This window comes from Narcine bancroftii, chromosome 3, assembly GCF_036971445.1.
Source record: "Narcine bancroftii isolate sNarBan1 chromosome 3, sNarBan1.hap1, whole genome shotgun sequence".
NCBI classification, from domain to species: Eukaryota; Metazoa; Chordata; class Chondrichthyes; order Torpediniformes; family Narcinidae; genus Narcine; species Narcine bancroftii.
Genome location: NC_091471.1, coordinates 310372846 through 310444934, shown reverse-complemented (window position 1 = coordinate 310444934; position 72089 = coordinate 310372846).

Genomic DNA, 72089 nt, shown 5'->3' with positions numbered 1-72089 from the left:
GTGGAGAACCGTGGGGAACACTGAAGAACACTGCGGAACAAAATTGAGCAGGGGGAACAGCTCGGAAAAGTGGGGAACCGTGGGGAACACTGCATAATAGAGCAGAACCAAACGGAGCAGGGGGAACAGATTGGAAAAAGTGGGGAATCGTGGGGAGTTCTGCAGAACACTGTGGAACCAAAGGGAGCAGGGGGAATGGATTTGAAAAAGTGGGGAACGTGGAGAACAGTGTAGGACAGACGTGAACGAAAGGGAGCAGGAGGTACAAGTTGGAAAACGTGGGGAATCTTGGGGAACACTGCAGGACAGAGGGGAACCAAAGGGAGCAGGGGGTACAGGTTGGAAAAAGTGGGGAACCGTGGAGAACACTGCAGAACAGAGGGGAACTAAAGGTAGCAGTGGGGACAGATTGGAAAAAATGTGGAGAACCGTGGGGAAAATGCAGAACAGAGGGGAACCAAAGGGAGCAGGGTGAACAGATTGGAAAATGTGGGGAACTGTGGGGAACACTGCAGAATAGAGGGGAACCAAAGAGAGCACGGCGATCAGATTAGAAAAAGTGTGGAACCGTGGGGAACACTGCAGGACAGATGGGAACCAAAGGGAACAGGAGATACAGGTTGGAAAATGTAGTAAAGCGGGGGGAACACTGCAGAATAGAGGGGAACCAAAGTGAGCAGGGGGAACAGCTCAGAAAAGTGGGGAACCGTGGGGAACACTGCAGAATAAAGGAGAACCAAACGGAGCAGGGGGAACAGATTGGAAAAAGTGGGGAACTGTGGGGAACACTGCAGGACAAAGGGGAACCAAAGGGAACAGGAGGTCCAGGTTGGAAAAAGTGGGGAACCGTGGCGAACATTGCAGAACAGTGGGGAACCAAAGGGAGCAGGGGGAACAGTTCGGAAAAGTGGGGAACCGTGGGATTCACTGCAGATTAGAGGAGAAGCAAAGGGAGCAGGGGGATCAGATTGGAAAAAGTGGGGAACCGTAGAGAATACTTCAGGACAGAGGGGAACGAAAGGGAGCAGGGGGAACGGATTGGAAAAAGTGGGGAACCGTGGCCAACACTGCAGGACAGAGGTGAGCCAAAGGAAGCAGGGGGAATGGATTGGAAAAAGTGGGGAACCGTGTGGAAAAATGCAGAAGCGAGGGGAACCAAAGGGAGCAGGGGGAACAGATGGGAAAAAGTGGGAACTGTGGGGAAAAATGCAGAACAGAGGGGAACAAAAGTGAACAGGAGGTACAGGTTGGAAAAAGTGGGGAACTGTGGCGAACACTGCAGAACAGTGGGGAACGGTGTGGAAAAATGCAGAAGTGTGGAGAAACAACGGGAGCAGGGTGAACGGAGTGGAAAAAGTGGGGAACTGTGTGGAACACTGCAGAACAGAGGGGAATCAAAGGAAGCAGGGGGAACGAATTGGAAAAAGTGGGGAACCGTTAGGAACACTGCAGATCAGAGGGGAACCAAAGGAGCACGGGGAAGAGATTGGAAAAATTGGGAAACCATGGAGGACAGTGCAGGACGGAGAGGAACCAAAGGGAGCAGGGGGAACAGATTGGAAAAAGTGGGGAACTGTGGGGAAATGTGTAGAATAGAGGGGAACCAAAGAGAGTATGGCGAACAGATTGGAAAAAGTGTGGAACCGTGGGGAACACTGCAGGACAAAGGCGAACCAAAGGGAACAGGAGGTACAGGTTGGAAAAAGTCGGGAACCGTGGCGAACACTGCAGAGCAGTGGGGAACCAAAGGGAGCTGGGAGAACAGATTGGAAAAAGTGGGGAACAGTGGGGAATATTGCAAAAAAGAGGGGAACCAAATGGAGCATGGGAACAGATTGGGAAAAGTGGGGAACCGTGGGGAAAACTGTAGAACAGAGTGGAACTAAGAGAGCAGGGGGAATGGATTGGAAAAAGTGGGGAACTGTGAAGGACACTGCAGGACAGAGGGGAACCAAAGGGAACAGGGGGAACGGATTGAAAAAAGTGGGGAACTGTGGGTAAATCTGCAGAACAGAGGGAAACCAATGGGAGCAGGTCGAACAAATTGGAAAAAAGTGGAGAAGTGGGGAACACTGCAGAACAGTGGGGAGCCAAAGGGAGCAGGGGGAACAGATTGGAAAAAGTGGGGAACTGTGTGGAAAAATGCAGAACAGTGGGGAACCAAAGGGAGCAGGAGGAACAGATAGCAAAAAGTCGGGAACTGTGGGGAACACTGCAGGACAGAGGGGAACCAAAGGGAGCATGGGTCAGGGATTGGAAAATGTGGGGAACTGTATGGAAAACTGCAGAATAGAGGGGAACCAAAGGGAGCAGAGGGAACAGATTGGAAAAAGTTGGGAACTGTGTGGAACACTGCAGAACAGAGGGGAATCAAAGGAAACAGGGGGAACGGATTGTAAAAAGTGGGGAACCGTTAGGAACACTGCAGAACAGAGAGGAAGCAAAGAAGCACGGGGAAGAGAGTGGAAAAATTGGGAAACCATGGAGGACAGTGCAGGATGGAGGGGAACCAAAGGTAGCAGGGGGAACAGATTGGAAAATGTGGGGAACTGTGGGGAACACTGCAGAATAGAGGGGAACCAAAGAGAGCACGGTGATCAGATTAGAAAAAGTGTGGAACCGTGGGGAACACTGCAGGACAGATGGGAACCAAAGGGAACAGGAGATACAGGTTGGAAAATGTAGTGAACCGGGGGGAACACTGCAGAATAGAGGGGAACCAAAGGGAGCAGGGGGAACAGCTCGGAAAAGTGGGGAACCGTGGGGAACACTGCAGAATAAAGGAGAACCAAACGGAGCAGGGGGAACAGATTGGAAAAAGTGGGGAACTGTGGGGAACACTGCAGGACAAAGGGGAACCAAAGGGAACAGGAGGTACAGGTTGGAAAAAGTGGGGAACCGTGGCGAACACTGCAGGACAGTGGGGAACGAAACGGAGCAGGGGGAACAGTTCGGAAAAGTGGGGAACCGTAGGGAACACTGCAGATTAGAGGAGAAGCAAAGGGAGCAGGGGGAACAGATTGGAAAAGTGGGGAACCATGGAGAATACTTCAGGACAGAGGGGAACGAAAGGGAGCAGGGGGAACGGATTGGAAAAAGTGGGGAACCGTGGGCAACACTGCAGGACAGAGGTGAGCCAAAGGAAGCAGGGGGAATGGATTGGAAAAAGTGGGGAACCGTGTGGAAAAATGCAGAAGCGAGGGGAACCAAAGAGAGCAGGGGTTACAGATTGGAAAAAGTGGGGAAGCGTGGGGAACACTGCAGGACAGAGGGGAACCAAAGGGAGCAGGGGGAACAGATGGGAAAAAGTGGGAACTGTGGGGAAAACTGCAGAACAGAGGGGAACAAAAGTGAACAGGAGGTACAGTTTGGAAAAAGTGGGGAACTGTGGCGAAAACTGCAGAACAGTGGGGAAAGGTGTCGAAAAATGCAGAAGTGTGGAGAAAGAACGCGAGCAGGGTGAACGGAGTGGAAAAAGTGGGGAACTGTGAGGAACACTGCAGAACAGAGGGGTATCAAAGGAAGCAGGGGGAACGGATTGGAAAAAGTGGGGAACCGTTAGGAACACTGCAGAACAGAGGGGAACCAAAGGTGCACGGGGAAGAGATTGGAAAAATTGGGAAACCATGGAGGACAGTGTAGGACGGAGGGGAACCAAAGGGAGCAGGGGGAACAGATTGGAAAAAGTGGGGAACTGTGGGGAAATGTGTAGAACAGAGGGGAACCAAAGAGAGCACGGCGAACAGATTGGAAAAAGTGTGGAGCCGTGGGGAACACTGCAGGACAGAGGGGAACCAAAGGGAGAAGGGAGAACTGATTGGAAAAAGTGGGGAATCTTGGGGAACACTGCAGGACAGAGGGAAACCAAAGGGAGCAGGGGGAACAGATTGGAAAAAATGTGGAGAACCGTGGGGACATCTGCTGAAGAGTACGTAACGAAGGGGAGCAGGGGGAACAGCTCGCAAAAGTAGGGAACCATGGGGAACACAGCAGAATAGAGGAGAACCAAATGGAGCAGGGGGAACAGATTGGAAAAAGTGGGGAATCGTGGGGAGTTTTGCAGAACAGTGGGGAACCAAAAGTAGCAGGGGGAATGGATTGGAAAAAGTGGGGAACCGTGGAGAACATTGGAGGACAGAGGGGAAACAAAGGGAGCAGGGCGAACTGTTTGGAAAAAGTGGGGAAACATGGGGAACACTGCAGGACAGAGGGGAAACAAAGGGAGCAGGGTGAACAGATTCGAAAAAGTGTGCACCTTGGGGAACACTACAGAATAGAGGGGAACTAAACGGAGCATGGGGAACAGATTGGAAAAAGAGCAGAGCCATGGCGAACACTGCAAAACAGTGGGGAACCAAAGGGAGCAGTGGGAACGGATTGGAAAAAGTGGGGAACCGTGGGAAACACTGCAGAACAGAGGGGAACGAAATGGAGCACGGCGAGCATATCGGAAAGAAGTTGAGAAGTGGGGAACACTGCAGGACAGAGGGGAACCAAAGGGAGCAGGGGGGAACGGATTGGATAAAGTGGGGAACTGTGAAGAACACTGCAGACAGAGAGGAACCAAAGCGATCACGGCGAACAAATTCGAAAATAGTGGAAAAGTGGGGAATACTGCAGAACAGTGGGGAACCAAAGGGATCGGGGGAAACAGATTGGAAAAAGTGGGGAACAGTGTGGAAAAATGCAGAAGAGTGAGGAAACAAAGGGAGCAGGGGGATCAGATTGGAAAAAGTGGCGAACAGTGTGGAAAAATGCAGAAGAGTGAGGAAACAAAGGGAGCAGGGGGAACAGATTGGAAAAAGTGGGGAACTGTGTGGAAAAATGCAGAACAGTGGGGAACAAAAGGGAGCAGGAGGAACAGATTGGAAAAAGTCGGGAACCGTGGAGAACACTGCAGAACAGAGGGGAACCAAAGGGAGCAGGGGTAACGGATTGGAAAATGTGGGGAACTGTATAGAATACTGCAGAATAGAGGGGAAACCAAAGGGAGCAGGGGGAACAGATTGGAAAAAGTGGAAACTGTGGGGTAAACTGCAGAACAGAGGGGAGCCCATGGAGAAGGGCGAACAGATTGGAAAAAGTGGGGAACGGTGTGGAAAAATGCAGAAGAGGGGAGAAACAATGGGAGCAGGGTGAACGGATTGGAAAAATTGGGGAACAGTGTGGAACACTGCAGAACAGAAGGGAATCAAAGAAAGCAGGGGGAACGGATTGGAAAAAGTGGGGAACCGTTCGGAACACTGCACAACAGAGGGGAACCAAAGGAGCACGGGAAGAGATTGGAAAAATTGGGAAACCATGGAGGACAGTGCAGGACGGAGGGGAACCAAAGGGAGCAGGGGGAACAGATTGGATAAAGTGGGGAACTGTGGGGAACATCGTAGAACTGAGGGGAACCAAAAAGAGCACGGCGAACAGATTGGAAAAAGTGTGGAACCGTGGGGAATACTGCAGGACAGAGGGGAACCAAAGGGAACAGGAGGTACAGGTTGTAAAAAGTGGGGAACCGTTAGCGAACACTGCAGAACGGTGGGGAACCAAAGGGAGCAGGGGGAACACATTGCAAAAGGTGGGGAACAGTGGGGAATATTGCAGAAAAGAGGAGGACCAAATGGAGCATGGGAACAGATTGGAAAATTTGGGGAAACGTGTGGAAAAATGCAGAACAGTGGGAAACCAAAGGGAGCAGGGAGAACGGATTGGAAAATGCGGGGAACCGTGGAGAGCACTGCAGTACAGAGGGGAACTAAAGGGAGCAGGGGGAACGGATTGAAAAAGTGGGGAACTGTGGGAGAAAATGCAGGACAGAGGGGAACCAAAGGGGGCAGGGGGAATGGATTGGAATAAGAGGGTAACCGTGGGGAAAACTGCAGGACAGAGGGGAACCAAAGGGAGCAGGGGGAACGGTTTGGAAAAAGTGGGTAACCGTGGGGAACACTGCAGAACACTGCAGAACCAAAGGGAGCAGGGGGAACAGCTCGGAAAAGTGGGGAACCTTGGGGAACACTGCAGAATAAAGGAGAACCAAACGGAGCAGGGGGAACAGATTGGAAAAAGTGGGGAATCGTGGGGAGTTCTGCAGAACAGTTGGGAACCAAAAGTAGCAGGGGGAATGGATTGGAAAAAGTGGGGAACCGTGGAAAACATTGGAGGACAGAGGGGAAACAAAGGGAGCAGGTCGAACTTATTGGAAAAAAGTTGAGAAGTGGGGAACACTGCAGAACAGTGGGGAATCAAAGGGAGCAGGGGGATCAGATTGGAAAAAGTGGGGAACCGTATGGAAAAATGCAGAAGAGTGAGGAACCAAATGGAGCAGGGGGAACGGATTGGAAAAAGTGGAGAACCGTGGGGAACACTGCAGGACAGAGGGGAACCAAAGGGAGCAGGGGGTACAGCTTGGAAAAAATGGGAAATCGTGGGGAACACTGAAGAACACAGGGGAACCAAAGGGAGCATGGGGAACAGATTGGAAAAAATGTGGAGAACTGTGGGGACAACTGCAGAACAGTGCGGAAACAAAGGGGACAGGGCGAAGGGATTAGAAAATGAAGGGAACCGTGGTGAACACTGCAGAACAGAGGCGAACCAAAGGAGCAGGGGGAACAGAATGGAAAAAGTGGGGAACCGTGGGGAACACTGCAGAACAGAGGGGAACCAAAGGGAGCAGGGGTAACGGATTGGAAAATGTGGGGAACTGTATAGAATACTGCAGAATAGAGGGGAAACCAAAGGGAGCAGGGGGAACAGATTGGAAAAAGTGGAAACTGTGGGGTAAACTGCACAACACAGGGGAGCCCATGGAGAAGGGCGAACAGATTGGAAAAAGTGGGGAACGGTGTGGAAAAATGCAGAAGAGTGGAGAAACAATGGGAGCAGGGTGAACGGATTGGAAAATTTGGGGAACCGTGGGAAACACTGCAGAACAGAGGGGAACGAAATGGAGCACGGCGAGCATATCGGAAAGAAGTTGAGAAGTGGGGAACACTGCAGGACAGAGGGGAACCAAAGGGAGCAGGGGGGAACGGATTGGATAAAGTGGGGAACTGTGAAGAACACTGCAGACAGAGAGGAACCAAAGCGATCACGGCGAACAAATTAGAAAATAGTGGAAAAGTGGGGAATACTGCAGAACAGTGGGGAACCAAAGGGATCGGGGGAAACAGATTGGAAAAAGTGGGGAACAGTGTGGAAAAATGCAGAAGAGTGAGGAAACAAAGGGAGCAGGGGGATCAGATTGGAAAAAGTGGCGAACAGTGTGGAAAAATGCAGAAGAGTGAGGAAACAAAGGGAGCAGGGGGAACAGATTGGAAAAAGTGGGGAACTGTGTGGAAAAATGCAGAACAGTGGGGAACAAAAGGGAGCAGGAGGAACAGATTGGAAAAAGTCGGGAACCGTGGAGAACACTGCAGAACAGAGGGGAACCAAAGGGAGCAGGGGTAACGGATTGGAAAATGTGGGGAACTGTATAGAATACTGCAGAATAGAGGGGAAACCAAAGGGAGCAGGGGGAACAGATTGGAAAAAGTGGAAACTGTGGGGTAAACTGCAGAACAGAGGGGAGCCCATGGAGAAGGGCGAACAGATTGGAAAAAGTGGGGAACGGTGTGGAAAAATGCAGAAGAGGGGAGAAACAATGGGAGCAGGGTGAACGGATTGGAAAAATTGGGGAACAGTGTGGAACACTGCAGAACAGAAGGGAATCAAAGAAAGCAGGGGGAACGGATTGGAAAAAGTGGGGAACCGTTCGGAACACTGCACAACAGAGGGGAACCAAAGGAGCACGGGAAGAGATTGGAAAAATTGGGAAACCATGGAGGACAGTGCAGGACGGAGGGGAACCAAAGGGAGCAGGGGGAACAGATTGGATAAAGTGGGGAACTGTGGGGAACATCGTAGAACTGAGGGGAACCAAAAAGAGCACGGCGAACAGATTGGAAAAAGTGTGGAACCGTGGGGAATACTGCAGGACAGAGGGGAACCAAAGGGAACAGGAGGTACAGGTTGTAAAAAGTGGGGAACCGTTAGCGAACACTGCAGAACGGTGGGGAACCAAAGGGAGCAGGGGGAACACATTGCAAAAGGTGGGGAACAGTGGGGAATATTGCAGAAAAGAGGAGGACCAAATGGAGCATGGGAACAGATTGGAAAATTTGGGGAAACGTGTTGAAAAATGCAGAACAGTGGGAAACCAAAGGGAGCAGGGAGAACGGATTGGAAAATGCGGGGAACCGTGGAGAGCACTGCAGTACAGAGGGGAACTAAAGGGAGCAGGGGGAACGGATTGAAAAAGTGGGGAACTGTGGGGGAAAATGCAGGACAGAGGGGAACCAAAGGGGGCAGGGGGAATGGATTGGAATAAGAGGGTAACCGTGGGGAAAACTGCAGGACAGAGGGGAACCAAAGGGAGCAGGGGAACGGTTTGGAAAAAGTGGGTAACCGTGGGGAACACTGCAGAACACTGCAGAACCAAAGGGAGCAGGGGGAACAGCTCGGAAAAGTGGGGAACCTTGGGGAACACTGCAGAATAAAGGAGAACCAAACGGAGCAGGGGGAACAGATTGGAAAAAGTGGGGAATCGTGGGGAGTTCTGCAGAACAGTTGGGAACCAAAAGTAGCAGGGGGAATGGATTGGAAAAAGTGGGGAACCGTGGAAAACATTGGAGGACAGAGGGGAAACAAAGGGAGCAGGGCGAACTTATTGGAAAAAAGTTGAGAAGTGGGGAACACTGCAGAACAGTGGGGAATCAAAGGGAGCAGGGGGATCAGATTGGAAAAAGTGGGGAACCGTATGGAAAAATGCAGAAGAGTGAGGAACCAAAGGGAGCAGGGGGAACGGATTGGAAAAAGTGGAGAACCGTGGGGAACACTGCAGGACAGAGGGGAACCAAAGGGAGCAGGGGGTACAGCTTGGAAAAAATGGGAAATCGTGGGGAACACTGAAGAACACAGGGGAACCAAAGGGAGCATGGGGAACAGATTGGAAAAAATGTGGAGAACTGTGGGGACAACTGCAGAACAGTGCGGAAACAAAGGGGACAGGGCGAAGGGATTAGAACATGAAGGGAACCGTGGTGAACACTGCAGAACAGAGGCGAACCAAAGGAGCAGGGGGAACAGAATGGAAAAAGTGGGGAACCGTGGGGAACACTGCAGAACAGAGGGGAACCAAAGGGAGCAGGGGTAACGGATTGGAAAATGTGGGGAACTGTATAGAATACTGCAGAATAGAGGGGAAACCAAAGGGAGCAGGGGGAACAGATTGGAAAAAGTGGAAACTGTGGGGTAAACTGCACAACACAGGGGAGCCCATGGAGAAGGGCGAACAGATTGGAAAAAGTGGGGAACGGTGTGGAAAAATGCAGAAGAGTGGAGAAACAATGGGAGCAGGGTGAACGGATTGGAAAATTTGGGGAACAGTGTGGAACACTGCAGAACAGAAGGGAATCAAAGAAAGCAGGGGGAACGGATTGGAAAAAGTGGGGAACCGTTCGGAACACTGCACAACAGAGGGGAACCAAAGGAGCACGGGGAAGAGATTGGAAAATTTGGGAAACCATGGAGGACAGTGCAGGACGGATGGGAACCAAAGGGAGCAGGGGGAACAGATTGGATAAAGTGGGGAACTGTGGGGAACATTGTAGAACTGAGGGGAACCAAAGAGAGCACGGCGAACAGATTGGAAAAAGTGTGGAACCGTGGGGAATACTGCAGGACAGAGGGGATCCAAAGGGAACAGGAGGTACAGGTTGTAAAAAGTGGGGAACCGTTAGCGAACACTGCAGAACAGTGGGGAACCAAAGGGAGCAGGGGGAACAGATTGCAAAAGGTGGGGAACAGTGGGGAATATTGCAGAAAAGAGGGGAAGCAAATGGAGCATGGGAACAGATTGGAAAAATTGGGGAACCGTGTGGAAAAATGCAGAACAGTGGGAAACCAAAGGGAGCAGGGAGAACGGATTGGAAAATACGGGGAACCGTGGAGAGCACTGCAGTAGAGAGGGGAACTAAAGGGAGCAGGGGAAACGGATTGGAAAAGTGGGGAACTGTTGGGGAAAATGCAGGACAGAGGGGAACCAAAGGGGTCAGGGGGAATGGATTGGAATAAGAGGGTAACCATGGGGAACACTGCAGGACAGAGGGGAACCAAAGGGAGCAGGGGGAACGGTTTGGAAAAAGTGGGTAACCGTGGGGAACACTGCAGAACACTGCAGAACCAAAGGGAGCAGGGGGAACAGCTCGGAAAAGTGGGGAACCTTGGGGAACACTGCAGAATAAAGGAGAACCAAACGGAGCAGGGGGAACAGATTGGAAAAAGTGGGGAATCGTGGGGTGTTCTGCAGAACAGTGGGGAACCAAAAGGAGCAGGGGGAATGGATTGGAAAAAGTGGGGAACCGTGGAGAACATTGCAGGACAGAGGGGAAACAAAGGGAGCAGGGCGAACTGATTGGAAAAAGTGGGGAAACATGGGGAACACTGCAGGACAGAGGGGAAACAAAGGGAGCACGGTGAACAGATTCGAAAAAGTGTGCACCTTGGGGAACACTGCAGAATAGAGGGGAACTAAACGGAGCATGGGGAACAGATTGGAAAAAGTGCAGAACCATGGCGAACACTGCAAAACAGTGGGGAACCAAAGGGAGCAGCGGGAACGGATTGGAAAAAGTGGGGAACCGTGGGAAACACTGCAGAACAGAGGGGAACGAAATGGAGCACGGCGAGCATATCGGAAAGAAGTTGAGAAGTCGGGAACACTGCAGGACCGAGGGGAACCAAAGGGAGCATGGGGGAATGGATTGGATAAAGTGGGGAACTGTGAAGAACAATGCAGACAGAGAGGAACAAAAGCGATCACGGCGAACAAATTCGAAAATAGTGGAAAAGTGGGGAATACTGCAGAACAGTGGAGAACCAAAGGGATCGGGGGAAACTGATTGGAAAAAGTGGGGAACAGTGTGGAAAAATGCAGAAGAGTGAGGAAACAAATGGAGCAGGGGGTATACATTGGAAAAATTGGGGAACCATGGGGAACACTGAAGAACAGAGGGGAACCAAGGGAGCAGGTGGAACTGATTAGAAAAAGTGGGGAATCGCGAAGGACAATGCAGGACAGAGGGGAACACTGCAGAATAAAGGAGAACCAAACGGAGCAGGGGGAACAGATTGGAAAAAGTGGGGAACCGTGGGGATCACTGCAGAATTGAGGGGAACCAAAGGAGCAGAAGAACAGAATGGAAAAAGTGGGGAATCGTGGTGAACACTGCAGAACAGAGGTGAACCAAAGGAGTCAGGGGGAACAGATTGGAAAAATTGGGGAACAGTGTGGAAAAATGCAGAACAGTGGGTAACCAAAGAGAGAAGGGAGAACGGATTGGAAAATGTGGCGAACCGTGAGCAACACTACAGAACAGAGGGGAAACAAAGGGAGCAGGGGGAAGAGTTTGGAAAAAGTGGGGAACCGTGGAGAACACTGCAGGAAAGAGGGGAACGAATGGGAGCAGGGGGAATGGATTAGAAAAAGTGGGGAAACATGGGAAACACTGCAGAACAGAGGTAAACGAAAGGGAGCAGGGCGAACATATTGGAAAAAAGTTGAGAAGTGGGGAACACTGCAGAACAGTGGGGAATCAAAGGGAGCAGGGGGATCAGATTGAAAAAAGTGGGGAACCGTATGGAAAAATGCAGAAGATTGGGTAACTAAAGGGAGTAGGGGGAAGGGATTGGAAAAAGTGGGGTACCGTGGGAACACTGCAGGACAGAGGGGAACCAAAGGGAGCAGGGGGGACAGATTGCAAAAAGTGGGGAAGCATGGGGAACAATAACGAACACAGGGGAACCAAAGGGAGCAGGGGGGACAGATTGGAAAAAATGTGGAGAACCGTGGGGACAACTGAAGAACAGTGCCGAAACAAAGGGGACAGGGCGAAGGGATTAGAAAATGAAGGGAACCGTGGTGAACACTGCAGAACGGAGGGGAACCGAAGGAGCAGGGTGAAAGGATTGGAAACACTGGGGAACCGTGGAAAACACTGCAGGACAGAGGGGAACTAAAGGGAGCAGGGGGTACAGGTTGGAAAAGTGGCGAACCGTGGGGAACACTGCAGAATAGAGGGGAACCAAAGGGAGCAGGGTGAACAGATCGAAAAAATGTGCAACGTTGGGGAACAGAGCAGAATAGAGGGGAAATAAAGGGAGCATGGAGAACATATTGGAAAAAGAGCGGAACCGTGGCGAACATTGCAAAACAGTGGGTAACGAAAGGGGGCAGCGGGAACGGATTGGAAAATGTGGGGAAACTTGGGAAAACGTGGGAAACACTGCAGAACAGAGTGGAACGAAAGGGAGCAGGGTGAACATATTGGAAAAAAGTTGAGAAGTGGGGCACACTGCAGAACAGTGGGGAATCAAAGAGAGCAGGGGGATCGGATTGGAAAAAGTGGGGAACCGTATGGAAAAATGCAGAAGAGTGAGGAACCAAAGGGAGCAGGGGGAACGGATTGGAAAAAGTGGAGAACCGTGGGGAACACTGCAGGACAGAGGGGAACCAAAGGGAGCAGGGGGTACAGGTTGGAAAAAATGGGAAATCGTGGGGAACACTGAAGAACACAGGGGAACCAAAGGGAGCATGGGGAACAGATTGGAAAAAATGTGGAGAACTGTGGGGACAACTGCAGAACAGCGCGGAAACAAAGGGGACAGGGCGAAGGGATTAGAAAATGAAGGGAACCGTGGTGAACACTGCAGAACAGAGGCGAACCAAAGGAGCAGGGGGAACAGAATGGAAAAAGTGGGGAACCGTGGGGAACACTGCAGAACGGAGGGGAACCAAAGGAGCAGGGGGAACAGATTGGAAATAAGTGGGGAACCGTGGGGAACACTGCAGAACAGAGGGGAACGAATGGGAGCAGGGGGAATGGATTGGAAAAAGTGGGAAGCAGTGGGGAAAACTGCAGGACCGAGGGGAACCAAAGGGAGCAGGCGGAACGGATTGGAAAAAGTGGGGAACCATATTGAAAAATGCAGAAGAGTGGGGAACCAAAGGGAGCAGGGGGAATGGATTGGATAAAGTGGGGAATCGTGGGGAACACTGCAGGACAGAGGGGAACCAAAGGGAGCAGGGGGTACAGGTTGGAAAAGTGGGGAATCGTGGGAAACACTGCAGAATGGAGGGGAACCAAAGGGAGCAGGGGGTACAGATTGGAAGGGGTGGGGAAGCGTGGGGAACACTGAAGAACACAGGGGAACCAAAGGGAGCAGGGGGAACAGATTGGAAAAAATGTGGAGAACCGTGGGGAACACTGAAGAACACTGCGGAACAAAATTGAGCAGGGGGAACAGCTCGGAAAAGTGGGGAACCGTGGGGAACACTGCATAATAGAGCAGAACCAAACGGAGTAGGGGGAACAGATTGGAAAAAGTGGGGAATCGTGGGGAGTTCTGCAGAACACTGTGGAACCAAAGGGAGCAGGGGGAATGGATTTGAAAAAGTGGGGAACGTGGAGAACAATGTAGGACAGACGTGAACGAAAGGGAGCAGGAGGTACAAGTTGGAAAACGTGGGGAATCTTGGGGAACACTGCAGGACAGAGGGGAACCAAAGGGAGCAGGGGGTACAGGTTGGAAAAAGTGGGGAACCGTGGAGAACACTGCAGAACAGAGGGGAACTAAAGGTAGCAGTGGGGACAGATTGGAAAAAATGTGGAGAACCGTGGGGAAAATGCAGAACAGAGGGGAACCAAAGGGAGCAGGGTGAACAGATTGGAAAATGTGGGGAACTGTGGGGAACACTGCAGAATAGAGGGGAACCAAAGAGAGCACGGCGATCAGATTAGAAAAAGTGTGGAACCGTGGGGAACACTGCAGGACAGATGGGAACCAAAGGGAACAGGAGATACAGGTTGGAAAATGTAGTAAAGCGGGGGGAACACTGCAGAATAGAGGGGAACCAAAGTGAGCAGGGGGAACAGCTCAGAAAAGTGGGGAACCGTGGGGAACACTGCAGAATAAAGGAGAACCAAACGGAGCAGGGGGAACAGATTGGAAAAAGTGGGGAACTGTGGGGAACACTGCAGGACAAAGGGGAACCAAAGGGAACAGGAGGTCCAGGTTGGAAAAAGTGGGGAACCGTGGCGAACATTGCAGAACAGTGGGGAACCAAAGGGAGCATGGGAACAGATTGGGAAAAGTGGGGAACCGTGGGGAAAACTGTAGAACAGAGTGGAACTAAGAGAGCAGGGGGAATGGATTGGAAAAAGTGGGGAACTGTGAAGGACACTGCAGGACAGAGGGGAACCAAAGGGAACAGGGGGAACGGATTGAAAAAAGTGGGGAACTGTGGGTAAATCTGCAGAACAGAGGGAAACCAATGGGAGCAGGTCGAACAAATTGGAAAAAAGTGGAGAAGTGGGGAACACTGCAGAACAGTGGGGAGCCAAAGGGAGCAGGGGGAACAGATTGGAAAAAGTGGGGAACTGTGTGGAAAAATGCAGAACAGTGGGGAACCAAAGGGAGCAGGAGGAACAGATTGCAAAAAGTCGGGAACTGTGGGGAACACTGCAGGACAGAGGGGAACCAAAGGGAGCATGGGTCAGGGATTGGAAAATGTGGGGAACTGTATGGAAAACTGCAGAATAGAGGGGAACCAAAGGGAGCAGAGGGAACAGATTGGAAAAAGTTGGGAACTGTGTGGAACACTGCAGAACAGAGGGGAATCAAAGGAAACAGGGGGAACGGATTGGAAAAAGTGGGGAACCGTTAGGAACACTGCAGAACAGAGAGGAAGCAAAGAAGCACGGGGAAGAGAGTGGAAAAATTGGGAAACCATGGAGGACAGTGCAGGATGGAGGGGAACCAAAGGTAGCAGGGGGAACAGATTGGAAAATGTGGGGAACTGTGGGGAACACTGCAGAATAGAGGGGAACCAAAGAGAGCACGGTGATCAGATTAGAAAAAGTGTGGAACCGTGGGGAACACTGCAGGACAGATGGGAACCAAAGGGAACAGGAGATACAGGTTGGAAAATGTAGTGAACCGGGGGGAACACTGCAGAATAGAGGGGAACCAAAGGGAGCAGGGGGAACAGCTCGGAAAAGTGGGGAACCGTGGGGAACACTGCAGAATAAAGGAGAACCAAACGGAGCAGGGGGAACAGATTGGAAAAAGTGGGGAACTGTGGGGAACACTGCAGGACAAAGGGGAACCAAAGGGAACAGGAGGTACAGGTTGGAAAAAGTGGGGAACCGTGGCGAACACTGCAGGACAGTGGGGAACGAAACGGAGCAGGGGGAACAGTTCGGAAAAGTGGGGAACCGTGGGGAACACTGCAGATTAGAGGAGAAGCAAAGGGAGCAGGCGGAACAGATTGGAAAAGTGGGGAACCATGGAGAATACTTCAGGACAGAGGGGAACGAAAGGGAGCAGGGGGAACGGATTGGAAAAAGTGGGGAACCGTGGGCAACACTGCAGGACAGAGGTGAGCCAAAGGAAGCAGGGGGAATGGATTGGAAAAAGTGGGGAACCGTGTGGAAAAATGCAGAAGCGAGGGGAACCAAAGAGAGCAGGGGTTACAGATTGGAAAAAGTGGGGAAGCGTGGGGAACACTGCAGGACAGAGGGGAACCAAAGGGAGCAGGGGGAACAGATGGGAAAAAGTCGGGAACCGTGGAGAACACTGCAGAACAGAGGGGAACCAAAGGGAGCAGGGGTAACGGATTGGAAAATGTGGGAAACTGTATAGAATACTGCAGAATAGAGGGGAAACCAAAGGGAGCAGGGGGAACAGATTGGAAAAAGTGGAAACTGTGGGGTAAACTGCACAACACAGGGGAGCCCATGGAGAAGGGCGAACAGATTGGAAAAAGTGGGGAACGGTGTGGAAAAATGCAGAAGAGTGGAGAAACAATGGGAGCAGGGTGAACGGATTGGAAAATTTGGGGAACAGTGTGGAACACTGCAGAACAGAAGGGAATCAAAGAAAGCAGGGGGAACGGATTGGAAAAAGTGGGGAACCGTTCGGAACACTGCACAACAGAGGGGAACCAAAGGAGCACGGGGAAGAGATTGGAAAATTTGGGAAACCATGGAGGACAGTGCAGGACGGATGGGAACCAAAGGGAGCAGGGGGAACAGATTGGATAAAGTGGGGAACTGTGGGGAACATTGTAGAACTGAGGGGAACCAAAGAGAGCACGGCGAACAGATTGGAAAAAGTGTGGAACCGTGGGGAATACTGCAGGACAGAGGGGATCCAAAGGGAACAGGAGGTACAGGTTGTAAAAAGTGGGGAACCGTTAGCGAACACTGCAGAACAGTGGGGAACCAAAGGGAGCAGGGGGAACAGATTGCAAAAGGTGGGGAACAGTGGGGAATATTGCAGAAAAGAGGGGAAGCAAATGGAGCATGGGAACAGATTGGAAAAATTGGGGAACCGTGTGGAAAAATGCAGAACAGTGGGAAACCAAAGGGAGCAGGGAGAACGGATTGGAAAATACGGGGAACCGTGGAGAGCACTGCAGTAGAGAGGGGAACTAAAGGGAGCAGGGGAAACGGATTGGAAAAGTGGGGAACTGTTGGGGAAAATGCAGGACAGAGGGGAACCAAAGGGGGCAGGGGGAATGGATTGGAATAAGAGGGTAACCATGGGGAACACTGCAGGACAGAGGGGAACCAAAGGGAGCAGGGGGAACGGTTTGGAAAAAGTGGGTAACCGTGGGGAACACTGCAGAACACTGCAGAACCAAAGGGAGCAGGGGGAACAGCTCGGAAAAGTGGGGAACCTTGGGGAACACTGCAGAATAAAGGAGAACCAAACGGAGCAGGGGGAACAGATTGGAAAAAGTGGGGAATCGTGGGGTGTTCTGCAGAACAGTGGGGAACCAAAAGGAGCAGGGGGAATGGATTGGAAAAAGTGGGGAACCGTGGAGAACATTGCAGGACAGAGGGGAAACAAAGGGAGCAGGGCGAACTGATTGGAAAAAGTGGGGAAACATGGGGAACACTGCAGGACAGAGGGGAAACAAAGGGAGCACGGTGAACAGATTCGAAAAAGTGTGCACCTTGGGGAACACTGCAGAATAGAGGGGAACTAAACGGAGCATGGGGAACAGATTGGAAAAAGTGCAGAACCATGGCGAACACTGCAAAACAGTGGGGAACCAAAGGGAGCAGCGGGAACGGATTGGAAAAAGTGGGGAACCGTGGGAAACACTGCAGAACAGAGGGGAACGAAATGGAGCACGGCGAGCATATCGGAAAGAAGTTGAGAAGTCGGGAACACTGCAGGACAGAGGGGAACCAAAGGGAGCATGGGGGAATGGATTGGATAAAGTGGGGAACTGTGAAGAACAATGCAGACAGAGAGGAACAAAAGCGATCACGGCGAACAAATTCGAAAATAGTGGAAAAGTGGGGAATACTGCAGAACAGTGGAGAACCAAAGGGATCGGGGGAAACTGATTGGAAAAAGTGGGGAACAGTGTGGAAAAATGCAGAAGAGTGAGGAAACAAATGGAGCAGGGGGTATACATTGGAAAAATTGGGGAACCATGGGGAACACTGAAGAACAGAGGGGAACCAAGGGAGCAGGTGGAACTGATTAGAAAAAGTGGGGAATCGCGAAGGACAATGCAGGACAGAGGGGAACACTGCAGAATAAAGGAGAACCAAACGGAGCAGGGGGAACAGATTGGAAAAAGTGGGGAACCGTGGGGATCACTGCAGAATTGAGGGGAACCAAAGGAGCAGAAGAACAGAATGGAAAAAGTGGGGAATCGTGGTGAACACTGCAGAACAGAGGTGAACCAAAGGAGTCAGGGGGAACAGATTGGAAAAATTGGGGAACAGTGTGGAAAAATGCAGAACAGTGGGTAACCAAAGAGAGAAGGGAGAACGGATTGGAAAATGTGGCGAACCGTGAGCAACACTGCAGAACAGAGGGGAAACAAAGGGAGCAGGGGGAAGAGTTTGGAAAAAGTGGGGAACCGTGGAGAACACTGCAGGAAAGAGGGGAACGAATGGGAGCAGGGGGAATGGATTAGAAAAAGTGGGGAAACATGGGAAACACTGCAGAACAGAGGTAAACGAAAGGGAGCAGGGCGAACATATTGGAAAAAAGTTGAGAAGTGGGGAACACTGCAGAACAGTGGGGAATCAAAGGGAGCAGGGGGATCAGATTGAAAAAAGTGGGGAACCGTATGGAAAAATGCAGAAGATTGGGTAACTAAAGGGAGTAGGGGGAAGGGATTGGAAAAAGTGGGGTACCGTGGGAACACTGCAGGACAGAGGGGAACCAAAGGGAGCAGGGGGGACAGATTGCAAAAAGTGGGGAAGCATGGGGAACAATAACGAACACAGGGGAACCAAAGGGAGCAGGGGGGACAGATTGGAAAAAATGTGGAGAACCGTGGGGACAACTGAAGAACAGTGCCGAAACAAAGGGGACAGGGCGAAGGGATTAGAAAATGAAGGGAACCGTGGTGAACACTGCAGAACGGAGGGGAACCGAAGGAGCAGGGTGAAAGGATTGGAAACACTGGGGAACCGTGGAAAACACTGCAGGACAGAGGGGAACTAAAGGGAGCAGGGGGTACAGGTTGGAAAAGTGGCGAACCGTGGGGAACACTGCAGAATAGAGGGGAACCAAAGGGAGCAGGGTGAACAGATCGAAAAAATGTGCAACGTTGGGGAACAGAGCAGAATAGAGGGGAAATAAAGGGAGCATGGAGAACATATTGGAAAAAGAGCGGAACCGTGGCGAACACTGCAAAACAGTGGGTAACGAAAGGGGGCAGCGGGAACGGATTGGAAAATGAGGGGAAACTTGGGAAAACGTGGGAAACACTGAAGAACAGAGTGGAACGAAAGGGAGCAGGGTGAACATATTGGAAAAAAGTTGAGAAGTGGGGCACACTGCAGAACAGTGGGGAATCAAAGAGAGCAGGGGGATCGGATTGGAAAAAGTGGGGAACCGTATGGAAAAATGCAGAAGAATGAGGAACCAAAGGGAGCAGGGGGAACGGATTGGAAAAAGTGGAGAACCGTGGGGAACACTGCAGGACAGAGGGGAACCAAAGGGAGCAGGGGGTACAGGTTGGAAAAAATGGGAAATCGTGGGGAACACTGAAGAACACAGGGGAACCAAAGGGAGCATGGGGAACAGATTGGAAAAAATGTGGAGAACTGTGGGGACAACTGCAGAACAGCGCGGAAACAAAGGGGACAGGGCGAAGGGATTAGAAAATGAAGGGAACCGTGGTGAACACTGCAGAACAGAGGCGAACCAAAGGAGCAGGGGGAACAGAATGGAAAAAGTGGGGAACCGTGGGGAACACTGCAGAACGGAGGGGAACCAAAGGAGCAGGGGGAACAGATTGGAAATAAGTGGGGAACCGTGGGGAACACTGCAGAACAGAGGGGAACGAATGGGAGCAGGGGGAATGGATTGGAAAAAGTGGGAAGCAGTGGGGAAAACTGCAGGACCGAGGGGAACCAAAGGGAGCAGGCGGAACGGATTGGAAAAAGTGGGGAACCATATTGAAAAATGCAGAAGAGTGGGGAACCAAAGGGAGCAGGGGGAATGGATTGGATAAAGTGGGGAATCGTGGGGAACACTGCAGGACAGAGGGGAACCAAAGGGAGCAGGGGGTACAGGTTGGAAAAGTGGGGAATCGTGGGAAACACTGCGGAATGGAGGGGAACCAAAGGGAGCAGGGGGTACAGATTGGAAGGGGTGGGGAAGCGTGGGGAACACTGAAGAACACAGGGGAACCAAAGGGAGCAGGGGGAACAGATTGGAAAAAATGTGGAGAACCGTGGGGAACACTGAAGAACACTGCGGAACAAAATTGAGCAGGGGGAACAGCTCGGAAAAGTGGGGAACCGTGGGGAACACTGCATAATAGAGCAGAACCAAACGGAGCAGGGGGAACAGATTGGAAAAAGTGGGGAATCGTGGGGAGTTCTGCAGAACACTGTGGAACCAAAGGGAGCAGGGGGAATGGATTTGAAAAAGTGGGAAACGTGGAGAACAATGTAGGACAGACGTGAACGAAAGGGAGCAGGAGGTACAAGTTGGAAAACGTGGGGAATCTTGGGGAACACTGCAGGACAGAGGGGAACCAAAGGGAGCAGGGGGTACAGGTTGGAAAAAGTGGGGAACCGTGGAGAACACTGCAGAACAGAGGGGAACTAAAGGTAGCAGTGGGGACAGATTGGAAAAAATGTGGAGAACCGTGGGGAAAATGCAGAACAGAGGGGAACCAAAGGGAGCAGGGTGAAAGGATTGGAAAAACTGGGGACCGTGGAGAACACTGCAGGACAGAGGGGAACCAAAGGGAGCAGGGGGTACAGGTTGGAAAAAGTGGCGAACCGTGGGGAACACTGCAGAATAGAGGGGAACCAAAGGGAGCAGGGTGAACAGATTCGAAAAAGTGTGCAACGTTGGGGAACACAGCAGAAAAGAGGTGAACTAAAGGGAGCATGGAGAACATATTGGAAAAAGAGCGGAACCGTGGCGAACACTGCAAAACAGTGGGTAACGAAAGGGAGCAGCGGGAACGGATTGGAAAATGTGGGGAAACGTGGGAAAACGTGGGAAACACTGCAGAACAGAGTGGAACGAAAGGGAGCAGGTCGAACATATTGAAAAAAGTTGAGAAGTGGGGCACACTGCACAACAGTGGGGAATCAAAGGGAGCAGGGGGATCGGATTGGAAAAAGTGGGGAACCATATGGAAAAATGCAGAAGAGTGGGGAACCAAAGGGAGCAGGGTGAAAGGTTTGGAAAAACTGGGGAACCGTGGAGAACACTGCAGGACAGAGGGGAACCAAAGGGAGCAGGGGGATCGGATTGGAAAAAGTGAGGAACCGTGGGGAACACTGCAGAACAGAGGTGAACCAAAAGAAGCAGGGGGAACGGATTGGAAAAAGTAGGGACCGTGTGAAAAAATGCAGAACAGAGGGGAACCAAAGGGAGCAGGGGCAACATATTGGAAAAAGTGGGTAAACGTGGGGAACACTGCAGGAAAGAGGTGAATGAATGGGAGCAGGGTATACAGGTTGGAAAAAGTGCAGAATCGTGAGGAGCACTGCACAATAGATTGGAACCAAAGGGAGCAGGGGAAATGGATTGGAAAAAGTAGGGAAGCGTGGGGAACACTCCAGAACAGAGGGGAACCAAAGGGAGCAGGGGGAACAGATTGGAAAAAGTGGGGAACCGTGGGAAACACTGCAGAACAGAGGTGAACCAAAGGAAGTAGGAGGAATGGATTGGAAAAAGTGGGTAAACGTGGGGAACACTGCAGGAAAGAGGGGAATGAATGGGAGCAGGGTGTACAGGTTGGAAAAAGTGCAGAATCGTGTGGAGCACTGCACAATAGATTGGAACCAAAGGGAGCAGGGGGAACGTATTGGAAAAAGTGGGGAAGCGTAGGGAACACTGCAGAACAGAGGGGAACCAAAGGGAGCAGGGGAAACAGATTAGAAAAAATGTGGAGAACCGTGCGGAAACTGCAGAACAGAGGGGAACCAAAGGGAGCATGGGAACAGAATAGAAAAAATGTGGAGGATCATGGGGAACAATGCAGAACAGAGCGGAACCAAAGGGAGCAGGGGGAACAGCTCGGAAAAGTGGGGAACCGTGGGGAACACTGCAGAACAGAGGGGAACGAATGGGAGCAGGGGGAACGGATTGGAAAAAGTGGGGAAACGTATCGAAAAATGCAGAAGAGTGGGGAACCAAAGGGAGCAGGGGGAATGGATTGGATAAAGTGGGGAACCGTGGGGAAAACTGCAGGACAGAGGGAACCAAAGGGAGCAGGGGGTACAGGTTGGAAAAGTGGGGAATCGTGGGAAACACTGCAGAATGGAGGGGAACCAAAGGGAGCAGTGGGTACAGATTGGAAGGAGTGGGGAAGTGTGGTGAACACTGAAGAACACAGGGGAACCAAAGGGAGCAGGGGTAACAGATTGGAAAAATGTGGAGAACCGTGGGGAACACTGCAGAAGACAGCGGAACAAAATTGAGAAGGGGGAACAGCTCGGAAAAGTGGGGAACCGTTGGGAACACTGCATAATAGAGCAGAACCAAACGGAGCAGGGGGAACAGATTGGAAAAAGTGGGGAACCGTTGGGAACACTGCATAATAGAGCAGAACCAAACGGAGCAGGGGGAACAGATTGGAAAAAGTGGGGAATCGTGGGGAGTTCTGCAGAACACTGGGGAAACAAAGGGAGCAGGGGGAATGGATTTGAAAAAGTGGGGAACGTGGAGAACACTGCCGGACAGACGTGAACGAAAGGGAGCAGGAGGTACAGGTTGGAAAACGTGGTGAATCTTGGGGAACACTGCAGGACAGAGGGGAAACAAAGGGAGCAGGGTGAAAGGATTGGAAAAAGTGGGGAAGCGTGGGGAACACTGAAGAACAGAGGGGAACCAAAGGGAGCAGGGGGAACAGATTGGAGAAAGTGGAACCCGTGGGGAAAACAGCAGAACAGAGGGGAGCCCAAGGAGCAGGGGGAACAGATTGGAAAAAGTGGGGGACGGTGTGGAAAAATGCAGAAGAGTGGGGAAACAATGGGAGCACGGTGAACGGATTGGAAAAAGTGGGGAACCGTGGGGAACACTGCAGAATAGAGGAGAACCAAAGGGAGCAGTGGGAACAGTTTGGGAAAAGTGGGGAACCGTGGAGAACACTGCAGGATAGAGGGGAATGAATGGGAGCAGGTAGAATGGATTGGAAAAAGTGGGGAACCGTGGGGAACACTGCAGGAGAGAGTGGAACCAAAGGGAGCAGGGTGAACAGATTCGAAAAAGTGTGCAACCTAGGGGAAAACAGCAGAATAGAGTGGAACTAAACGGAGCATGGAGAACAGATTGGAGAAAGTGCGGAACCATGACGAACACTGCAAAACAGTGGGTAACCAAAGGCAGCAGCGGGAACGGATTGGAAAATGTGGGGAAACGTGGGAAACACTGCAGAACAGAGGGGAACGAAAGGGAGCAGGGCGAACATATTGGAAAAAATGTGGAGAACAGTGGGGAACACTGCAGGACAGAGGGGAATGAATGGGAGCAGGGGGAATGGATTGGAAAAAGTGGGGAACCGTGGGGAACACTGCAGAAAAGAGGAGAATCAAAGGGAGCATGGGAACAGATTGGAAAAAATGTGGAGAACCGTGGGGAACACTGCAGGACAGAGGGGAACCAAAGGGAGCAGGGGGTACAGGTTAGAAAAAGTGGGGAATCATGGGAAACACTGCAGAAAGGAGGGGAACCAAAGGGAGCTGGGGGTACAGATTGGAAAAAGTGGGGGACGGTGTGGAAAAATGCAGAAGAGTGGGGAAACAATGGGAGCAGGGTGAACGGATTGGAAAAAGTGGGGAACCGTGGGGAACACTGCAGAATAGAGGAGAACCAAAGGGAGCAGTGGGAACGGTTTGGAAAAAGTGGGGAACCGTGGAGAACACTGCAGGATAGAGGGGAATGAATGGGAGCAGGGGGAATGGATTGGAAAAAGTGGGGAACACTTCAGGACAGAGGGAACCAAAGGGAGCAGGGTGAACAGATTCGAAAAAGTGTGCAACCTTGGGGAAAACAGCAGAATAGAGGGGAACTAAACGGAGCATGGAGAACAGATTGGAAAAAGAGCGGAACCATGACGACACTGCAAAACAGTGGGTAAACAAAGGCAGCAGCGGGAAAGGATTGGAAAATGTGGGGAAACTTGAGAAACACTGCAGAACAGAGGGGAACGAAAGGGAGCAGGGGGATCAGATTGAAAAAAGTGGGGAACCGAATGGAAAAATGCAGAAGAGTGGGGAACTAAAGGGAGCAGGGGCAACGGATTGGAAAAAGAGGGGTACCGTGGGGAACACTGCAGGACAGAGGGGAACCAAAGGGAGCAGGGGGGACAAATTGCAAAAAGTGGGGAAGCATGGGGAACACTAAAGAACACAGGGGAACCAAAGGGAGCAGGGGGGACAGATTGGAAAAAATGTGGAGAATCGTGGGGAAAATGCAGAACAGAGGGGAACCAAAGGGAGCAGGGTGAAAGGATTGGAAAAACAGGGGAACCGTGGAGAACACTGCAGGAAAGAGGGGAACGAATGGGAGCAGGGGGAATGGATTAGAAAAAGTGGGGAAACATGGGAAACACTGCAGAACTGAGGGGAACGAAAGGGAGCAGGGCGAACATATTGGAAAAAAGTTGAGAAGTGGGGAACACTGCAGAACAGTGGGGAATCAAAGGGAGCAGGGGGATCAGATTGAAAAAAGTGGGGAACCGTATGGAAAAATGCAGAAGAGTGGGGAACTAAAGGGAGCAGGGGGAACGGATTGGAAAAAGTGGGGTACCGTGGGGAACACTGCAGAATAGAGGGGAACTAAACGGAGCATGGAGAAAAGAGTGGAAAAAGTGCGGAACCGTGGCGAACACTGCAAAACAGTGGGGAACGAAAGGGAGCAGCGGGAACGGATTGGAAAAAGTGGGGAAAAGTGGGAAACACTGCAGAACTGAGGGGAACGAAAGGGAGCAGGGCGAACATATTGGAAAAAAGTTGAGATGTGGGGAACACTGCAAAACAGTGGGGAATCAGATTGATAAAAATGGGGAACCGTATGGAAAAATGCAGAAGATTGGGGAACCAAATGGAGCAGGGGGAACAGATTGGAAAAGGTGGAGAACTGTGGGGAACACTGCAGAACAGAGGGGAAGCAAAGGGAGTAGGGTGAAAGGATTGGAAAAACTAGGGAATCATGGGAAACACTGCAGGACAGAGGGGAACAAAAGGTAGCAGGGGGTACAGGTTGGAAAAAGTGGCGAACCGTGGGGAACACTGCAGAATAGAGGGGAACCAAAGGGAGCAGGGTGAACAGATTCGAAAAAGTGTGCAACGTTGGGGAACACAGCAGAAAAGAGGTGAACTAAAGGGAGCAGGGCGAACATATTGGAAAAAAGTTGAGAAGTGGGGAACACTGCAGAACAGTGGGGAATCAAAGGGAGCAGGGGGATCAGATTGAAAAAAGTGGGGAACCGTATGGAAAAATGCCGAAGATTGGGAAACTAAAGGGAGCAGGGGGAAGGGATTGGAAAAAGTGGGGTACCGTTGGAACACTGCAGGACAGAGGGGAACCAAAGGGAGCAGGGGGTACAGATTGGAAAAAATGTGGAGAACCGTGGGGAAAATGCAGAACAGAGAGGAACCAAAGGGAACAGGGTGAAAGGATTGGAAAAACTGGGGAACCGTGGAGAACACTGCAGGACAGAGGGGAACCAAAGGGAGCAGGGGGTACAGGTTGGAAAAGTGGCGAACCGTGGGGAACACTGCAGAACAGATCGAAAAAATGTGCAACGTTGGGGAACACAGCAGAAAAGAGGGGAACTAAAGGGAGCATGGAGAACATATTGGAAAAAGAGCGGAACCGTGGCGAACACTGCAAAACAGTGGGTAACGAAAGGGGTCAGCGTGAACGGATTGGAAAATGTGGGTAAACTTGGGAAAACGTGGGAAACACTGCAGAACAGAGTGGAACGAAAGGGAGCAGGGCGAACATATTGGAAAAATGTTGAGAAGTGGGGCACACTGCAGAACAGTGGGGAATCAAAGAGAGCAGGGGGATCGGATTGGAAAAAGTGGGGAACCGTATGGAAAAATGCAGAAGAGTGAGGAACCAAAGAGAGCAGGGGGAACGGATTGGAAAAAGTGGAGAACCGTGGGGAACGCTGCAGGACAGAGGGGAACCAAAGGGAGCAGGGGGTACAGGTTGGAAAAAATGGGAAATCGTGGGGAACACTGAAGAACACAGGGGAACCAAAGGGAGCATGGGGAACAGATTGGAAAAAGTGGGGAACCGTATCGAAAAATGGAGAAGAGTGGGGAACCAAAGGGAGCAGGGGGAATGGATTGGATAAAGTGGGGAATCGTTGGGAACACTGCAGAATGGAGGGGAACCAAAGGGAGCAGGGGTTACAGATTGGAAGGAGTGGGGAAGCGTAGTGAACACTGAAGAACACAGGGGAACCAAAGGGAGCAGGGGGAACAGATTGGAAAAAATGTGGAGAACCGTGGGGAACACTGCAGAACACTGCGGAACAAAATTGAGCAGGGGGAACAGCTCGGAAAAGTGGGGAACCGAGGGGAGCACTGCATAATAGAGCAGAACCAAACGGAGCAGGGGGAACAGATTGGAAAAAGTGGGGAATCGTGGGGAGTTCTGCAGAACACTGGGGAACCAAAGGGAGCAGGCGGAATGGATTTGAAAAAATGGGGAACGTGGAGAACAATGCAGGACAGACGTGAACGAAAGGGAGCAGGAGGTACAAGTTGGAAAATTTGGGGAATCTTGGGGAACACTGCATGACAGAGGGGAACCAAAGGGAGCAGGGTGAACAGATTCGAAAAAGTGTGCAACCTTGGGGAACACTGCAGAATAGAGCGGAACTAAACGGAGCATGGAGAAAAGAGTGGAAAAAGTGTGGAACCGTGGCGAACACTGCAAAACAGTGGGGAACCAAAGGGAGCAGCGGGAACGGATTGGAAAAAGTGGGGAAAAGTGGGAAACACTGCAGAACTGAGGGGAACGAAAGGGAGCAGGGCGAACATATTGGAAAAAAGTTGAGAAGTGGGGAACACTGCAAAACAGTGGGGAGTCAAAGGGAGCAGGGGGATCAGATTGGAAAAAGTGGGGAACCGTATGGAAAAATGCAGAAGATTGGGGAACCAAATGGAGCAGGGGGAACGGATTGGAAAAGGTGGAGAACTGTGGGGAACACTGCAGAACAGAGGGGAAGCAAAGGGAGTAGGGTGAACGGATTGGAAAAACTAGGGAATCGTGGGAAACACTGCAGAATAGAGGGGAACCAAAGCGAGCAGGGTGAACAAATTCGAAAAAGTGTGCAACGTTGGGGAACACAGCAGAAAAGAGGGGAACTAAAGGGAGCATGGAGAACATATTGGAAAAAGAGCGGAACCGTGGTGAACACTGCAATACAGTGGGTATCGACAGGGAGCAGCGGGAACGTATTGGAAAATGTGGGGAAACGTGGGAAAACGTGGGAAACAATGCAGAACAGAGTGGAACGAGAGGGAGCAGGGCGAACATATTGGAAAAAAGTTGAGAAGTGGGGCACACTGCAGTACAGTGGGGAATCAAAGGGAGCAGGGGGATCGGATTGGAAAAAGTAGGGAACCGTATGGAAAAACGCAGAAGAGTGGGGAACCAAATGGAGCAGGGGGAACGGATTGGAAAAGGTGGAGAACTGTGGGGAACACTGCAGAACAGAGGGAAAGCAAAGGGAGTAGGGTGAACGGATTGGAAAAACTGGGAAATCGTGGGGAACACTGAAGAACACAGGGGAACTAAAGGTAGCAGGGGGAACAGATTGGAAAAAATGTGGAGAACCGTGGGGAAACTGCAGAATAGAGGGGAACCAAAGGGAGCAGGGGGTACAGGTTGGAATAAGTGGGGAATCGTGGGGAGTTCTGCAGAACAGTGGGAAACCAATGGGAGCAGGGGGAAAGGATTGGAAAAAGTGAGGAACCGTGGGGAACACTGCAGAACAGAGGTGAACCTAAAGAAGCAGGGGGAACGGATTGGAAAAAGTAGGGACCGTGTGAAAAAATGCAGAACAGAGGGGAACCAAAGGGAGCAGGGGCAACATATTGGAAAAAGTGGGTAAACGTGGGGAACACTGCAGGAAAGAGGGGAATGAATGGGAACAGGGTGTACAGGTTGGAAAAAGTGCAGAATCGTGAGGAGCACTGCACAATAGATTGGAACCAAAGGGAGCAGGGGAAATGGATTGGAAAAAGTAGGGAAGCGTGGGGAACACTCCAGAACAGAGGGGAACCAAAGGGAGCAGGGGGAACAGATTGGAAAAAGTGGGGAACCGTGGGAAACACTGCAGAACAGAGGTGAACCAAAGGAAGTAGGAGGAATGGATTGGAAAAAGTGGGCAAACGTGGGGAACACTGCAGAGCAGAGGGGAACCATAGGGAGCAGGGGGTACAGAATGGAAAAAATGTGGAGAATCGTGGGGAACACTGCATAAAGAGAGAACCAAAGGGAACAGGGGGAACGTATTGGAAAAAGTGGGGAAGCGTAGGGAACACTGCAGAACAGAGGGGAACCAAAGGGAGCAGGGGGAACAGATTAGAAAAAAGGTGGAGAATCATGGGGAACAATGCAGAACAGAGCGGAACCAAAGGGAGCAGGGGGAACAGCTCGGAAAAGTGGGGAACCGTGGGGAACACTGCAGAACAGAGGGGAACGAATGGGAGCAGGGGGAACGGATTGGAAAAAGTGGGGAACCGTATCGAAAAATGCAGAAGAGTGGGGAACCAAAGGGAGCAGGGGAAACGGATTGGAAAAAGTGGAGAACCGTGGGGAACACTGCAGGACAGAGGGGAACCAAAGGGAGCAGGGGGTACAGGTTGGAAAAAATGGGGAATCGTGAGGAACACTGAAGAACACAGGGGAACCAAAGGTAGCAGGGGGAACAGATTGCAAAAAATGTGGAGAACCGTGGGGACAACTGCAGAAGAGAGCGGAAACAAAGGGAACAGGGCGAAGGGATTAGAAAATGAAGGGAACGGTGGTGAACACTGCAGAACAGAGGGGAACCAAAGGAAGCAGGGTGAAAGGATTGGAAAAAGTGGGGAACCGTGCGGTACACTGCAGAACAGTGGGAAACCAAAGGGAGCAGGGGGAACGGATTTGAAAAAGTGGGGAACCGTGGGGAACACTGCAGAACTGAGGGGAAGGAAAGGGAGCAGGGCAAACATATTGGAAAAAAGTTGAGAAGTGGGGAACACTGCAAAACTGTAGGGAATCAAAGGGAGCAGGGGGATCAGATTGGAAAAAGTGGGGAACCGTGGGGAACACTGCAGAACAGAGGGGAACGAATGGGAGCAGGGGGAACGGATTGGAAAAAGTGGGGAAACGTATCGAAAAATGCAGAAGAGTGGGGAACCAAAGGGAGCAGGGGGAATGGATTGGATAAAGTGGGGAACCGTGGGGAAAACTGCAGGACAGAGGGAACCAAAGGGAGCAGGGGGTACAGGTTGGAAAAGTGGGGAATCATTGGAAACACTGCAGAATTGAGGGGAACCAAAGGGAGCAGGGGGTACAGATTGGAAGGAGTGGGGAAGTGTGGTGAACACTGAAGAACACAGGGGAACCAAAGGGAGCAGGGGTAACAGATTGGAAAAATGTGGGGAACACTGCAGAACACAGCGGAACAAAATTGAGCAGGGGGAACAGCTCGGAAAAGTGGGGGACGGTGTGGAAAAATGCAGAAGAGTGGGTAAACCATGGGAGCAGGGTGAACGGATTGGAAAAAGTGGGGAACCGTGGGGAACACTGCAGAATAGAGGAGAACCAAAGGGAGCAGTGGGAACAGTTTGGAAAATGTGGGGAACCGTGGAGAACACTGCAGGATAGAGGGGAATGAATGGGAGCAGGGAGAATGGATTGGAAAAAGTGGGGAACCGTGGGGAACACTGCAGGAGAGAGTGGAACCAAAGGGAGCAGGGTGAACAGATTCGAAAAAGTGTGCAACCTAGGGGAAAACAGCAGAATAGAGGGGAACTAAACGGAGCATGGAGAACAGATTGGAAAAAGTGCGGAACCATGACGAACACTGCAAAACTGTGGGTAACCAAAGGCAGCAGCGGGATCGGATTGGAAAATGTGGGGAAACGTGGGAAACACTGCAGAACAGAGGGGAACGAAAGGGAGCAGGGCGAACATTTTGGAAAAAATGTGGAGAACAGTGGGGAACACTGCAGGACAGAGGGGAATGATTCGGAGCAGGGGGAATGGATTGGAAAAAGTGGGGAACCGTGGGGAACACTGCAGAAGATGCAGAACAGAGGGGAATCAAAGGGAGCATGGGAACAGATTGGACAAAATGTGGAGAACCGTGGGGAACACTGCAGGACAGAGGGGAACCAAAGGGAGCAGGGGGTACAGGTTAGAAAAAGTGGGGAATCGTGGGAAACACTGCAGAAAGGAGGGGAACCAGAGGGAGCTGGGGGTACAGATTGGAAAAAGTGGGGAAGCGTGGGGAACACTGAAGAACAGTGGGGAACCAAAGGGAGCAGGGGGAACAGATTGGAAAAAGTGGGGGACGGTGTGGTAAATGCAGAAGAGTGGGGAAACAATGGGAGCAGGGTGAACGGATTGGAAAAAGTGGGGAACCGTGGGGAACACTGCAGAACAGAGGAGAACCAAAGGGAGCAGTGGGAACAGTTTGGAAAAAGTGGGGAACCGTGGAGAACACTGCAGGATAGAGGGGAATGAATGGGAGCAGGGGGAAAGGATTGGAAAAAGTGGGGAACACTTCAGGACAGAGGGGAACCAAAGGGAGCAGGGTGAACAGATTCGAAAAAGTGTGCAACCTTGGGGAAAACAGCAGAATAGAGGGGAACTAAACGGAGCATGGAGAACAGATTGGAAAAAGAGCGGAACCATGACGAACACTGCAAAACAGTGGGTAACCAAAGGCAGCAGCGTGAATGGATTGGAAAATGTGGGGAAACTTGGGAAACACTGCAGAACAGAGGGGAACGAAAGGGAGCAGGGGGATCAGATTGAAAAAAGTGGGGAACCAAATGGAAAAATGCAGAAGAGTGGGGAACTAAAGGGAGCAGGGGGAACGGATTGGAAAAAGAGGGGTACCGTGGGGAACACTGCAGGACAGAGGGGAACCAAAGGGAGCAGGGGGGACAGATTGCAAAAAGTGGGGAAGCATGGGGAACACTAAAGAACACAGGGGAACCAGACGGAGCAGGGGGGACAGATTGGAAAAAATGTGGAGAACCGTGGGGAAAATGCAGAACAGAGGGGAACCAAAGGAAGCAGGGTGAAAGGATTGGAAAAACAGGGGAACCGTGGAGAACACTGCAGGAAAGAGGGGAACGAATGGGAGCAGGGGGAATGGATTAGAAAAAGTGGGGAAACATGGGAAACACTGCAGAACTGAGGGGAATGAAAGGGAGCAGGGCGAACATATTGGAAAAAAGTTGAGAAGTGGGGAACACTGCAAAACAGTAGTGAATCAAAGGGAGCAGGGGGATCAGATTGGAAAAAGTGGGGAACCGTATGGAAAAATGCAGAAGATTGGGGAACCAAATGGAGCAGGGGGAACGGATTGGAAAAGGTGGAGAACTGTGGGGAACACTGCAGAACAGAGGGGAACCAAAGGGAGCAGGGGGAACAGATTAGAAAAAAGGTGGAGAACCGTGGGAAACTGCAGAACAGAGGGGAACCAAAGGGAGCATGGGAACAGAATAGAAAAAATGTGGAGAATCATGGGGAACAATGCAGAACAGAGCGGAACCAAAGGGAGCAGGGGGAACAGCTCGGAAAAGTGGGGAACCGTGGGGAACACTGCAGAACAGAGGGGAACGAATGGGAGCAGGGGGAACGGATTGGAAAAAGTGGGGAACCGTATCGAAAAATGCAGAAGAGTGGGGAACCAAAGGGAGCAGGGGAAACGGATTGGAAAAAGTGGAGAACCGTGGGGAACACTGCAGGACAGAGGGGAACCAAAGGGAGCAGGGGGTACAGGTTGGAAAAAATGGGGAATCGTGAGGAACACTGAAGAACACAGGGGAACCAAAGGTAGCAGGGGGAACAGATTGCAAAAAATGTGGAGAACCGTGGGGACAACTGCAGAAGAGAGCGGAAACAAAGGGAACAGGGCGAAGGGATTAGAAAATGAAGGGAACGGTGGTGAACACTGCAGAACAGAGGGGAACCAAAGGAAGCAGGGTGAAAGGATTGGAAAAAGTGGGGAACCGTGCGGTACACTGCAGAACAGTGGGAAACCAAAGGGAGCAGGGGGAACGGATTTGAAAAAGTGGGGAACAGTGGGGAACACTGCAGAACTGAGGGGAAGGAAAGGGAGCAGGGCAAACATATTGGAAAAAAGTTGAGAAGTGGGGAACACTGCAAAACTGTAGGGAATCAAAGGGAGCAGGGGGATCAGATTGGAAAAAGTGGGGAACCGTGGGGAACACTGCAGAACAGAGGGGAACGAATGGGAGCAGGGGGAACGGATTGGAAAAAGTGGGGAAACGTATCGAAAAATGCAGAAGAGTGGGGAACCAAAGGGAGCAGGGGGAATGGATTGGATAAAGTGGGGAACCGTGGGGAAAACTGCAGGACAGAGGGAACCAAAGGGAGCAGGGGGTACAGGTTGGAAAAGTGGGGAATCATTGGAAACACTGCAGAATTGAGGGGAACCAAAGGGAGCAGGGGGTACAGATTGGAAGGAGTGGGGAAGTGTGGTGAACACTGAAGAACACAGGGGAACCAAAGGGAGCAGGGGTAACAGATTGGAAAAATGTGGGGAACACTGCAGAACACAGCGGAACAAAATTGAGCAGGGGGAACAGCTCGGAAAAGTGGGGAACCGTGGGCAGTTCTGCAGAACACTGGGGAACCAAAGGGAGCAGGGGGAATGGAATTGAAAAAGTGGGGAACGTGGAGAACACTGCCGGACAGACGTGAACGAAAGGGAGCAGGAGGTACAGGTTGGAAAACGTGGTGAATCTTGGGGAACAATGCAGGACAGAGGGGAACCAAAGGGAGCAGGGTGAAAGGATTGGAAAAAGTGGGGAAGCGTGGGGAACACTGAAGAACAGAGGGGAACCAAAGGGAGCAGGGGGAACAGATTGGAAAAAGTGGAACCCGTGGGGAAAACAGCAGAACAGAGGGGAGCCCAAGGAGCAGGGGGAACAGATTGGAAAAAGTGGGGGACGGTGTGGAAAAATGCAGAAGAGTGGGTAAACCATGGGAGCAGGGTGAACGGATTGGAAAAAGTGGGGAACCGTGGGGAACACTGCAGAATAGAGGAGAACCAAAGGGAGCAGTGGGAACAGTTTGGAAAATGTGGGGAACCGTGGAGAACACTGCAGGATAGAGGGGAATGAATGGGAGCAGGGAGAATGGATTGGAAAAAGTGGGGAACCGTGGGGAACACTGCAGGAGAGAGTGGAACCAAAGGGAGCAGGGTGAACAGATTCGAAAAAGTGTGCAACCTAGGGGAAAACAGCAGAATAGAGGGGAACTAAACGGAGCATGGAGAACAGATTGGAAAAAGTGCGGAACCATGACGAACACTGCAAAACTGTGGGTAACCAAAGGCAGCAGCGGGATCGGATTGGAAAATGTGGGGAAACGTGGGAAACACTGCAGAACAGAGGGGAACGAAAGGGAGCAGGGCGAACATTTTGGAAAAAATGTGGAGAACAGTGGGGAACACTGCAGGACAGAGGGGAATGATTCGGAGCAGGGGGAATGGATTGGAAAAAGTGGGGAACCGTGGGGAACACTGCAGAAGATGCAGAACAGAGGGGAATCAAAGGGAGCATGGGAACAGATTGGACAAAATGTGGAGAACCGTGGGGAACACTGCAGGACAGAGGGGAACCAAAGGGAGCAGGGGGTACAGGTTAGAAAAAGTGGGGAATCGTGGGAAACACTGCAGAAAGGAGGGGAACCAGAGGGAGCTGGGGGTACAGATTGGAAAAAGTGGGGAAGCGTGGGGAACACTGAAGAACAGTGGGGAACCAAAGGGAGCAGGGGGAACAGATTGGAAAAAGTGGGGGACGGTGTGGTAAATGCAGAAGAGTGGGGAAACAATGGGAGCAGGGTGAACGGATTGGAAAAAGTGGGGAACCGTGGGGAACACTGCAGAACAGAGGAGAACCAAAGGGAGCAGTGGGAACAGTTTGGAAAAAGTGGGGAACCGTGGAGAACACTGCAGGATAGAGGGGAATGAATGGGAGCAGGGGGAATGGATTGGAAAAAGTGGGGAACACTTCAGGACAGAGGGGAACCAAAGGGAGCAGGGTGAACAGATTCGAAAAAGTGTGCAACCTTGGGGAAAACAGCAGAATAGAGGGGAACTAAACGGAGCATGGAGAACAGATTGGAAAAAGAGCGGAACCATGACGAACACTGCAAAACAGTGGGTAACCAAAGGCAGCAGCGTGAATGGATTGGAAAATGTGGGGAAACTTGGGAAACACTGCAGAACAGAGGGGAACGAAAGGGAGCAGGGGGATCAGATTGAAAAAAGTGGGGAACCAAATGGAAAAATGCAGAAGAGTGGGGAACTAAAGGGAGCAGGGGGAACGGATTGGAAAAAGAGGGGTACCGTGGGGAACACTGCAGGACAGAGGGGAACCAAAGGGAGCAGGGGGGACAGATTGCAAAAAGTGGGGAAGCATGGGGAACACTAAAGAACACAGGGGAACCAGACGGAGCAGGGGGGACAGATTGGAAAAAATGTGGAGAACCGTGGGGAAAATGCAGAACAGAGGGGAACCAAAGGAAGCAGGGTGAAAGGATTGGAAAAACAGGGGAACCGTGGAGAACACTGCAGGAAAGAGGGGAACGAATGGGAGCAGGGGGAATGGATTAGAAAAAGTGGGAAAACATGGGAAACACTGCAGAACTGAGGGGAATGAAAGGGAGCAGGGCGAACATATTGGAAAAAAGTTGAGAAGTGGGGAACACTGCAAAACAGTAGTGAATCAAAGGGAGCAGGGGGATCAGATTGGAAAAAGTGGGGAACCGTATGGAAAAATGCAGAAGATTGGGGAACCAAATGGAGCAGGGGGAACGGATTGGAAAAGGTGGAGAACTGTGGGGAACACTGCAGAACAGAGGGGAAGCAAAGGGAGTAGGGTGAACGGATTGGAAAAACTGGGGAATCGTGGGGAACACTGCAGGACAGAGGGGAACTAAAGGTATCAGGGTGAACAGATTGGAAAAAATGTGGAGAACCGTGGGGAACACTGCAGAATAGAGGGAAACCAATGGGAGCAGGGGGAAAGGATTGGAAAAAGTGAGGAACCGTGGGGAACACTGCAGAAAAGAGGTGAACCTAAAGAAGCAGGGGGAACGGATTGGAAAAAGTGGGTAAACGTGGGGAACACTGCAGGACAGAGGGGAACCAAAGGGAGCAGGGTGTACAGGTTGGAAAAAGTGTAGAATCGTGAGGAGCACTGCACAATAGATTGGAACCAAAGGGAGCAGGGGAAATGGATTGGAAAAAGTGGGGAAGCGTGGGGAACACTCCACAACAGAGGGGAACCAAAGGGAGCAGGGGCAACAGATTGGAAAAAGTGGGGAACCGTGGGAAACACTGCAAAACAGAGGTGAACCAAAGGAAGTAGGGGGAATGGATTGGAAAAAGTGGGGAAACATGGGGAACACTGCAGGGCAGAGGGGAACCATAGGGAGCAGGGGGTACAGAATGTAAAAAATGTGGAGAATCGTGGGGAACACTGCATATAGAGAGAACCAAAGGGAGCAGAGGGAACGTATTGGAAAAAGTGGGCAAGCGTAGGGAACACTGCAGAACATAGGAGAACCAAAGGGAGCAGGTGGAACGGATTGGAAAAAATGTGGAGAACTGTGGGGAAAACTGCAGAACAGAGGGGAGCCAAAGGAGCAGAGGGAACAGATTAGAAAAAAGTGGAGAATTGGGGAAAATTGCAGAACAGTGGGGAACCAAAGGGAGCAGGGGAAACAGATTTGAAAAAGTGGGGAACCCTGTGGAAAAATGCAGAATAGTGGGGAATCAAAGGAAGCAGGGGGAACGGATTGTTAAAAGTGGGGAACACTGTGGAAAAATGCATGATAGTAGGGAATCAAAGGAAGCAGAGGGAACGGATTGGTAATGATGGAGAACTGTGAGGAACACTGCAGAACAGAGGGGAACCAATGGGAGCAGGGTGAAAGGATTGGAAAAAGTGGGGAAGCGTGGGGAACACTGAAGAACAGAGGGGAACCAAAGGGAGCAGGGGGAACAGATTGGAGAAAGTGGAACCCGTGGGGAAAACAGCAGAACAGAGGGGAGCCCAAGGAGCAGGGGGAACAGATTGGAAAAAGTGGGGGACGGTGTGGAAAAATGCAGAAGAGTGTGGAAACAATGGGAGCAGGGTGAACGGATTGGAAAAAGTGGGGAACCGTGGGGAACACTGCAGAATAGAGGAGAACCAAAGGGAGCAGTGGGAACAGTTTGGAAAAAGTGGGGAACCGTGGAGAACACTGCAGGATAGAGGGGAATGAATGGGAGCAGGGAGAATGGATTGGAAAAAGTGGGGAACCGTGGGGAACACTGCAGGAGAGAGTGGAACCAAAGGGAGCAGGGTGAACAGATTCGAAAAAGTGTGCAACCTAGGGGAAAACAGCAGAATAGAGGGGAACTAAACGGAGAATGGAGAACAGATTGGAGAAAGTGCGGAACCATGACGAACACTGCAAAACAGTGGGTAACCAAAGGCAGCAGCGGGAACGGATTGGAAAATGTGGGGAAACGTGGGAAACACTGCAGAACAGAGGGGAACGAAAGGGAGCAGGGCGAACATATTGGAAAAAATGTGGAGAACAGTGGGGAACACTGCAGGACAGAGGGGAATGAATGGGAGCAGGGGGAATGGATTGGAAAAAGTGGGGAACCGTGGGGAACACTGCAGAAAAGAGGAGAATCAAAGGGAGCATGGGAACAGATTGGAAAAAATGTGGAGAACCGTGGGGAACACTGCAGGACAGAGGGGAACCAAAGGGAGCAGGGGGTACAGGTTAGAAAAAGTGGGGAATCATGGGAAACACTGCAGAAAGGAGGGGAACCAAAGGGAGCTGGGGGTACAGATTGGAAAAAGTGGGGAAGCGTGGGGAATACTGAAGAACAGTGGGGAACCAAAGGGAGCAGGGGGAACAGATTGGAAAAAGTGGGGGACGGTGTGGAAAAATGCAGAAGAGCGGGGAAACAATGGGAGCAGGGTGAACGGATTGGAAAAAGTGGGGAACCGTGGGGAACACTGCAGAATAGAGGAGAACCAAAGGGAGCAGTGGGAACAGTTTGGAAAAAGTGGGGAACCGTGGAGAACACTGCAGGATAGAGGGGAATGAATGGGAGCAGGGGGAATGGATTGGAAAAAGTGGGGAACACTTCAGGACAGAGGGAACCAAAGGGAGCAGGGTGAACAGATTCGAAAAAGTGTGCAACCTTGGGGAAAACAGCAGAATAGAGGGGAACTAAACGGAGCATGGAGAACAGATTGGAAAAAGAGCGGAACCATGACGAACACTGCAAAACAGTGGGTAAACAAAGGCAGCAGCGGGAACGGATTGGAAAATGTGGGGAAACTTGAGAAACACTGCAGAACAGAGGGGAACGAAAGGGAGCAGGGGGATCAGATTGAAAAAAGTGGGGAACCGAATGGAAAAATGCAGAAGAGTGGGGAACTAAAGGGAGCAGGGGCAACGGATTGGAAAAAGAGGGGTACCGTGGGGAACACTGCAGGACAGAGGGGAACCAAAGGGAGCAGGGGGGACAGATTGCAAAAAGTGGGGAAGCATGGGGAACACTAAAGAACACAGGGGAACCAAAGGGAGCAGGGGGGACAGATTGGAAAAAATGTGGAGAATCGTGGGGAAAATGCAGAACAGAGGGGAACCAAAGGGAGCAGGGTGAAAGGATTGGAAAAACAGGGGAACCGTGGAGAACACTGCAGGAAAGAGGGGAACGAATGGGAGCAGGGGGAATGGATTAGAAAAAGTGGGGAAACATGGGAAACACTGCAGAACTGAGGGGAACGAAAGGGAGCAGGGCGAACATATTGGAAAAAAGTTGAGAAGTGGGGAACACTGCAGAACAGTGGGGAATCAAAGGGAGCAGGGGGATCAGATTGAAAAAAGTGGGGAACCGTATGGAAAAATGCAGAAGAGTGGGGAACTAAAGGGAGCAGGGGGAACGGATTGGAAAAAGTGGGGTACCGTGGGGAACACTGCAGAATAGAGGGGAACTAAACGGAGCATGGAGAAAAGAGTGGAAAAAGTGCGGAACCGTGGCGAACACTGCAAAACAGTGGGGAACGAAAGGGAGCAGCGGGAACGGATTGGAAAAAGTGGGGAAAAGTGGGAAACACTGCAGAACTGAGGGGAACGAAAGGGAGCAGGGCGAACATATTGGAAAAAAGTTGAGATGTGGGGAACACTGCAAAACAGTGGGGAATCAGATTGATAAAAGTGGGGAACCGTATGGAAAAATGCAGAAGATTGGGGAACCAAATGGAGCAGGGGGAACAGATTGGAAAAGGTGGAGAACTGTGGGGAACACTGCAGAACAGAGGGGAAGCAAAGGGAGTAGGGTGAAAGGATTGGAAAAACTAGGGAATCATGGGAAACACTGCAGGACAGAGGGGAACAAAAGGTAGCAGGGGGTACAGGTTGGAAAAAGTGGCGAACCGTGGGGAACACTGCAGAATAGAGGGGAACCAAAGGGAGCAGGGTGAACAGATTCGAAAAAGTGTGCAACGTTGGGGAACACAGCAGAAAAGAGGTGAACTAAAGGGAGCATGGAGAACATATTGGAAAAAGAGCAGAACCGTGGCGAACAATGCAAAACAGTGGGTAACGAAAGGGAGCAGCGGGAACGGATTGGAAAATGTGGGGAAACGTGGAAAAACGTGGCAAACACTGCAGAACAGAGTGGAACGAAAGGGAGCAGGGCGAACATATTGGAAAAAAGTTGAGAAGTGGGGCACACTGCAGAACAGTGGGGAATCAAAGGGAGCAGGGGGATCGGATTGGAAAAAGTGGGGAACCATATGGAAAAATACAGAAGAATGGGGAACCAAAGGGAGCAGGGTGAAAGGATTGGAAAAACTGGGGAACCGTGGAGAACACTGCAGGACAGAGGGGAACCAAAGGGAGCAGGGGGTGCAGGTTGGAAAAAGTGGCGAACCGTGGGGAACACTGCAGAACAGAGGTGAACGAAAGGGAGCAGGGCGAACATATTGGAAAAAAGTTGAGAAGTGGGGAACACTGCAGAACAGTGGGGAATCAAAGGGAGCAGGGGGATCAGATTGAAAAAAGTGGGGAACCGTATGGAAAAATGCCGAAGATTGGGAAACTAAAGGGAGCAGGGGGAAGGGATTGGAAAAAGTGGGGTACCGTTGGAACACTGCAGGACAGAGGGGAACCAAAGGGAGCAGGGGGTACAGATTGGAAAAAATGTGGAGAACCGTGGGGAAAATGCAGAACAGAGAGGAACCAAAGGGAACAGGGTGAAAGGATTGGAAAAACTGGGGAACCGTGGAGAACACTGCAGGACAGAGGGGAACCAAAGGGAGCAGGGGGTACAGGTTGGAAAAGTGGCGAACCGTGGGGAACACTGCAGAACAGATCGAAAAAATGTGCAACGTTGGGGAACACAGCAGAAAAGAGGGGAACTAAAGGGAGCATGGAGAACATATTGGAAAAAGAGCGGAACCGTGGCGAACACTGCAAAACAGTGGGTAACGAAAGGGGTCAGCGTGAACGGATTGGAAAATGTGGGTAAACTTGGGAAAACGTGGGAAACACTGCAGAACAGAGTGGAACGAAAGGGAGCAGGGCGAACATTTTGGAAAAAATGTGGAGAACAGTGGGGAACACTGCAGGACAGAGGGGAATGATTCGGAGCAGGGGGAATGGATTGGAAAAAGTGGGGAACCGTGGGGAACACTGCAGAAGATGCAGAACAGAGGGGAATCAAAGGGAGCATGGGAACAGATTGGACAAAATGTGGAGAACCGTGGGGAACACTGCAGGACAGAGGGGAACCAAAGGGAGCAGGGGGTACAGGTTAGAAAAAGTGGGGAATCATGGGAAACACTGCAGAAAGGAGGGGAACCAAAGGGAGCTGGGGGTACAGATTGGAAAAAGTGGGGAAGCGTGGGGAATACTGAAGAACAGTGGGGAACCAAAGGGAGCAGGGGGAACAGATTGGAAAAAGTGGGGGACGGTGTGGAAAAATGCAGAAGAGCGGGGAAACAATGGGAGCAGGGTGAACGGATTGGAAAAAGTGGGGAACCGTGGGGAACACTGCAGAATAGAGGAGAACCAAAGGGAGCAGTGGGAACAGTTTGGAAAAAGTGGGGAACCGTGGAGAACACTGCAGGATAGAGGGGAATGAATGGGAGCAGGGGGAATGGATTGGAAAAAGTGGGGAACACTTCAGGACAGAGGGAACCAAAGGGAGCAGGGTGAACAGATTCGAAAAAGTGTGCAACCTTGGGGAAAACAGCAGAATAGAGGGGAACTAAACGGAGCATGGAGAACAGATTGGAAAAAGAGCGGAACCATGACGAACACTGCAAAACAGTGGGTAAACAAAGGCAGCAGCGGGAACGGATTGGAAAATGTGGGGAAACTTGAGAAACACTGCAGAACAGAGGGGAACGAAAGGGAGCAGGGGGATCAGATTGAAAAAAGTGGGGAACCGAATGGAAAAATGCAGAAGAGTGGGGAACTAAAGGGAGCAGGGGCAACGGATTGGAAAAAGAGGGGTACCGTGGGGAACACTGCAGGACAGAGGGGAACCAAAGGGAGCAGGGGGGACAGATTGCAAAAAGTGGGGAAGCATGGGGAACACTAAAGAACACAGGGGAACCAAAGGGAGCAGGGGGGACAGATTGGAAAAAATGTGGAGAATCGTGGGGAAAATGCAGAACAGAGGGGAACCAAAGGGAGCAGGGTGAAAGGATTGGAAAAACAGGGGAACCGTGGAGAACACTGCAGGAAAGAGGGGAACGAATGGGAGCAGGGGGAATGGATTAGAAAAAGTGGGGAAACATGGGAAACACTGCAGAACTGAGGGGAACGAAAGGGAGCAGGGCGAACATATTGGAAAAAAGTTGAGAAGTGGGGAACACTGCAGAACAGTGGGGAATCAAAGGGAGCAGGGGGATCAGATTGAAAAAAGTGGGGAACCGTATGGAAAAATGCAGAAGAGTGGGGAACTAAAGGGAGCAGGGGGAACGGATTGGAAAAAGTGGGGTACCGTGGGGAACACTGCAGAATAGAGGGGAACTAAACGGAGCATGGAGAAAAGAGTGGAAAAAGTGCGGAACCGTGGCGAACACTGCAAAACAGTGGGGAACGAAAGGGAGCAGCGGGAACGGATTGGAAAAAGTGGGGAAAAGTGGGAAACACTGCAGAACTGAGGGGAACGAAAGGGAGCAGGGCGAACATATTGGAAAAAAGTTGAGATGTGGGGAACACTGCAAAACAGTGGGGAATCAGATTGATAAAAGTGGGGAACCGTATGGAAAAATGCAGAAGATTGGGGAACCAAATGGAGCAGGGGGAACAGATTGGAAAAGGTGGAGAACTGTGGGGAACACTGCAGAACAGAGGGGAAGCAAAGGGAGTAGGGTGAAAGGATTGGAAAAACTAGGGAATCATGGGAAACACTGCAGGACAGAGGGGAACAAAAGGTAGCAGGGGGTACAGGTTGGAAAAAGTGGCGAACCGTGGGGAACACTGCAGAATAGAGGGGAACCAAAGGGAGCAGGGTGAACAGATTCGAAAAAGTGTGCAACGTTGGGGAACACAGCAGAAAAGAGGTGAACTAAAGGGAGCATGGAGAACATATTGGAAAAAGAGCAGAACCGTGGCGAACAATGCAAAACAGTGGGTAACGAAAGGGAGCAGCGGGAACGGATTGGAAAATGTGGGGAAACGTGGAAAAACGTGGCAAACACTGCAGAACAGAGTGGAACGAAAGGGAGCAGGGCGAACATATTGGAAAAAAGTTGAGAAGTGGGGCACACTGCAGAACAGTGGGGAATCAAAGGGAGCAGGGGGATCGGATTGGAAAAAGTGGGGAACCATATGGAAAAATACAGAAGAATGGGGAACCAAAGGGAGCAGGGTGAAAGGATTGGAAAAACTGGGGAACCGTGGAGAACACTGCAGGACAGAGGGGAACCAAAGGGAGCAGGGGGTGCAGGTTGGAAAAAGTGGCGAACCGTGGGGAACACTGCAGAACAGAGGTGAACGAAAGGGAGCAGGGCGAACATATTGGAAAAAAGTTGAGAAGTGGGGAACACTGCAGAACAGTGGGGAATCAAAGGGAGCAGGGGGATCAGATTGAAAAAAGTGGGGAACCGTATGGAAAAATGCCGAAGATTGGGAAACTAAAGGGAGCAGGGGGAAGGGATTGGAAAAAGTGGGGTACCGTTGGAACACTGCAGGACAGAGGGGAACCAAAGGGAGCAGGGGGTACAGATTGGAAAAAATGTGGAGAACCGTGGGGAAAATGCAGAACAGAGAGGAACCAAAGGGAACAGGGTGAAAGGATTGGAAAAACTGGGGAACCGTGGAGAACACTGCAGGACAGAGGGGAACCAAAGGGAGCAGGGGGTACAGGTTGGAAAAGTGGCGAACCGTGGGGAACACTGCAGAACAGATCGAAAAAATGTGCAACGTTGGGGAACACAGCAGAAAAGAGGGGAACTAAAGGGAGCATGGAGAACATATTGGAAAAAGAGCGGAACCGTGGCGAACACTGCAAAACAGTGGGTAACGAAAGGGGTCAGCGTGAACGGATTGGAAAATGTGGGTAAACTTGGGAAAACGTGGGAAACACTGCAGAACAGAGTGGAACGAAAGGGAGCAGGGCGAACATATTGGAAAAATGTTGAGAAGTGGGGCACACTGCAGAACAGTGGGGAATCAAAGAGAGCAGGGGGATCGGATTGGAAAAAGTGGGGAACCGTATGGAAAAATGCAGAACAGTGAGGAACCAAAGAGAGCAGGGGGAACGGATTGGAAAAAGTGGAGAACCGTGGGGAACGCTGCAGGACAGAGGGGAACCAAAGGGAGCAGGGGGTACAGGTTGGAAAAAATGGGAAATCGTGGGGAACACTGAAGAACACAGGGGAACCAAAGGGAGCATGGGGAACAGATTGGAAAAAGTGGGGAACCGTATCGAAAAATGGAGAAGAGTGGGGAACCAAAGGGAGCAGGGGGAATGGATTGGATAAAGTGGGGAATCGTTGGGAACACTGCAGAATGGAGGGGAACCAAAGAGAGCAGGGGTTACAGATTGGAAGGAGTGGGGAAGCGTAGTGAACACTGAAGAACACAGGGGAACCAAAGGGAGCAGGGGGAACAGATTGGAAAAAATGTGGAGAACCGTGGGGAACACTGCAGAACACTGCGGAACAAAATTGAGCAGGGGGAACAGCTCGGAAAAGTGGGGAACTGAGGGGAGCACTGCATAATAGAGCAGAACCAAACGGAGCAGGGGGAACAGATTGGAAAAAGTGGGGAATCGTGGGGAGTTCTGCAGAACACTGGGGAACCAAAGGGAGCAGGCGGAATGGATTTGAAAAAATGGGGAACGTGGAGAACAATGCAGGACAGACGTGAACGAAAGGGAGCAGGAGGTACAAGTTGGAAAATTTGGGGAATCTTGGGGAACACTGCATGACAGAGGGGAACCAAAGGGAGCAGGGTGAACAGATTCGAAAAAGTGTGCAACCTTGGGGAACACTGCAGAATAGAGCGGAACTAAACGGAGCATGGAGAAAAGAGTGGAAAAAGTGTGGAACCGTGGCGAACACTGCAAAACAGTGGGGAACCAAAGGGAGCAGCGGGAACGGATTGGAAAAAGTGGGGAAAAGTGGGAAACACTGCAGAACTGAGGGGAACGAAAGGGAGCAGGGCGAACATATTGGAAAAAAGTTGAGAAGTGGGGAACACTGCAAAACAGTGGGGAGTCAAAGGGAGCAGGGGGATCAGATTGGAAAAAGTGGGGAACCGTATGGAAAAATGCAGAAGATTGGGGAACCAAATGGAGCAGGGGGAACGGATTGGAAAAGGTGGAGAACTGTGGGGAACACTGCAGAACAGAGGGGAAGCAAAGGGAGTAGGGTGAACGGATTGGAAAAACTAGGGAATCGTGGGAAACACTGCAGAATAGAGGGGAACCAAAGCGAGCAGGGTGAACAAATTCGAAAAAGTGTGCAACGTTGGGGAACACAGCAGAAAAGAGGGGAACTAAAGGGAGCATGGAGAACATATTGGAAAAAGAGCGGAACCGTGGTGAACACTGCAATACAGTGGGTATCGACAGGGAGCAGCGGGAACGTATTGGAAAATGTGGGGAAACGTGGGAAAACGTGGGAAACAATGCAGAACAGAGTGGAACGAGAGGGAGCAGGGCGAACATATTGGAAAAAAGTTGAGAAGTGGGGCACACTGCAGTACAGTGGGGAATCAAAGGGAGCAGGGGGATCGGATTGGAAAAAGTAGGGAACCGTATGGAAAAACGCAGAAGAGTGGGGAACCAAATGGAGCAGGGGGAACGGATTGGAAAAGGTGGAGAACTGTGGGGAACACTGCAGAACAGAGGGAAAGCAAAGGAAGTAGGGTGAACGGATTGGAAAAACTGGGAAATCGTGGGGAACACTGAAGAACACAGGGGAACTAAAGGTAGCAGGGGGAACAGATTGGAAAAAATGTGGAGAACCGTGGGGAAACTGCAGAATAGAGGGGAACCAAAGGGAGCAGGGGGTACAGGTTGGAATAAGTGGGGAATCGTGGGGAGTTCTGCAGAACAGTGGGAAACCAATGGGAGCAGGGGGAAAGGATTGGAAAAAGTGAGGAACCGTGGGGAACACTGCAGAACAGAGGTGAACCTAAAGAAGCAGGGGGAACGGATTGGAAAAAGTAGGGACCGTGTGAAAAAATGCAGAACAGAGGGGAACCAAAGGGAGCAGGGGCAACATATTGGAAAAAGTGGGTAAACGTGGGGAACACTGCAGGAAAGAGGGGAATGAATGGGAACAGGGTGTACAGGTTGGAAAAAGTGCAGAATCGTGAGGAGCACTGCACAATAGATTGGAACCAAAGGGAGCAGGGGAAATGGATTGGAAAAAGTAGGGAAGCGTGGGGAACACTCCAGAACAGAGGGGAACCAAAGGGAGCAGGGGGAACAGATTGGAAAAAGTGGGGAACCGTGGGAAACACTGCAGAACAGAGGTGAACCAAAGGAAGTAGGAGGAATGGATTGGAAAAAGTGGGCAAACGTGGGGAACACTGCAGAGCAGAGGGGAACCATAGGGAGCAGGGGGTACAGAATGGAAAAAATGTGGAGAATCGTGGGGAACACTGCATAAAGAGAGAACCAAAGGGAACAGGGGGAACGTATTGGAAAAAGTGGGGAAGCGTAGGGAACACTGCAGAACAGAGGGGAACCAAAGGGAGCAGGGGGAACAGATTAGAAAAAAGGTGGAGAACCGTGGGAAACTGCAGAACAGAGGGGAACCAAAGGGAGCATGGGAACAGAATAGAAAAAATGTGGAGAATCATGGGGAACAATGCAGAACAGAGCGGAACCAAAGGGAGCAGGGGGAACAGCTCGGAAAAGTGGGGAACCGTGGGGAACACTGCAGAACAGAGGGGAACGAATGGGAGCAGGGGGAACGGATTGGAAAAAGTGGGGAACCGTATCGAAAAATGCAGAAGAGTGGGGAACCAAAGGGAGCAGGGGAAACGGATTGGAAAAAGTGGAGAACCGTGGGGAACACTGCAGGACAGAGGGGAACCAAAGGGAGCAGGGGGTACAGGTTGGAAAAAATGGGGAATCGTGAGGAACACTGAAGAACACAGGGGAACCAAAGGGAGCAGGGGGAACAGATTGGAAAAAATGTGGAGAACCGTGGGGACAACTGCAGAAGAGAGCGGAAACAAAGGGAACAGGGCGAAGGGATTAGAAAATGAAGGGAACGGTGGTGAACACTGCAGAACAGAGGGGAACCAAAGGAAGCAGGGTGAAAGGATTGGAAAAAGTGGGGAACCGTGCGGTACACTGCAGAACAGTGGGAAACCAAAGGGAGCAGGGGGAACGGATTTGAAAAAGTGGGGAACAGTGGGGAACACTGCAGAACTGAGGGGAAGGAAAGGGAGCAGGGCAAACATATTGGAAAAAAGTTGAGAAGTGGGGAACACTGCAAAACTGTAGGGAATCAAAGGGAGCAGGGGGATCAGATTGGAAAAAGTGGGGAACTGTGGGGAACACTGCAGAACAGAGGGGAACGAATGGGAGCAGGGGGAACGGATTGGAAAAAGTGGGGAAACGTATCGAAAAATGCAGAAGAGTGGGGAACCAAAGGGAGCAGGGGGAATGGATTGGATAAAGTGGGGAACCGTGGGGAAAACTGCAGGACAGAGGGAACCAAAGGGAGCAGGGGGTACAGGTTGGAAAAGTGGGGAATCATTGGAAACACTGCAGAATGGAGGGGAACCAAAGGGAGCAGGGGGTACAGATTGGAAGGAGTGGGGAAGTGTGGTGAACACTGAAGAACACAGGGGAACCAAAGGGAGCAGGGGTAACAGATTGGAAAAATGTGGGGAACACTGCAGAACACAGCGGAACAAAATTGAGCAGGGGGAACAGCTCGGAAAAGTGGGGAACCGTGGGCAGTTCTGCAGAACACTGGGGAACCAAAGGGAGCAGGGGGAATAGAATTGAAAAAATGGGGAACGTGGAGAACACTGCCGGACAGACGTGAACGAAAGGGAGCAGGAGGTACAGGTTGGAAAACGTGGTGAATCTTGGGGAACAATGCAGGACAGAGGGGAACCAAAGGGAGCAGGGTGAAAGGATTGGAAAAAGTGGGGAAGCGTGGGGAACACTGAAGAACAGAGGGGAACCAAAGGGAGCAGGGGGAACAGATTGGAAAAAGTGGAACCCGTGGGGAAAACAGCAGAACAGAGGGGAGCCCAAGGAGCAGGGGGAACAGATTGGAAAAAGTGGGGGACGGTGTGGAAAAATGCAGAAGAGTGGGTAAACCATGGGAGCAGGGTGAACGGATTGGAAAAAGTGGGGAACCGTGGGGAACACTGCAGAATAGAGGAGAACCAAAGGGAGCAGTGGGAACAGTTTGGAAAATGTGGGGAACCGTGGAGAACACTGCAGGATAGAGGGGAATGAATGGGAGCAGGGAGAATGGATTGGAAAAAGTGGGGAACCGTGGGGAACACTGCAGGAGAGAGTGGAACCAAAGGGAGCAGGGTGAACAGATTCGAAAAAGTGTGCAACCTAGGGGAAAACAGCAGAATAGAGGGGAACTAAACGGAGCATGGAGAACAGATTGGAAAAAGTGCGGAACCATGACGAACACTGCAAAACTGTGGGTAACCAAAGGCAGCAGCGGGAACGGATTGGAAAATGTGGGGAAACGTGGGAAACACTGCAGAACAGAGGGGAACGAAAGGGAGCAGGGCGAACATTTTGGAAAAAATGTGGAGAACAGTGGGGAACACTGCAGGACAGAGGGGAATGATTCGGAGCAGGGGGAATGGATTGGAAAAAGTGGGGAACCGTGGGGAACACTGCAGAAGATGCAGAACAGAGGGGAATCAAAGGGAGCATGGGAACAGATTGGACAAAATGTGGAGAACCGTGGGGAACACTGCAGGACAGAGGGGAACCAAAGGGAGCAGGGGGTACAGGTTAGAAAAAGTGGGGAATCGTGGGAAACACTGCAGAAAGGAGGGGAACCAGAGGGAGCTGGGGGTACAGATTGGAAAAAGTGGGGAAGCGTGGGGAACACTGAAGAACAGTGGGGAACCAAAGGGAGCAGGGGGAACAGATTGGAAAAAGTGGGGGACGGTGTGGTAAATGCAGAAGAGTGGGGAAACAATGGGAGCAGGGTGAACGGATTGGAAAAAGTGGGGAACCGTGGGGAACACTGCAGAACAGAGGAGAACCAAAGGGAGCAGTGGGAACAGTTTGGAAAAAGTGGGGAACCGTGGAGAACACTGCAGGATAGAGGGGAATGAATGGGAGCAGGGGGAATGGATTGGAAAAAGTGGGGAACACTTCAGGACAGAGGGGAACCAAAGGGAGCAGGGTGAACAGATTCGAAAAAGTGTGCAACCTTGGGGAAAACAGCAGAATAGAGGGGAACTAAACGGAGCATGGAGAACAGATTGGAAAAAGAGCGGAACCATGACGAACACTGCAAAACAGTGGGTAACCAAAGGCAGCAGCGTGAATGGATTGGAAAATGTGGGGAAACTTGGGAAACACTGCAGAACAGAGGGGAACGAAAGGGAGCAGGGGGATCAGATTGAAAAAAGTGGGGAACCAAATGGAAAAATGCAGAAGAGTGGGGAACTAAAGGGAGCAGGGGGAACGGATTGGAAAAAGAGGGGTACCGTGGGGAACACTGCAGGACAGAGGGGAACCAAAGGGAGCAGGGGGGACAGATTGCAAAAAGTGGGGAAGCATGGGGAACACTAAAGAACACAGGGGAACCAGACGGAGCAGGGGGGACAGATTGGAAAAAATGTGGAGAACCGTGGGGAAAATGCAGAACAGAGGGGAACCAAAGGAAGCAGGGTGAAAGGATTGGAAAAACAGGGGAACCGTGGAGAACACTGCAGGAAAGAGGGGAACGAATGGGAGCAGGGGGAATGGATTAGAAAAAGTGGGAAAACATGGGAAACACTGCAGAACTGAGGGGAATGAAAGGGAGCAGGGCGAACATATTGGAAAAAAGTTGAGAAGTGGGGAACACTGCAAAACAGTAGTGAATCAAAGGGAGCAGGGGGATCAGATTGGAAAAAGTGGGGAACCGTATGGAAAAATGCAGAAGATTGGGGAACCAAATGGAGCAGGGGGAACGGATTGGAAAAGGTGGAGAACTGTGGGGAACACTGCAGAACAGAGGGGAAGCAAAGGGAGTAGGGTGAACGGATTGGAAAAACTGGGGAATCGTGGGGAACACTGCAGGACAGAGGGGAACTAAAGGTATCAGGGTGAACAGATTGGAAAAAATGTGGAGAACCGTGGGGAACACTGCAGAATAGAGGGAAACCAATGGGAGCAGGGGGAAAGGATTGGAAAAAGTGAGGAACCGTGGGGAACACTGCAGAAAAGAGGTGAACCTAAAGAAGCAGGGGGAACGGATTGGAAAAAGTGGGTAAACGTGGGGAACACTGCAGGACAGAGGGGAACCAAAGGGAGCAGGGTGTACAGGTTGGAAAAAGTGTAGAATCGTGAGGAGCACTGCACAATAGATTGGAACCAAAGGGAGCAGGGGAAATGGATTGGAAAAAGTGGGGAAGCGTGGGGAACACTCCAGAACAGAGGGGAACCAAAGGGAGCAGGGGCAACAGATTGGAAAAAGTGGGGAACCGTGGGAAACACTGCAAAACAGAGGTGAACCAAAGGAAGTAGGGGGAATGGATTGGAAAAAGTGGGGAAACATGGGGAACACTGCAGGGCAGAGGGGAACCATAGGGAGCAGGGAGTACAGAATGTAAAAAATGTGGAGAATCGTGGGGAACACTGCATATAGAGAGAACCAAAGGGAGCAGGGGGAACGTATTGGAAAAAGTGGGCAAGCGTAGGGAACACTGCAGAACATAGGAGAACCAAAGGGAGCAGGTGGAACGGATTGGAAAAAATGTGGAGAACTGTGGGGAAAACTGCAGAACAGAGGGGAGCCAAAGGAGCAGAGGGAACAGATTAGAAAAAAGTGGAGAATTGGGGAAAATTGCAGAACAGTGGGGAACCAAAGGGAGCAGGGGAAACAGATTTGAAAAAGTGGGGAACCCTGTGGAAAAATGCAGAATAGTGGGGAATCAAAGGAAGCAGGGGGAACGGATTGTGAAAAGTGGGGAATACTGTGGAAAAATGCATGATAGTAGGGAATCAAAGGAAGCAGAGGGAACGGATTGGTAATGATGGAGAACTGTGAGGAACACTGCAGAACAGAGGGGAACCAATGGGAGCAGGGGGAACGGATTGGAAAAAGTGGAGAAACGTGGGGAACAATGCAGAACAGAGGGGAACCAAAGGGACCAGGGGGAATGGATTGGTAAAGTGGGGAACCGTGGGGAAAAATGCAGGACAGAGGGGAACAAAAGGGAGCAGTGGGAACGGATTTGTAAAAGTGGGGAACCGTGGGGAAAAATGCAGGACAGAGGGGAACGAAAGAGAGCAGGTGGAACGGATTGGAAAAAGTGGGGAACTGTGGGGAACACTTCAGAACAGAGGGGAACCAAAGGGAGCAGAGGGAATGGATTGGTAAAGTGGGTAAACAGCAGGCGGAACAGTGGAGAACAGGTGTGGAATAGGTGAAGAACAGTGGGAAACAGTTTAGAACAGATAGGGAACTGATGGGGAACTCTGGGGACTTGTGGGTACTGTTGGGAGGGCAGGAAGGTACATATATACAGATTTGAAATATGCATTTGGAGTGGTACACACATTTAGGAAAATTTGGAAAGCACGAGGGATGATAACAACAAGAGGAAAAGAACTGACTCATGAGCAACTAACTGAAAAGACTTTGGAAGCATTAATCAAACCAGAAAGAATTGCCACAGTACATGTACCAGGTCATCAGAAGGGGAACTCACCAAAAGCACGAGGAAATCGGATGGCTGATGAACTGACCCAACAAGCGGCACGATCAGGAAAAGTACATCCACCTGATGGCTCTGATACCTCTCAGAGAAGGGCTGAAGAAGGTCCTATTTTTTCCCTCCCTGAAGAAGAAAAAAATGGAAAAGATGGGAGCAAAGAAGACGGAAAATGGTGGCTCCCCGATGGAAGACAATTGTTAAATAAAGAAATCACCCAGCAGATACTAGGAGAACTGCACTCACGCTCCCACTGGGGAGTGCAAGCACTGTGTGATGCATTCTTACAAACTTATGCCTGCAGAGGAGTCTATATCCTAGCAAGACAGGCAGTGAACCGCTGTGTGATCTGTTTAAAGGTTAATAAGAAAGTTATGAAAGCTATGCCTGGAGGAGGACCACCTTTAGCAATCTGGCCATTTCAGCGGATACAAGTGGATTTCACCAAACTCCCTAAGGTCCAGCGATGGAAATTTCTACTAGCAGTAGTGGACCATTTCACGAGATGGGTTGAAGCGTTCCCCACCGTCAATGCCACTGGAAAAAATTGTACCCCGATATGGAATAGCCGAATCCATCAATTCATATCGGGGAAAGCACTTCGCTTCTAAAATTTACAGCCTGGTCTGTGAAACCTTAGGGATAAAATGGAAGCTGCATACTCCAAGGCATCCAGAGTGGAACAAATGAATGCCACTTTAAAAATGCAAATTACAAAACTAAAAGAATAGACTAAATTACCCTGGACCAAGTGCTTACCAATAACTCTTCTCAGAATTAGGACAGCCCCATGACAAAACATTAAAATATCCCCTTACGAGATGTTATTTGGACTCCCATATTTGGGGCGGATAGAAGGAATACCTACAGTCAAAAATAATGATGTGTTTTTAAAGAATTATTTACTGGCAGTCTCTCGTTCTCTTGCAGATTTAAAAGCTAAGGGTCTGCTGGTGCAGAGCCCACCTCTGGATTTCCCTATCCACTCTGTGAATGCTGGTGACTGGGTCCTGATTAATTCATGGAAAGAAGAAAAGCTTCAGCCCCGGTGGAACAGACCATATCTAGTACTATTGACCACAGAAAAAGCAGACTGCACAAAGGAAAAGTTAAATAAATGGGACCCAACTGTATCAGATGTTATCGCTGTAAGAAGGAAACGGGAACAACAGTAGATTTCAATTTGGGCATGTGAGAAAGTGGAAAAGTTTTGGGAAGATCTAAATCAGGTATTAAATAAAATCACAAAAAATAACATATCAAAAAAATCCAGAGAATTTTCTTCTAAGTAATATAAGAAGTAAAGAACGTGGCCTCGATTTGGATGAAGCGCAAAAAAGATTTATTATGATAGCCTTAGCTGTAGCAAGAAAATGTACAATGTCAACCTGGAAATCAGAAGATCGCCTGAGAATACAGCAATGGTACATGGAAATGAATAAATGTATTCCATTGGAAAAATAACATATAATTTAAGAAATAACATCACAGTATTCGAACAAATTTGGGAACCGTACATGGAAAACAACAGAGAGGTCCTACCGCGGACCACCACCCCTTAAAATGACAGAATGAGAAGTAGACGAAATGAACTGACCCAGTGTATAAAAGTAGATGACACAATTTTCTTGTCTATTTCATTGTGTGATGACATTGTTTAATGGGTTTATTGCATTGTATATGTTGAATGTTTAGTGGGTGGGGAGGGGGGTGGGAAGGAGGGAGGGAAGGGAGGGGGGAAAAGGGGAAAAAAATGACACTATATATTCAAGAGGGAAACGTTTGTAGGTATTTTGGTGAATATGACTCAAAGTGTGAAGAAAAAAAACTTTAAAAAAAGAATAAAGGGACCTGTGTTCCCACCACCAGCCACAGAAGGAAGGAAAGAGGAGTAAAAAGGAACAGAACAGAAAACTACAATAATGAAACTTTTCCGCTTACTATTTCAATTTGACTTATAGATATCATAACTTTGCGTGATGAACCTAAAAATTATTTTATCTCTCTATGTACTAACTATGCTAAGAACCAAAATCAAACAGATTGTTGGGTTTCTGCGAAAATACCACACCATGGCAAGTCAGGAGTCCCCTTAGTAGCAATCCCTCTCTCCCTACACAAATTATTTGATATATAGACCTTGCCCAGCAACAGTGATCCAACCACTGAAGATAAATACAAAGGGTAGTCGATACGACCAAAACCAACAAAGTCACCAACTCCTCAGTCTGGAGAGTTGCTTCCTTTTGAGAAACCAACTAGGAGTTTACAATTTCATGAAGAATTGGACCGTCACATGACTGTGAATCCCGCACCCGGTAAATGGCACATATTGGGTGTGTGGACGTAAAATTTATTCATGGTTACCCGGGGAAAAGGAATGTTGGAATCAGACAAAAGGATTTATATTGACCTGTACACCTAAAGGTTGGAGTGGATGTTGTTACCTGGCTTACTTAATTCCCCATGTCCGTGAACTTAACCAGCTACCTGTACTAGGCTTGTCCCATGGGAAAAGCAAAAGGGTGACTGAAGGAGATCGTCTCATGTGGAGGTTTTTCCCAACATATGGAGCTGCACAAAGTGCGGTTGAGATTCAAGAATAGCAGCCACCCTAGATGAACTAGTAAATAATACGAACCTGGTACTTGGGGAAGTCCAATCCCAAGTCCGGGCAATAAATACAGAAATGGCCACCATGCAACTTACAGTCCTCCAAAAATGCATGGTCCTTGATTTTATTTTGACAGAGAAAGGGAGGACTTGTCCTTTAATTGGTTCTGAATGTTACACATACATCCCGGATGAATCAGCTAATATCTCGGATTTGGAGGTCCATATTAAAAAGTGTAGAGAGAAGATCCAGGAGACTAGAGATAAATATGAAAAAGGAGGTGATTGGACATGGGGAGATTTGAAATTCGGAGGTTGGCGGCCATAGTTAATCAACTTTGCTATATCTGGTTGAATGATTCTAGTGGGCTTATTGATTGGATCAGCCATCCTACGATGTTTTATCACGAGATCCATTTGCTCAGTTATTGGAGCGAAGCAGGTGGTATTAAAAAATCCCATGGCAGATGAACAACGACAAATTCAACTCGTACAATTTGAGGAAACAAAAGGTGAACAATAATGCAGTTTAATCAGAAATACATGATAACGAGAAAAAAGGAGGAATTGTGAAAAACGGTTGAATATGATTAAACTCGCACCATTCTGTGAAAAATGATGGAATGCAAAGTATGTAGATAAGAGCTTGAGAGTAGACAGTACTAGCCAGTGGGCCCCTTCTTATCTCAAGCCCCAAGGATGCAAGGAACTGGTTCAGGTTGGTACAGTGACCTAAGGTAGTCTATAGCTAGTACTACGCTTGCCTCATAGAGACATGAACAGGCAATGTATGAAGAGGGAAGAACTGAGCGATACCTGGATTGATGGAAGGGAGAAGGAGAATGTTATAATGTATTGGGATTCTGATTGGAAGAAGGTAAATGAAGGTGGGGTGATGTTGAGCGCGGGACTGTAGAAAAGAGTGATGATTCTGAACTTCCGGTATGTCCCCAGACCAGGGACACCCGACTCTGCAGACTCGAAATAAAGATGAACCTGTTCTTCAAAACTTTGTCTCCAGAGTAAGGATTGTGAACACTTTATATTTCATGGTGGGGAATGGATGGTGAACAGTGGAATACTGTGGGAAACAGTGTGGAAAAGTGGGGCACAGTTGGAAAACAGATGAGCTTCTGCTGGTCAACAATGAGGAACCATGGGGTACGTTGGGGAACAGTGCAGAACATTGTACCCACTGTTCTCCTTTCCTCATTGATCCCCCCCCCCCACGCTCCCCACTATTCCCCTCCGATCCCCATTGTTCTACAGTGTTACCCACGGTTCCACACTGGTCTCCAGCTGTCCCCCCGGTTCCATTCTGTTCCCTACTTTTCCCCACTGTTCTGCATTATTCCCACTGTTCCGCACTTTTGCCCTCTGTTCCCCATTTAACCCACTGTTCCCCATCAACTGTTCCGCACTGTTGCCCATTTTCCCAATGTTCTCCACTGTTCCCCATCTGTTCCCCATATATACCTCTGTTCCCCAGTGGTTCACACCTGTTCCTGACTATTCCCCACAGTTCCCCACTTTTCCCCTCTGTTCTCCACTCTGCCTCTCTGTTCCCCAGCTGTTTCTCAACAGGGGGAAGAATGAGGAGCAGTGGGGAACAGAGGGGCATAGTGGGGCACAGTGGAGAACAGGTGTCGAACAGTGGAGAACAAGCGAGTAACAGTGGACAAATGTTGGTAACAGATGGGGAACAGCTGGGAACAGAAGGGAAAAGTCGGGATTAGTGGAGAATAGTTGGGGAACAGTGGGATAAATGTGGAATAGGGACAGCTGGAGAACAGTGGGGAGCAGGGTGGAACAGATGCAGAATAGTGGGGAAAAATAGGGAACAGTGTGGAGCAGGGGGTTCAAATGGAGAACTGGGGAACTGTGGGGAACAGTGGGAAGCAGATTAGGAAATGATGGGGAACACTATGGACCCATGGGGAACAATGGGGAACAATGTCAACACTATGGAACAGTGGGGAACAGTGAAGAACTATGGGGAAGAGGGGAAGAATGAGGAACAGAGAGGCACAGTGGGGAGCAGTGTAGAACTGGGGGGGGGGAAGATTGGGGAAAATGGGCAACAGGGCAGAAACAGAAACATAGAAGATCGGAGCAGGAGTAGGTCATTAGGCCCTTCGAGCCATCTCTGCCATTCAATGAGATCATGGCTGATTTTAAAGTTCATTACCCCGTCACTGCCTTCTCTCCGTAACCCCGAATTCCCTTATACTGAAGAAAAATATCCAATTCCTCTTAAATATATTCAATGAACCTGCCTCTACTGCCCTCTGTGGCAATGAATTCCATAGATTCACCACCCTCTGGGTAAAGAAATTCCTCCTCATCTCGGTTCTAAATGGTTTGCCTATTATCCTCGAACCATGGCCCCGGGTTCTGGACTCCCCCACCATTGGAAATATCCCTTCCCATCCATTCTGTCCAGTCCTGCCAGAATTTTATATGTCTCTATGAGATCCCCTCTCAATCTTCTAAACTCCAGAGAGTACAATCCCAAATTGTGCAATCTTTCCTCAGAAGTTATTCCTGTCATTCCAGGTATCAGCCTGGTGAATCGCCTTTGCACTCCCTCCATTGCAAAAACATCCTTCCTTAGATAAGGCGACCAAACCTGCACACAATACTCAAGGAGTGGTCTCACCAGGGATCTGTACAACTGCAGTAAGGTATCCTTATTCCTATACTCAAATCCTCTTGATATGAAGGCCAACATACCATTTGCCTTTTTAACTGCCTGCTGTACCTGCATGCTAGCCTTCAGTGACTGGTGCACAAGAACCCCTAGGTCTCTCTGCACTTCCCCATCTCCCAATCTATTGCCATTCAAAAGTAATCTGCCCTCTGGTTTGTATTACCAAAGTGGATAACCTCACATTTATCCACATTGTAGTACATTTGCCATGTATCTACCCAGTCCCCCAATTTATCCAAATCACACTGGAGCTTCCTGACCCCCTCTTCCGTGCACTCAACCACTCCTAGCTTAGTGTCGTCTGCAAATTTGGAGATATTACATCCAATCCTCTCATCCAGATCATTAATGTAAATTGTGAACAGCTGGGGTCCCAGTACAGATCCCTGTGGCACCCCACTGGTCACCGCCTGCCACTCAGAAAATGTGCCGTTTATCCCAACTCTCTGTCTTCTATCTGCCAGCCAGTTCTCAATCCACATCAATACTTTTCCCCCAATCCCATGAGCCTTGATTTTGCATGCCAGTCATTTATGTGGAACCTTATCAAGGCCTTTTGGAAATCCAGGTACACCACATCCACTGGCTCTCCTCCATCTATTTTACCTGTCACCATCTCAAAGAATTCCAATAGATTTGTCAAGCACGATTTACCTTTTGTAAATCCATGTTGACTCTGTCCGATTCCTTCTCTGCTAGTCATATGCTCCGCTATTACATCCTTAATAATGGATTCCATCATTTTGCCCACTATTGATGTAAGGCTCACTGGCCTATAATTCCCCACTTTTTCTCTACCCCACTTTATAAATAGTGGGGTAACATTAGCTACCCTCCAATCCATGATCTTGAGTCTATCGAGTTCTGGAAAATAATTTTAAAGCATCTACTATCTGAACGTCCACTTCTTTAAGTACCCTAGAATGTAGATTATCAGGCCCTTGGGATTTATTGGCCTTCAATCCCTTCAATTTTCCCAAGACCATGTCCTTAGAAATACTGATTTATTTCAGCTCCTCCCTTGTATGTTTCCTAACATCCTTCAGAGGTTATTGTATCCTCTCTTGTTAAAGCAGAACTAAAGTAAGAATTTAATTGGTTTGCCATTTCCTTATTCCCCATTATATATACCCCTGATTCTGACTGCAAGGGACCTACTCTGGATTTCACCAATCTTTTCCTCTTGACATATCTATAAAAGCTTTTGCAGTTGGTTTTTATGTTTGCCGCAAGCTTGCTTTCATAATTTATTTTTGCCCTCTTGATTAATCCCTTTCTCCTCCTTTGCTGCATCTTGAACTGTTCCCAGTCTTCGGATTTGGTACTTTTTTTGCCCAATTGATATGTTCTCCCTTTGGACCTAATGCTGTCTCTAATTTCCCTTGTTATCAACGGTTGAGTCACCTTTCTTGGTTTACTTTTATGTCAAATTGGTATAAATGATTTCTGCAATTCTTCCATTAGATCTTTGAATGCTTTCCAATGTCACCCCACCCCATAAACCACCCAATCAATCTTACTCAACTCCCGTCTCATACCATCATAATTTACTTTATTTAAATTCAGGACTTGAGTCTCGGTGATAATTTCTTCACTCTCCATGTCGAGTGAGAATTCGATCATGGTGTGATCGCTCCTACCCAAAGGGCCGCATACAACAAGATTGCAGATTAGCCCCTTTTCATTGCATAATACCCAGTCTAAAATGGCCTGCTCCCGAGTTGGTTCCTCGACATATTGGTCTAGATAACCATCCCGTAAACATTCAAGGAAATCTTCCTCCTCAGTATTTTTACTAATTTGACTAGTCCAATCGATATGTAAAGTCTCCCATGATGACAGTTGTTCCCTTATTGCACGTTTCTCTAATTTCCCTTATTATGCCTTCCCTCACCTCTACATTATTATTTGGAGGCCTATGTACCACACCCACTAACATTTTCCGCCCCTTGCTATTCCTCAGTTCTACCCATATAGATTCCGTATCTTCCGAGTTAATATCCTTCATGTCAATTGAGTCGGTTCCTTCTCTCACCATCAAAGCTACCCCATCCCCTTTTCTTTCTTGTCTACCCCTCCTAAATATTGTATACCCCGGGATGTTAAGTTCCCAGGCTTTCCCACCTTGCAGCCATGCTTTGTAATCCCAATCAAATCGTATTTGTTTGTCTCAATTTCCACAGCTAATTCATCTTCCTTGTTCCTAATGCTTCTTGCATTAACATATAAAGCCTTCAGATTTGCTTTTTTCACCCTCCTTGCTCTTTCTGATTTTTACTTTCACTGCCTAACCCAACTTTTCCTATTTTATCTTTCCTGTCCTTTGCTTATCATACAGGTTCCCTTCCCAGTGCCAAATTAGTTTAAACCGCATCCGACGGCTGCACCAAACCTAGCTGCCAATATAGTGACACCTTTTGGGTTTAGGTGTAACCCATCCTTTTTGTAAAAGTAAAGCCTTCCCCAAAAGAGACCCCAATGGTCCAAGAAGCCAAAACCCTGTTTTTTACACCACCCCCTCAGCCACACATTAATTTCTTAACCTTCCATTTTTGTCCTCACTTGCACTTGGCAGAACAGATGCAGAACAGTGGGGAAATGTAGGGAAGAGTGTGGAACAGGGGGGACAGCTGGGGAAGAGAGTGGACCCATGGGGAACAGTGGGTAATTCTAGGGAGCAGTGGGGAACAGATGGTGAACAGTGGAGAACTGTGAGAAACAATGTGGAAAAATGGGGCATAGATTGGAAACAGAGGAGCATCTGATGGGCAACAATGGGGAACCATGGGGTACAGTTGGTAACAGTTTGGATCTGTGGGGAACAGTGAGGAAGAGATGTGGAACAGTAGGGAAAAGTGGGAGAAATGGAGAACAATAGGGAACAGAGGGTAACAGTGGGGAACAGTTCAGGAACAGCTGGAGAAAAGTGGGGAACAGTGAAGAACTGTGGGGAACAGAGGGGAACACAGGGTAACAGGGGAGAGCAATGGGGAACAAAAGGCAAACATTGGAGAAAGTGTGGAACATTGGTCAAAAGTGTGTGACAGGTGGGGAACAGTGAGGAACAGAGGGGAACTGTTGGGGAACAATGGTGTATTGAGGGCAACAGTGGGAAAAAATTATGAATGGATGGAAGAGATGGGGAAAAGTGGGGATCACTGAGGAACAGTGGAGAACAGAGGTGAATAGTAGGGAGCAGTGGTGAACAGATAGCGAACTGTGGAGAATGGGGGAACAGTAGGGAACAGATTGGGAAATGAGTGGAACAGTGGGCAGCCATGGGGAAAAGTGGGGAACTGGTGGGAAACAGTGGGGAACCGTTGGAGACAGCTTTAACGTGATGTATGGCGCACTGAGACAGAAACTGTGACACCGGATTCAGATCAATGAGAAGGTTTATCAGTGATGAATGATAAACTGTGTCAGATACTGTGAAAACCAGGTTCACAGTGGGGAGAAGATTTATCAGTGATACAAAATAAACTCTGGCATATACTGTTATGCCGGGTTCACAGTGGGTAGAAGGTTTAACGGTGATGTATGGTAGATTGAGACGGATACTGTGAAACTGGGTTTACATTAGTGAGATGGTTTAACGTTGAGGTTCAATGAACTGTGACAGGTACTGTAACACCAGTTTCACAGTGCGGAGGAGGTTTAAAGGTGTCACGAGATACATTGTTGCAGATACAGTGACACAGAGTTAACAGTGGGGAGAAATTCTCATGGTGATTTTCGGGAGACTTAGGGAGATATTATTTCACCAGGTTCACAGTATGAAGAAGGTTTAACAGTGATGTATGTTTGACTGAGGTAGATACTGTGACACCATTTTCATAGCGGGGAGAAGGCTTAATGCTGATATTTGGTAGACTGAGGCTTATACTGTGACACCGGGTACACAGTGGAGAAAAGATTTCATGGTGTTTTACGGCAGTCTAAGGTAGATACTGTTACACCAGATTCATAGTGGGGAGGTTCATCAGTGACGCATGATAAACTGTCAGATACTGTGACACCAGGTTCACAGTGGGAAGGAGGTTTAATGGTTTTATATGATACACTGTTGCAGATACAGTGATACCGGTTTTACAGTAGTGAGAAGGTTTAACAGTGACGTACGATAAACTGTACCAGGTTCTGTGACACCAGGTGCACAGTGGGGATAAGGTTTAACATTGATTTAATGTAGACTGAGACCGATACTGTGACACCGGGTTCACAGCAGTGAGAAAGGTAATGTACGATAAACTGTGTTGGATAATGTGAAACCAGGTTCACAATGGGGTGAAGGTTTATCAGTGCTGTAAAATAAACTGTGGAAGATACTGTGACCCCAGATTCACAGTGGGGAGAAGCTTTAACGGTGATGTATGGCTCACTGAGACAGAAACTGTGACCCCGGATTCAGATCAATGAGAAGGTTTATCAGTGATGAATGATAAACTGTCTCAGATACTGTGAAAACCTGGTTCACAGTGGGGAGAAGGTTTATCACTGATACAAAATAAACTCTGGCATACACTGTTGTACCGGGTTCACAGTGGGTAGAAGGTTTAACAGTGATGTACAGTGACGGAGCCGAATACTGTGAAACTGGGTTCACATTAGTGAGATGGTTTAACGTTGAGGTTCGACGAACTGTGATAGGTACTGTGACACCGGGTTCACAGCAGTGAGAAAGCTAATGTACGATAAACTGTGTCAGATACTGTGAAACCGGGTTCACAATGGGGTGAAGGTTTATCAGTGCTGTCCAATAAACTGTGGAAGATACTGTGACCCCAGATTCACAGTGGGGAGAAGCTTTAACGGTGATGTATGGCGCACTGAGACAGAAACTGTGACCCCGGATTCAGATCAATGAGAAGGTTTATCAGTGATGAACGATAAACTGTGTCAGATACTGTGAAAACCAGGTTCACAGTGGGGAGAAGGTTTATCACTGATACAAAATAAACTCTGGCATACACTGTTATACCGGGTTCACAGTGGGTAGAAGGTTTAACAGTGATGTATGGTAGATTGAGACGGATACTGTGAAACTGGGTTTACATTAGTGAGATGGTTTAACATTGAGGTTCGACGAACTGTGGTAGGTACTGTGACACCACGTTCACAGTGTGGACGAGGTTTAAACGTGAAATGCGATACATTGTTGCAGATACCGTGACACAGATTTAACAGTGGGGAGACATTTTAATTGTGATGTTCGGTAGACTGAGGCATATACTGAGACTCTGGGTACACAGTGAGTAGAAGGTTCAACGGTGATTTAGGGGAGTCTGAAACAGATACCGTGACACCGGGTTTACAATGGGAAAAAGAATATAGGGTGATGAAAAATAAGCTGTGGCAGATAAACTGACACCAGGTTCACAGTGGTGAGTGGTTTAATGGTGATGACAGAAGACAGAGGCAGATACTGTGACACCGGATTCACAATGAGGAGAAGGTTTTTCAGTGATGTACAATCAAGTATGGAAGAGACTGTGACCCCAGGGTCACGGTTGGAAGAAGATTTAACTATGGTATATGGTAGACTGAGGCAGATACTGTGACACTGGGTACACAGGGGGTTGAGGATAAACAATGATGTACGGTAAACTGTGGCAGATAAAGTGACACTGGTTTCACTGTTGGGAGAATGTTTAATGGTGGGATACAATAGACAGAGGCAGATACTCTGACACCAGCTTCACAGTGGGGAGATTGTTCAACGGAGATGTACGATAGACTGAGATAGATACTAAGACAATGGATTCACATTAGGAAAAAGGTTTAACAATAATGTACGATAACCTGTGTCAGATACTGTGACAGCAGGTTCACACTGGGGAGAATGTTTAACGTGGTATACGGTAGACTTTGGCAGATTTTGTGACACTGAGGTCACAGTAGTGAGAAGGTATTTTATCGGTGATGTACGCTAGACTAGGGCAGTACTGTGACACCAGGTTTACAGGGGGAAAAGCTTAAACGATGATGAATGGTAGACTGAGTCTAATACTATGACACAACGTTCACAGCATGAAAAGGTTTAACCATAATGTACAAGAAACTGTGTCAGGTACTGTGACATCAGGTTCACAGTCTGAAGAAGGCTTACTGGTGATGAATGCTAATTTGAGATAGATACCGTGACACTAGGTCCACAGTGAGGAGAAGCTTAAACGATGATAAATGGTAGACTGAGTTTGATACTGTGACACAAGATTCACAGGATGAAAAGGTTAAACAGTAATGTATGATAAAGTGTCAGATACTGTGACACCAGGTTCACAGTCTGAAGAAGGTTTAGTGGTAATGTATGGTCATTTGAGATAGATACTGTGACACTAGGTCCACATTGGGGATAAGGTTTAACGGTGATGTATGGCGAACTGAGGCAGATACTGTGACACCGTGTTCATAGTGGCGAGAATGTTTAATGGGTGTACGATAAACTGTGGCAGATGCTGTAACACCAGGCTCACAGTGGGTAGAAGGTTTACTGGTGATGTAAGTTAGACTTTGGCAGATACTGTGACACCAAGTTCACAGTAGTGGAAAGCTTTAACAGTGATGTACTATAAACTGTGGAAGATACATTGACACCAGTTTCACAGTGGGTAGATTGTTTAACGGTGGTGTACGGTAGAGTGAGATCGATACTAAGACAATGGGTTCACATCAGTGAAAACGTTTAACAATAATGTGCAAAAAACTGTATTAGATACTGTGACACCTGGTTCACAATGGGAAGAATGTTTAAAGGTGATGTACGGTAGATTGAGGCAGATACTGTGACACCAGTTTCACAGGGGAGAAGGTTTAACAAGGATGTATGGTACAATGAGACATATTCTGTGACACTGAGTTCACAGTGGTGAGAAAGTGTAACAGTAATGTAAACTATAAAACAGTAATAAACGTTGTCAGATACTGTGACACCAGCTTCACAGTGGGGAGATTTAGCGGTGATGTATGGTGCACTGAGACAGAAACTGTGACACCGGGTTCAGAGCAATGAGGAGGTTTAACAGTGATGTACGATTAACTGTGTCAGATACTGTGACACCAGATTCACAGTGGGAAGAAGGTTTAGTGGTGATGTGCATTAGAGTGAGGCAGATACTGTGACACCAGGCTCTTTGTATTGTTCATTTCTCTTATTTACAACATCTAATTTATATGCTCCATTTTTTTGTGGCAACTTCAAAACATTCCATAAACTTCTATTCTAATCAGATTTTGTTCATTTAAATAGGTCTCTTAAGTATGCCGCACAAAATTAAATTCTTTACTTGGATTTGGTTCAATGGCACTTCAATCTGCTTCATTATTTTGTTAGACCCTCGCTTTGTGCTTTCTGCTTTGCCCAGCAGATTCACCAAATGGGCATCCAACTCTGTCTTCTCAGCTTGACCCAACATCTCCTCTGTAATCTTAAGCAAACCAAGGAGACCAAAGTTAAAATTTTCACATTTGCATTTTCAAAAACAAAAATGGCGCTGTGACTTGCAGTTTCACATCATCATCCCTCTTGCTAAACTTGCAAGCAACTGCACCTCATCCTACAGCTGGAAAATTGCAATAGAACTGGTTCGTTAAAGCAAAGATTCCTCCCAGTCACCCCATTAAAGGCCTCCAAGTTAACAACAGGTTGCAACCCGTCAGTTCAATACAAAGATCTGTATCAGGAAGATTAACGGGCTTTAATAAAAAATCATTTCCACTATTGAAAGAAAACTCATCAGGGAACACCAGGCTCTTGTTGAACAATTCCTGTTGTATTCCTCAAAATGGTTTGAATCTTGATTTCAAGCAGAGTCATTTGGTGAGATTGTTGGTCCAGAACAAACCCTGCCCACACACACCCTTAAATACCTGCAAAGTCCTGGCTCAGCTCTTCTCCACGCTAAAGCTATCAGAGCTTTCTGAAGAGATAACGGACTTCAGATGCTGGTACATTGAGTCAAAAACACCCTAATACTTCCCTGAAAAACACACCTCTCTCTGAAAACCAACATAAACCTTCCTGAATGGTAAACATTTACCTTTCGAGCATCATAGCCTGGTGAACTTTATATATGTTAAATTCTGGGCACAGTGTAAGAATGGCCTGCAACCAGTGAATTTGGAGGAATGAGACTGTGAACCAAAGAACTTTTCTGAACTTACACACACATTACACACATGTGCACTTAGAATTAGAAGGGGGTTAAGTTAGATAAAGTAAGTTCAAGTAGTAAAATAGTGATAAGTTAAAGTGTAATTCCATGTTCATGTTTAAAGATAATTAAAATCAACTTTTGTTTAAGTAACCATTTTTCTGGTGAATATCTATTGCTGCTGGGTTTTGAGATCCGCTGGTCTTGTCACACTGCACCAAGCTTCTGAACAACCCTAATTTTTTTAGGTTATGATAATAGTCCATTAAACGGTCCTGGCATCTTTTGAAAGTTCTTAATTTACTCTTCAATATTTTTTTTGTAAATATCATTTAACTGTTGTGTATGTGTCGTTGGAGAATTCCTTTCCATTCAATCAGAATTAGAGTTTTGGATGCCTTATTTGAGAAAAGATGTGCTCGTGTTGGGGAAGGTTCAGAGATGATTTACTTGAATATCAGGAATGAAAGGGTTAGTGTATGAGGAACAATTGTTGACTCTTCGACTGTACTAGTTGGAGTACAGAAGGATAAGGGAGACCTAAGAGGCATTTCAAATGCTGGAAGATATGCCAAAGATGCTTCCCATGGTAGGTGATTCTACGACAAGAGAGCATAATTTCAGGATAAAAAGGTGATAAAACAGATGTGTAAAAATTGATTTTGTCAATGGGTTGTGAATCTGTGAAACTGAGGTCATTGGGTGTATTTAAGGCAGAGATTGACAGGTATTTGATTAATCAAGTGTTATGGGGAGAAAGTTGGGCAGTGGGGCTGAGTGGAAGAATGGTGGAACAGACTCGATGGGCCTACTTCTGCTCCTATATCTTGTGATCTAAATCCTGTGGAAGACCTAGACAACCCTCCTCTTGTATTCTATTCGTAGAAAACAGTCTGCATAGTGGTTTTATGTCATGTGAACACATTTCCGATTGAATCCCATGTTACAAGTGACCCAATGCAAATTCTGCATTGACAGGACTACAGCTTCTTCATTTTAAAAATTGTTATCGAGCAGCTCAAATGAGATTTCCTGCTTCCTTTTTTGAAAGGGAAACATTGCCATCAAATAAAATAGGAGAGAGAAAAGCAGAAGATGTGATGTACAAGTGGGATTTGATATTAATGGTTGGTGATAAAGATACACTATTTTGAAACATTTGATTAATATCTGGAATAAAATAAATGATTAAATTGGTGTAAGTGAATGTTCATCACCGAGAATGGCTTTGATTCAAAATCATCGTATCTTTTTCAAAAGATCATCAATTTCTGGATAGCTGGTTTCGTAAGGGGATTATAAATGTGAAAGATTGTTATGAAAGGGGTCAATTAATGTCATCAGAGCAAATGAGAAATAAATATCATATAACTCATAGCAATCTTTTTTGCTATTTCCAACTAAGAACATATTTGAAGGATATGTTCGGACCAACCATGTTGTACTGAAATAAAAATTCCTCCTAGAGGAAATGTTAAAAAATTTACTTCGATGATGGCCTCTTCATTAAAAGTAGGAACTTTTAAATGAGGAGTTCTTAAGTCGAGACAAAGGTGGGAAATGGATCTGAATATTGTAATTGATTGGCAAATATGGGTAGATCCATATAAGGATCTCAATGTAAATTAGTTCAGTTTAATTCTTTTTACATCAGCAATGTAGCAGATGTCAGCAAGGATTTTATCTGAAGCTGCACTTGGATTCAGGTGACTCAGGCAGTTGGATATGAAAAACTCTACAGGAAGATAATTTGGCCACAGAGATCACGTGATCAAAGGGAGTTGTATTAATTCACTTCAACTCAGCATTTTGGATCTATTGACCAGAGTTCCACACCGCAGCAGTGATGAAGGAATTCACAACTAGTTTTTTTTTCTTCTACAGTTACTTCTTACACCAGAGAAATTGAATAGAATAAAATCAGAATTATCAGATCAATGTTTTAGGTGTGGTGAAGATGCAGCAACTTCCTTGCATTCAACCTAGCTTTGTCCTTATGCAAGATCTTTTTGGGGAGAATTACAATTTTTTTGGAACAAGTTTTAGGAGTTGTTTTTCTGCAAAATCCAACCTTACCCTTATTAGGAAATATTGAAGGAACAAGGCCCAAATTAAAACTATTAAAGTATCAATTGAAATTTGTTAAATTAATGTTAGCGGTGATGAGGAAATGTATTGCACTTACTCGGAAATCAGATATTTTTAGGGATGCCAAGATGACATGCAAAATTTCAAAGTTTTATGCCTTTGGAAAAAATTACATTAGTTTGAGAAATATTTACTCTATGTTTTTTGCAAATTTGGCACCTGAATATTCAAATATTAGGCTTCAATTTATAATAACGTCCTTTCCATCCTTCTAGACATACGAGATTCTCCTCAAAGTTGTAAAATTTTTTATTTAGATGTGTTGGTTTTCGTCGCCACCGCGAACTCTGGGGAAGCGGAAAACTAACACAGGGCACCAGAAAACAGGAAGACCACACACCATCAACATCTGAGAAGCAGAGGATTGAATCCACAGGTCAGTGACTATGGAAGCAGGCCAGTGAGGGGTTCTGCTGCTGAACGACCCACATAGGTGATAGGCTATTGAAATTTGAGGAGAGGAACCCAAGCAGGCTGTGGGCATCTGGAGAAAGCAGTCAAGGAACTCACACCAGGCTGTGGATTGCTAGAGACTGGTTCAAAACTGGCTAAAAGAGTATCAGGTATCAGACTTGTGACATGAGTAGGTGGTAATTGGTTCCTAATTGTGTCAGAGGTTCAAAACAGGAGGTCACATTGCCAATGACTTGGATTGGTCTGTGAGCATTGAAAGAGAATCCACAGACCCTCAGTGACTTGGCCCAGAGTTCGGGATGGTGGGTGGAGAGCATGACTGTCTTTTTCTTCTTTCTCTGACAGGCTCCTTCAGCAGCAGAATCCCTCACTGGTCTGCTTCCATGGTCACTGACCTGTGGATTGAATCCTCTGCTTCTCAGATGTTGATGGTGTGTGGTCTTCCTGTTTTCTGGTGCCCTGTGTTAGTTTTCCGCTTCCCCAGAGTTCGCGGTGGCGATGAAAACCAACACATCTAAATAAAAAAATTTACAACTTTGAGGAGAATCTCGTATGTCTAGAAGGATGGAAAGGGCATTATTATAAATTGAAGCCTAATATTTGAATATTCAGGTGCCAAATTTGCATTTCAGGCAATTTCTGCCAATGGCAAATCTATCTGCCTCACAGCAGGAAAAAAATAATTTTGTCTGATATGACATTTTTTAATTACCTGACAGTAAATTGTCTCCTGAAATAGAGAGAGACGTTCAAGTTTCAAACTATTACAAACTCAACTCGCCAGAGCTACCTGGATTATATCTCTCCCCCCTTTTTTTTGCAAGGACACCATTGATTTTATCACAACTCCTATGCTCCATCTGACCTGTGACAGATTATATATTTAAATATTGTATATTGACATGTTTTTGAAAGAGATGGATTGTAGGAGTTGTGTAGGTCACAAACACAAACACTTCACAAAACAGCTCATACTTAAAATGCAAGTTTTAATGGTTCTTGAGATACTGAGAACAATGGCGTGTTTGCTTTATGAAAAGCTGAAGAATTTGTGTAGTCAGGAAAGACTGCTGGTCAAACCGAGAGACCATCTGTTGATTATCTGTGTTCTTAAAATTGAAATTGAAACTGAGTCAATAGAGTGCTGAGAGATGGCAGCGGTTCGAATAAGCAAGTTCTTGATTAAAGTTCCTGCACAGACAGGCTGGAGTCTGTTGACTCACGATTCATCCTTTTGAAGAGACATAGTGGACTTCAAAGGCAGAAATGGTGGCACGTGTCATGTGATGAGACATTTTGGAGAAACATTACAAACGAAAGGCAGAAGTTGTCCATCCTGTAGGGAAGAGAGGGTTGGAGATACAGTTGTCAGAGAAGGTACAGTTACATAGTCTTCTCCTTTGACCAGGAGTAACAAGTGGATTTTAAGGAGGAAGACCACTTCTAACTGTCTCTTTGAGATCAAGAGGGCAGCTTCGTTGTGTCCATGGAAATGGCCACTTTTGATGAATAAAGTAAAAGTAATCTTGTATTTGCAACATTACCATTTTCAAATGGTGACTGAGTTCAGCCCTTGACTGGGTTTATGAAATCATTGAAGAAGAAAATAGCCACTCCACTGTCTCTTTGAAAAGAGAACAGATTCATCATGTGGAACAGATTCGGAAACCTCCCTGCAAGAGAGGAAAATAAATCCTCGCAGAGTAAGCTTCAGAGCAATGTTTCTTCAACCAAGAAATTCAGACGAGTTTGAAAGAGGACTGATGACGATGTTTCCAAATACTTCAGTTGCTTTTGAGCCACAATTTAAGAAATCGACGGGTGTCAAACGACTCAAATCCAGATACAAACCTTCACAAAGCTCAAGTCAACCAGGAGATACAAACTCCTGACTGCAATGTTGCTGTGCACATTTGCTACATTATTGAAGTCTCACATTGCTTACAACAGATATTCAAAGTTAAGCAATAACCGAAATAACAGAATATTACAGGACGGTACAAGCCCTTTGGCCCAAAATGTTGTGCTGATCTAGATATTTCTAACAAAAAAAATAATACCCTGTAGCGGCTACTGCGGTAGATGTTACTAAATAAAGGCAAACACACACAAAGGTAGTCAACTCAAGACTGGTTTATTGAAGACATACACAGATCTTTTATTCCTGCCTGTTAATGAGCTCGTTAGTGAATACCTTCTGGTCCACAGGACCAACAGGTTAAAGTTACGAGCCATTAGTGCCCCGCACCTTTAGGCAGGGGCTTCAACTGATCCACTTGCTGTACTTTGGCACCCAGCTCTGTTAGCCCGCGATGTGTCAATTAAGTCTATGAATTGACAGTGGCGGTTCACAATACCGCGCTGTGCACTCGCTATATCACACCCCCCAAAATCGTCACTATAACTTAAGATGCCAGATACGCTTGATTTAGGCAGACGTCCATGTCGCCTGGGTTGATGGCACTGAACTGGTGAAGTAGGGTCCGTATGGCGGGTTTAAGTCTGTCCACGCTCAATAGCTGCGGATGCCCTCCGATGTCCAATGTATATACCACTCCATATCTCTTAATCAAACAAAATGGTCCTTCATGTGGTTTTAGTAACAGTGCCCCTGGAACCTGTCTTCATACAAATACAAATTCAGTGTTTAGTAGTGATTGGGGCACTTGTTGCCGAGGTTTGCCATGCCAGTTGGTGGAGGATGGTTTGCTGTTAGCAATACCCTTACGGAGTTGCTGAAGGAATTCCATGTCTGAATTGCTTCTGAAGTGAATATCTCCTCGAACTGTAAGGGCCAGACAAAACAACAATTCTGCAGATGATGTAGACAGATTTTCTTTTGGAGCTGTTCATACTCCTAATAGAACCCAAGGTAGTTCATCGACCCAGTTGGGGCCAGTGCTTCAGGCCTTCAGTGAAGATTTAAGTTGATGATGGAAACGTTCCACCAGGCCATTGGACTGCGGATGGTACGCAGTAGTGTGGTGCAACTGTGTACCGCAAAAATGAGCCAAGGAATCCCATAATGCCAAAGTGAACTGTGCTCCACGGTTATGTATGTCGGCACTCCAAATCTAGCAATCCAATTTAAGATGAATGCTCTCGCTTATGCCTCAGTATTACTGACTGGTAATGGAATGGCCTTTGGCCAGCGTGTGAAGTGGTCAACTACCATGAGAATATACCTCATGACCTGTGATACTGGTAATGGTCCAACCAGATCCACGTGCACATGCACTAATCTTCTGCGTGTTGTCGGGAATGACTGCAGGGGTGCCTTGGTGTGGTGCGGAATTTTCACAGATTGGCAGGATATACACGTTCGGGTCCATTGAGTGACGTCTTTTTTCAGCCCATGTCACATGTACTTGTTTGACATTACTTTGACTGAAGTCCAGATGTATGAGTGTGATAGATTGTAAATGTCATGTTGTGGTGCCACCTGTTGAATGTCGAGTCCAGTGATAGCTATACTGTGTGCCTTTATATCCGGATCCGCAGATTGTGCTGCAGCCAGTTCAGCAATGTTGACTCCACCTTGAATATGGCGCACATTTGATCTAGAGAGCAATTCTGCGACCAGATTGTCCCTTCCTGAAATATGACGTATGTCCGTAGTAAACTCCGAAATGTAGGACAAATGTAGTTGTTGTCTTGCCAACCAAAGATCTGTGAATTTGCTCAAGGCGAAAATGAGCGGTTTATGGTCTGTGAATATGGTGAAATGTTGACCTTACAAGATATAACGAAAGTGCCTTATAGACAGATAAAGTGCTAATAGCTCTCGATCAAAGGCGCTGTATTTCATTTCCGCTGCTCTTAGATGACGACTCAAGATGGCAAGGGGCTGATAATGGCCATTGACGTATGTTCCAGAACTGCACTCACAGCTGTTCCTGAGGCATAAAAGCAGTTTCAGGATTTGGATGCGCAAGCATTGCTGCTTTGGCTAATACCTCTTTGGCGGATATAAATGCAGCCTCTGCTTCTGAGGTCTAGGTAATGTTTTTGTTTGGAGCAGAGATGATGCCAAACAGGGGTTGCAGGATGTCAGCAATCCCGGGAATAAATCTGTGATAAAAAAATTATCATTCCCAAAAACTTCTCCAGCCCTTTGACAGTGATAGGACTGGAGATTTTATGGATGTCGTCTACCTTGCCTGGTAACGGAGATATGCCATCTGCTTTAATTTGATGCCCTAAGAATTCTATGGTTCACCTGCCAAATTGACACTTCTCAAGGTTAATTGTCAGTCCAAAGTCTTGGAGCCATTGGAAAAGGCAGTGCAAATGGAGGTGGTGACCTTGCTCATTTTGACTGCTACAAGGAAGTTGTCAAAATAAATAAACGCAAAGTCTAAATCTCTGCCCACAGCGTCCATAAGCAACTGAAAAGTTTGCGCAGCATTCATACCAAATGGCATTCTGAGGAATTCATAAAGACCAAACGGCATAATAATTGCTGTCTTGGTAATATCATTCTCATGAATCGGTATCTGATGATATACCTTAACCAAATCAATCTTTGAAAGTATGCGGCAATGATTGCAGATGAGCGGCGAAATGCTGTATGTGTGGAATTGGGTATCTGTCAGGTGTTGTGACATCATTAAGCCTACAGTAGTCGCTGCAGTGTCTCCATCCGCCTGTCTCCTTGGCTACCATATGCAAAGGTGAGGCCCAAGGGCTCATTGAGCATCGGATGATACCCAATTCTTCCATTGCTTTAAATTCTGTCGCAATTTATCAGGCACCAGACACCGAGCCCTGGCATGGGCCAGTGGACCTGATGTGTCTATGTAATGAAACCCACTATGGACTATTCTTGAAGCATTGGAGTTCAGATGAGAATATGGGGAAATTCAGTGAGTAGAGCAATACATGCGTCGTTGTGTAACGTATGTACTCCGAGCTGTGAAACTCTCCCCTTGATGCACGCCAGTGGATATGTCCGAAAGATGGTGACGTAAACGAATTTTCTACGCTTTATGTCTACCAATAAGTTGTGGGAACATAAAAAATCCCCACCCAAAATAGGTTGAGCGACAGAAGCGAGGACACAATTCCAATGGAACGTGGTTCCACCTATTCTAGTGCCAAAACTTGGAATGGCAGTTTCATTCGCCGCTCTCAGGGTCAAGTGCTGTTTTTTGAGTCCTTTCAAAATACGTCGGCAAACTAAGTTCAGCACCTGTGTCTACAAGAAATTTGTGCTTACCCGCATCATCCTGAAGATACAATAGGCCTGTATATATGCCAGCTTACGGCTCTCTCGTTTCCTGACTTCTTTTTGGAGTAGGTACATGGCTGGATGCACTTATGGGCATAGTTTCCCCAGCGGCGATGGTAAAAATACCATTCTCGATGTACATCAGCATGTTCCTCTTCCTTGGTTTGGACTGCAGATACTGGAGTTTGGTAGTATGCGGGAGATGCTTCTGCAACAGAAACAGGATGTATTGGGGCAGACTCTTGTGTAGGAGTATGATAGAGCCTGTCAGCCTCTGGAGCCACGTCATGAAGATGGCGAAAATCCATGTTACCAATGTGTATCGCCACGTGAGCGGGATGTTTTGACAGAAATAAGGCTTCAAAAAGCAGACAATGGGAAGGACCATCTGACAATGCCAAATTCTCATTCATAAGGTCTGATGGATTCTTGTCAGTTTGGCCTCCCATGTTCAAATCCACATTCATCAAGTAAGTTCCAATGTGTCAAGAAGAAACTGCCGGAACCTGGTGCCCTGGTTTTCTGCTGGAGGATGAGCAATAAACTTGCTTACTCACAATGCAGTGGCCACGCCCAATGTAATCACGACATG